At 44.4% G+C, this 69,568-nt stretch overlaps 5 protein-coding genes across 9 annotated transcripts in view; 4 read left to right on the forward strand and 1 right to left on the reverse strand.

The window, feature by feature from the left end:
• Positions 1-10,635: 10,635 nt before the first annotated feature.
• On the forward strand, positions 10,636-19,642 carry SPARCL1 (SPARC like 1). Its single transcript, XM_062493901.1, has 10 exons — positions 10,636-10,689; positions 10,817-10,870; positions 13,223-14,386; positions 15,086-15,155; positions 15,798-15,925; positions 16,495-16,615; positions 17,372-17,508; positions 17,961-18,109; positions 18,998-19,146; positions 19,614-19,642. Exons 1-10 carry the CDS (start codon positions 10,636-10,638, stop codon positions 19,640-19,642), a joined length of 2,055 nt encoding a protein of 684 aa, XP_062349885.1.
• A 2,560-nt stretch (positions 19,643-22,202) lies between these two features.
• NUDT9 (nudix hydrolase 9) lies at positions 22,203-27,888 on the reverse strand. Its single transcript, XM_062493902.1, has 8 exons — positions 27,708-27,888; positions 26,847-27,083; positions 25,736-25,831; positions 25,156-25,242; positions 24,330-24,441; positions 24,012-24,158; positions 23,676-23,760; positions 22,203-22,729 (listed from the first exon to the last, which is right to left on the reverse strand). The coding sequence occupies exons 1-8, from the start codon at positions 27,806-27,808 to the stop codon at positions 22,554-22,556; spliced, it is 1,041 nt and encodes a 346-aa protein (XP_062349886.1). The 5' UTR covers positions 27,809-27,888; the 3' UTR covers positions 22,203-22,553.
• A 760-nt stretch (positions 27,889-28,648) lies between these two features.
• On the forward strand, positions 28,649-38,142 carry LOC134044621 (17-beta-hydroxysteroid dehydrogenase 13-like). 2 transcript variants are annotated; one of them, XM_062493904.1, is made up of 7 exons: positions 28,649-28,896; positions 30,660-30,767; positions 31,381-31,512; positions 32,135-32,241; positions 35,928-36,065; positions 36,315-36,431; positions 36,964-38,142. In XM_062493904.1, exons 1-7 carry the CDS (start codon positions 28,687-28,689, stop codon positions 37,034-37,036), a joined length of 885 nt encoding a protein of 294 aa, XP_062349888.1. In that variant the 5' UTR covers positions 28,649-28,686; the 3' UTR covers positions 37,037-38,142. The 2 variants fall into 2 exon arrangements, with proteins under 2 accessions (XP_062349888.1, XP_062349887.1); XM_062493903.1 differs by having other exon boundaries at positions 37,377-38,142.
• Positions 38,143-41,369: 3,227 nt separating this feature from the next.
• On the forward strand, positions 41,370-48,028 carry LOC134044078 (estradiol 17-beta-dehydrogenase 11-like). 2 transcript variants are annotated; one of them, XM_062493092.1, is made up of 8 exons: positions 41,370-41,444; positions 41,635-41,860; positions 43,983-44,090; positions 44,704-44,835; positions 45,458-45,564; positions 46,269-46,406; positions 46,656-46,772; positions 47,472-48,028. In XM_062493092.1, the coding sequence occupies exons 2-8, from the start codon at positions 41,651-41,653 to the stop codon at positions 47,557-47,559; spliced, it is 900 nt and encodes a 299-aa protein (XP_062349076.1). In that variant the 5' UTR covers positions 41,370-41,444; positions 41,635-41,650; the 3' UTR covers positions 47,560-48,028. The 2 variants fall into 2 exon arrangements, with proteins under 2 accessions (XP_062349076.1, XP_062349077.1); XM_062493093.1 differs by lacking the exons at positions 41,370-41,444; positions 43,983-44,090 and having other exon boundaries at positions 41,536-41,860.
• Positions 48,029-62,209: 14,181 nt separating this feature from the next.
• KLHL8 (kelch like family member 8) overlaps positions 62,210-69,568 on the forward strand; it is a 14,474-nt gene continuing 7,115 nt past the window's right edge. The window contains exons 1-4 of one of the 3 annotated variants that reach the window (XM_062493908.1): positions 62,210-63,051; positions 65,975-66,523; positions 68,627-68,813; positions 69,502-69,568. The exon at positions 69,502-69,568 is cut by the window's right edge and continues 77 nt beyond it. In XM_062493908.1, the coding sequence (XP_062349892.1) occupies positions 62,845-63,051; positions 65,975-66,523; positions 68,627-68,813; positions 69,502-69,568 (1,010 nt within the window). In that variant the 5' untranslated portion in view covers positions 62,210-62,844. The remainder of the gene's footprint in view (positions 63,052-65,974; positions 66,524-68,626; positions 68,814-69,501) is intronic. The other 2 variants (XM_062493909.1, XM_062493911.1) reach the window with 2 other exon arrangements.

Consider the following 69,568-nt stretch of genomic DNA (forward strand, 5'->3'; position numbering starts at 1 on the left):
GACACCCATGCCCACACAGGGAGAAGGTACAGCATCCTTCTCCTTCCCACTCCCTCATCCCATGGCAAAACTATAATTTGAATCCTCTTTCCTCAGCTATTTTTGGATTTTTCAGCACTGAAATTAGCATAACTCATACAGACAGGAAGTTGTTGCTACAGCACTAGAGAAGGGTGCTTGGAAATGAAAACCAGTCTTTGATTAAAAGAATTATGTCAAAAACCCTTTTAATGAAAAATACCCCAAAAAAGGCCTTTCAAAAGAATGCTTTACTCATTTACTATCACTTAATTTAGGCAAAAGACAATGGGAACACTTTTATAACTGCACTGTGTAATTTACCAGGAGTTTCTGCAATGGCAAAGAAATAAATAGTTTTTAAAATAAAATTAAAGAACAAGAAGTTTCAATAAATAGAAATTGAATATATGAGGCACATCTTGAATACCAGAATATAACCAGACATGGCCATCTGGAATCATCCAGGAAGTCTTCACTCCAAAAGTAATTAAGCATCCCTTCAAAAGAGGTGAGATGGATCTCTATAAAAATCCAAGGAGTTCACTGAGGATCAGACACAAACTTTAAACCAGCTCAACTACATCAAGCCTTCTCTAAACCCAAACCTTTGCCTAAAGATGAAATGAGCCCATGTAAATGCCTTCTGAGTTGCTGGTGCTGGGGACCAAGAGATGAGGGGTACCTTACGGCAAGAGTTTCCTCTCTCCTCATTCTTCCTTTCCTGACAGAAGGACCCTGCCATCCCCTGGAAAGCAGGAGAGCATCCTGCTTATTGCCCTCCCAGCTCGCCCATCTCATTGCCCCTTTGCTCCCCTCTCCCCAGCACAAATTCAGCATCCTGAGTGACCCCAAACAGGCATTGGGACTGCAGTAAAAGCCACCAGCCACCCCACCACAAATATTTATCTTCCCTGAGCATCCTGTTCCCTTCTTGTTTAGTAAACTTTGTTTCGAAATAAACACCTCTTCAAATGCCTTTCCCATCAGAAAACTGCAACGTGCTGGGTGTGGATTGCCTTCTAAAACTACTCTCATCAGGTCATTCACAAGTGGTATTTTTAAACCCCTGGCAGGCTGAGCAGCAGACATTACAGACATTACACCCACCCACCCACAGCCCTGTCTTTGTCTTGCGAGAGGCTGCGAGGCATCACACACGCAGATGGCAGGTTTGATGGCAGCCTGACCTTCGTGCTGGCACCAGTAGCACACCCTGCTCAGTATTTATTTCTATTTGAGGAACAGGCAATTGCACCGAGTTGAGGATACACGCAGCAAGGGGAAAAACCTGAGGGAAGAAAGGAGCAGTCACCCCAAAACTGGAGGGGGACACAATGCCATGGGGAGGGTACTAAAACTCTCCTGTGTCCTGAAAATCCTAAAAGCAGCTGCCTGGTTCAGGGAAATGCCTAGTTGCCCTCAGCCAAGCCAAAATGCCCCGAGAGCTGCTGTCCCCAAGCTCCCAGGGGCAAGGGAAGCCCCCTGAAATGCTGACTTGGAAGCAGTGTAAGAGAGGCCCTGGAGCAGGATGGGCTGGTTCAGCTGTACAGAATCACACTTGGGTTTTCCTGATTCCTGAGGAAGACAGAGCCAGCATTAGAGCTGAAACAAGTCACACACTATAAGGAATATCAGGAGAACCAGGACCATGACAGGAGAGGGTGACGCTCCATGCTAAGACCATGGTGCTCCTGAAATAACAAGGAACAGATCAGCTGCAATGTTTCACAATCCTTATGTCTCCTTATGGACCAAGGCTTTGTTGCTCATCACAGAACCACAGAATTGCTCAGGCTGGAAAAGACATCAGCAATCATCAAGTCCAACCCGTGACCAAACACCACCACGTTAACCAGACCATGGCACCGAGTGCCACATCCATTCCTTCCATAAACAGCTCCAGTGATGGCGACTCCACCACCTCCCTTGCACTGGGGCAGCTCACTCCAGTGTCCAATCACCCTTTCTTGTGAAGAAATTCTTCCTAATTTCCAACCTAAACCTCCTCTGGCACAGCTGGAGGCTGGGGAGAAGAGACTGACCCTCACTAGGCTACACCATCCTGTCAGGCAGTCGTAGAGAGTAAGGTTCCTCTTTTATCCTCGCTAAACACCCCCAGCTCCCTCAGCCATTCCTCAACTGACTTGTGCTCCAGACCCTTAACCAGCCTTCACTGCTCTTCTGTCATCACCAAAGATCATAGCACTCACTAAATAAACAACCCTGACAAACTCCTTTGTGTGTCTTGACATGTTTTTTTACATAGGATTCCCCATCACAAGCAGACTTGGCTTTTTTCCCACTTATATTTGCTTTATGGTGCTCCCAAGCAGCTGCAGAGCCTCTTCACAGGGCAGCCAGGTTGGAAATCCAATGAAATGGCACCCATGCATAATATAAAACTTGTTTTTCCCCTACCCTAAGATTTAAATTCATCATAATGGGCCGCTTGAAGGCGAGTGCTCAGCAGAACATCAGAGATGAGGAAGATGAGCCCCAACAAGCAGCCCCTGCTGTGTTTAACTTCCCCAGAAGCCTCCAGCTTTCGTGTCTGAAGTGATTAAGTGAAATAACAACCTGCTCTTGAGACACACATGGAGATTTTTCGATTCGTACAACGTGTTTTCAGCAGAACTGCTCTTAAAATCCTACCACTGAACTTCACCTCTTTGCCTCTTCATTAAAGCGAACAGACTTTTCAACAATAAAAAGAAAGCACATCTCTGCAGCCCCAAAAAACAGCCGGGCACAGGTAAAACCTTTTCAGGTTTGGGCCGTGTCTACGTCTTGCTGGCTTAAGGACTATACCTGCTCGTTTTTGTTCCTCTTTTTAAGAATTTGGTCAAGAAAATGGTTTGAACAATATAGACCATTAGCTGAGTCTGTCTGGCTGAAGGACAAAAATAGCCATCCCTCAGTCTGAGCTTTAAAATAGCTCCTCCCCAACGGGACTCAAATATTCCCCGGCTGGGCAACATGTTTATTTCTCTCCCTCCTTTTCAAACTTTTAATTTCAACCTGTGCAGGCAATGTGGTTAAGCATGACACAGCCCAGAGCAGCAGGTCTCAGGAGGCAGGATGAGAGTCCCTAACACCCTGACTGCATCTCTGACAGAGCCTGATATAGCAGCAGCAGCACAGGTGCAGCTGTGCCAGAACCATTCAGAGTCGCTTCCCGGTGGCTCATTCCATACATCCAGCCAACAGGAGCTCTGCCAGGCACTTCTTGTCTTCCCAGGCATCAGGAAAATTACAGACAGAACTGCATCCAGTACAGCATTTAATGCAGACATAAATAAATAAATAAATAAATAAATAAATAAAATAAAACAAGAAATAAAAAGCCACAAGAATGTTTTAACTAACTGAGATTGCTGAAGGGCTGGAAAACTCTGTTTAATAAAGTAAAGGAATTGTAATGTGTATGCATGCTGTATGGAATACTGCTGTATGGAATAAAATGTTGGTGATGGAGGGCTCCTGGATCAGAGCAAAAGATAAACTGCACATAGTCAGTATTCAAGAGAATACCAAATAGTCTGTATTCAAGAGAAACTGTTTTTAGATGCAGAACTGAGCAGGTAACAGGTCAAAAAAGAACACATGGGAAGATTTCTAACTTGGTGTCTCTGTGATTTTTAAAAAGTTTTTAATGATAAGCCACCCTTTGTGAGATTTTTCACTAAAAAACTCTTGGGAGATAACTCAGTTTCAATATATTTAATAATGTGCATTTATTATTATGCTTCAGAGATGTTTACTAATCTCACTACAGGCATTGCCTTTGTAGTGAAAAGAGACCTAAGAGAAGGGCAGCCTTAAGAGTCAAAAAGCTGTGCCAAGAGTTCATTTTTCAGAGTATAAAATTTTCAGTCCAAATTCAGCACAAGGAGCCTCCAGAAGGAAGTCAAGCTTTCTTTCTTTTGAGGAAAGAAGAAAAGAGTAATGTACTAATATTACTTAGTCCAGAGGTTATAACTTATATTTGTCTATGTACACATGTATGTATTATATTTACTATAATTATCAGTGATTTATCTTCAGTAGATAAGTTAATTTAGAAAGAAATGCATGCAAAATTACTGGGCAAACTTCCTGATCAGAATCTCTATTACAAGACACCTAAAGGGCCACAACTGATAGTCTCCTGCCTCCCCAAAAATAAGGCACAGAAGGCTCCCTGCCTCCAGTATGCCTTTGGTGTGGCACAACTGAACAGAGCTGGTCAGAGGCACCAGCTCCCTCCAACCCCCAGCACTGTCTCCAACCACTTTTTCTACATTTCTCAAGAAAACTAAACTCCCCATGGAATGCCTCTATGCTCCACATGAACCCTATCAATTATTTCTAGTAGGAAAGGACAAGGAGTACTTGCCAACATTTCCAATGGGAATTGCTACAGGCTGTGATCTTTTGAGAATTGAAATCATTTACAAGGTTTTCTAAATGAAGGCCATTTCACAGGCTAATGAAAGGCTTCAGATACACCTTTTGTTAAAGAAGTTACACCTATACTTCCTTAAATTTCCTGATCACCTAATTAATGGCCAAGAGGCAGCCAGGGATGTGCTCAGAGCCCTCTCAACAACACCTGCCAGACTGCTTCACCATCTGGGAACTCCAAGCATACACACATCAGCACTGCCTGCAAACAGACTCAAATTGTTTCGTGTCTGTTTGTTGTTCTGTGGTTCATTTTGCTAGATTTTCCCCTCTCTAGTAAAAAGAGAAAACACATAGACACATAGTTAGGTACTATATCATTGATGTAATAGCCTTTAATAGCCTAAAATAGTTCCTTTATCTACAACACTTGAGTTCCAACTTGCTTACACCTTCTCATTTTGGGGCAAAGCATATTTGGTGGAACAGCCGAACTTTATTTGTAAATCAGAATGAGCACTGATGTTCAAGTTTACGTTTTAAAAACCTGGAAGTTGAACCCTGGTGAGTGGTCTGGGAGCCAATGGCTCAACACCACTCTCTTGTGGGCAGAGATATGAACCCTCCGGCTGGACTGAGCATGCAGAGGTGCTCAATAAAAGCAGCTCCAATAAAAACTAATGTCTTTTGAGCCTAACTCAGTCTCCCCCACAGTCAATCAGACCCATAGATCTTTGCTGCCAGAGAACACACTGCAAGACAGGCATGTTAATAAATACAACCCAAAATCCATTGAGATTTCGCCCTTCTTCCTTTCTTTAAAGTGTCTGTTTAGCAGCTGTCACAGTGAGACAGATAAATCAAATTTTTTCACCTCGCTGTACTCATCTGTCCTCTTTCTTCTATGTTTAATCTTCCTCTATGGTTTGCTGCATATCCTCCCTTTCACTTAGCTCAGCAACTGCTTGTCTCCCCTCTCTTCCCCACACTTCACCTGGATGGCACAGCACCTCTTTCTGGTGAGAGAATTCCTAATCCACCGCTGAAAAGGTTTCCAAAAAAAGCACACTGCCTGCCACAGGGGGACTGACTAGGACTGATGGCTCCAAGAGAAGCTCAGGCCTCCTGGGACCTCAGAAAGCCACCAGAGATCTTCCCAGCCAGAGTGCTTTGTCATCAAAAGCAAAGCTAGAAAATGCTGTTTAATGAAGTATTTTGTGAATCTGTAACAGCTCTGATAAACAATGTATAATCCCTAAATATCCTCAAAACCAAAACATTCCCTCCTCATTGTCCTGTAAGTCTCAAGAAAGCTGTTTAAACACAGAAACAGGCCAAGCCTACAAATCACACACAGTTTTTCCAATAATAACCTTCAAACTCCTACAAATTTCCACTTCAAGTTTCTGCACAGTTCTTCAAAGTCTGGCACTTTTTTTTTTTTTGTGAACTAAGAACTTCAAGGTAATGTTAATAGCCATTATCAGAAAATCTTATGACAAAAAGAGTTAATATTTAGCTACCACAAAATTAACATTGCTGTACTTGTCCTAATTTCTGGGTAGCCACCTGAACAGTTTTCTTCTACCAACTGAGAGTCCATCCATATCTGGAGCATTGAAAAATCACAGCAAAGCCACCTATCTTTGATAACCCAGTAAAGCTAATCTGATGGTACAGCACAGCACAAAACAAAGTTTTGAATGGATAAAACCAATCATCTTTTCAGCATGCACAACAAAAGAAAAAACAAATGGGAAGTTCTGAAATATGCCCACTCCTTTCAGACACTGACTGGCTGACAGACAAGCAGAATTTCAACTCCAATAGGCATGAATTAGTTTCCAGTCAGATAGGCAGGGATAAAAGGGAAAAGGATTTAAAGAATTTCTCATGGGCTTTTGTCAAAGGGGTTTTTTTTTGCTTGGTCTACAGAGCAGGGGCTCAGCTCTGGTTTCAGGCTCTTTTTTTTTTTTGAAATTTTATTATTAACTATAAACTTCACAGTTGGCCACATAAAACATAGTTGGTTTTTGTACATTTCTCACTGTATCTTGTCTAATCAACACCCAATGTCTGTTACCTATTTAGGTGAACAGAACAGAAGCCAGTAAAACTAACTTTAAAAAGAACCATATTAAAATATTATCTGAAGTGACTGAATTTTCAGCATTTGCATTACAGTTCTTACCATTCAGACACTTCATTTTGCTTCAACCTCTATTCCAGTCAGGTCAACACAATATGCAAAGTGTCTTCCTTAGGAAAAGAGGATATTGGCAGAATGGGGGATTTGAAGCTGGACCTGCTGCCTTTATCACTGGAAGTGCCTCTGCTCTTACAATGGTGCATCCCCTCCACTATTTCTGGACGACCTCCCAGAAGGTATTCCAGGTCAGGTGGAGTATCTGAGATGAGAAAAACAATAAAGAATAAACTCATTAATGCTTGCAGAGCCAGGAGCCACAAAGGCTTTGCTGCAGAGGCTCATGGAGGTTTCCATACTCCTCACTAGGCAGACAGGCAGCACAGCCATGGCAACAGCTTCCAAACAGCAAACTCCTCAGAGTTATGCAAGAGCCTCCAACCAACATTGGGTTTTACAATCTAATCTAGAGTTTCTACCTTTTTGCAGGCTTACATGCACCACGTGCAGCACGTGCAGCACACTGAAACAACACTGGGCAGTTCAGCAGGGACTGGCACCCCCTGTGTTCCACATTCCCTGGGTTCACAGAGTGGCTGCCCCAGCAGATCCCTTAGTTCAGCTCTTCTGGGAGCAGCTGATGCAGCAGAAACTCTTGCACCCGCTCCCTTTGGCTCCCCTCCCTGCAAAACACAAAATATGTCCTTCCCACACAGCCACTGAGCTCCACTGGCCCGGAGCCCGTGAGCACTAAATTGTCTTTCTGATTCAATTAATCCACCAGAATTCCACCAGCCCATCACCCCCACCTCGTCCCATGGAAGCCTAGGATTCCACCAAGACCCAAAGAGTACCCTCTTCCTTCACTGAAGCACAAGGCACTTGCTGAGAGGGTCTGTTTCAGATACCAAAACACCACTCAGGAAAAGCAGCAACGTTTTGCAAGGCTCAAGGATTTCCAGCACATCAGTGGCAGGCCAAGAAGGAGCACCTCTTCTACTGCTATGGTACTGTTTCATCTTTATTCTTTATTAGAATGCTTTATATCTAACACTCCGCAATTTTTTCCACTTACTGCAAAATAGCTGAAGTCTTCATACTGTGTCATCTCTTTTAAGGATAACACATTTCAGATGTTTATGTCTCGAACAGAAAGAAATTACCTTTGTAAGAGAAAGCAATGTGTAGTTACTGTGTGGGGGAAGACAACCCTTATCTTGGTGCTGGAATAATTATTTTTGCAATGATCCTGCAAAGCAATAAAGCATTATGGCCAACAAGAGCCAAGAAAAGTACACACCTCCTTTGGAACTGTACAGTGGTCCAGTTGAAAGCCACAGTGTGACCTAATTTCCCAACACTTCAACAGACTCTTGAAATATCAGTTTGGGAACCTTAGTCCAATAGACAAGGCCAAAAAACCCAGATTTGCCTTCTTTATTCATACTGGCAGAGAAAGAGAAAGAAACTCTGGCTGGTCTTGGAGGAACCTTTCAAAAATGTGTTGGTAGACCTAGTGCAAACACGTACCAAACAGGGAGCCCATGAAATATAAGGATCTAGAAGAGGAAAAAACCCACTAACTAATGCCAAAATAATTCTGCCTAATAAATAACTGTCATTTTGATCCTCCTCAAACTAAATCAAAGCAGCTCATTTTAACTCAATCTGGTCTTAAATTACAGAGAGCTCTGGTTAAGGAAGAAAACCCTCAAAACTCCAAAATCTCAGATCTAAAAAAAAAAGTAGAAAAAATGAAATTGTAGAAAGGAAACATAAGAGATTAAACAGCCACACTAAGTTAACATCAATGATTTGTTGAAAATTGTTTGAACTTGTCCTGAAATACTTTTGGTTTGGTTTTGATCTCTTTGCACTCAACCATCAAGGATTTATGCCTGGTGGCTTTTGCAGGTGTAAAACTGGCAGCATCAGAGGGACCAACTCTCATTAGCAGCTATTTACTGGTGCAGAATAAGTGAAATAATTTTAATGCTTTAATAATTTTTTCTTATTGTGTTATCTTCTTTTACTCAGATCAGAAATCTGCCTTAAAATCTGCCTTTTAGTTTTATGTGTGTGCACAGATGAACGAGGTTCTACATGTATAATGCACTCATGCTCTCACATGGGCTTTTGAAACAGACCTAGAAACGTGCTATACCAGTTATAATCTAAAACTATCACACTGGTGTTTTTATTAAAAATTCATGTCACTGATGAGTATTTCAAGAGACTGCTGACACTGATAGAAGGCAGCCCTGTAGCCTCCCTGCCATGCAAACCCAGTACCCCTAGTTAGCATTGCTTGCTCAATAACCCATGATTAAGTATTGCTACATTACTCATTTCTTGGTCAAAAACCCCACCATACCCAAGAAATTTTCCTATTCACCTTTTGGCTAAGCTTTCCTATAGATTCACCTGCATTTCATTTTTCCAGAGAGATGTCTCCCTTCTCATATTTTTAAAAATAGTTTCTTGTGTAATTGTTCCTTTCTGACAGCTCAATTAAACTTATGTGTCAAAAAAGCTTGCTTTTAAAAATTCTCTTCTGTAAGACATATTTGGAAATTAAAGCAAGAATGAAGTGCCTTCCCACTTAGTGCTAAAAAAACCCCTCACTAATCCATCATAGGACACTTCAATCAGGGTGGTCGGGCTTCCCTAATAATTCAATATTTATTCAAGACCAAATACTTCATTAAAGACTTGTGCTTTCTATGGGCTGCTCTGGGCTTGCTGTTAATAAGAAAAGGAAATACAAAAGCCCTGTGCTAACACCTTAACTCAGATTTATTCCAGCTACTTTTTCATTATTTGAGCAAAGGCGGCAGAGGCAACTTTTCAGACAGCGACAAGCCAAATTAGAAAACTGCGATTATAAATAAAATACAACACACAGAACTTTTCATTTATAACTGTCAAACTAGTTTACTGAAACAAATATGACAAATGAGAGTTTAAAAAAAAAAGAAACTCAGTTAAGTGACATGCCCAGATCTGTGCTGCTCACCAGCAACAGAAAGAAACAGAAATCAAGCCTACCTGACCTTCACATCCTTCTTTTCCTCAGTCACTTGCCAGGCCTTCAAAAAGCACAGTATGCAGTTTGTAGGGCTTTACATGAAATTGGATTATCGCCCTGCACTTCTGACAAGCTGCCTGCATAACCCTCAGTCTAACAACACTTGCCTTGATGTGAAGAGACTGCCCATATCTAGCCCAGTGAAGCATTTTGCATTTGCTCATTAATGGCTTTGCTGTATTCTGCTTTTGCCTCTGAAAACATCTTAGACAGTAAACTAACTGTAAACTAACTGTGAATGACAAAGAGATAATAGATAATTAGTCAAGAGGTAATTTGGAGACTAATTGTGAGAAAAAATGGATTGCATACTAGATATGCCCCACTAATGAGTATTTTGATCTTCATTAACAGAAAGATAATGACAGAGAAATAACAGAGGAATCTTCCAAAAGCGTACACTTGGGGTGACAATTTCTGAGAAAACACAGAAGCAGGACTGCATCCAAAGCAGGACTGTGCTTCAAGCAGCCTGGGCAGCACTTCTGAGCTTGGAGACCTGCTGGGCAGAATTTCACCACTTAATTCTTCCTGCCAGACACAGAGGGGAGCAGCCAGGAGACACTGCAGCCACAGGGATACCACAAGCAGGCACTGCCTCAGAGCTCAGCACGAAAGAGGCATTTTTCACAATGTGGTATCTCAGAAGGGTGATAAATACATACAAATGTTTGTAAATATTTAAATACTCAGCCTATGTCCATTCACAGCTCTGCCCACCAGAGTTTGTGAACACAGCCTACAGCTCTCTGTCAGAGAGCTGAGACTAAAACGTCCTCTAGTAAAGCTGGTCTCACAGCTGAGTTTAAAGGACACTGCATAGCAATTTTGTCTCCAGACTAAAGTTACAGCAGCCACTACACTGCTTCCATCAGTCATTTCTAGGTCATTATACCCAAATCCTAACTTGTTTTGTTTTTATGTTTCTTGCAGAAAGGAAACCTCTAAGCCCTACCCCTGTACCATTAACTATTGTCCTTTACAAGATCTGGAGAACATGAAGGCTGTAACTCTCTTCCTTTGTCTTGTAGGACCAGTTTTTGCTATTCCAGTAAGTCCTCATCATGCTATTATTACCAGGCACTTAATTTCCCATTTTGAGAATGTTCTATGTTATCCCGTTGATCTATACAAGATTTTTATGGACATACAGATATTAATATATTTGTCTTTTTTAGGCCCATGCTGTAAACCACAAGCTCAGAACTCACAGACAGAAAACTCCAGAAAAGGTACTCTTCTTGTTCTTTAAACATTAGGAAGTAACTTAAGTTATTCAACTAAAATATAAATAACACATTAGCACATACATACTGGTTGGCAAATTGATTTATGTTAAAATACTTTAGGTCCTCTCACCTCAAGAATTAGTACCTAGTATCTCATGCCTTGCATATTAAACAATTGCAAACAGGACAAAATCTAAAGCTCAAAATGGAAGTCTCACTCACTGACAAAATCACCTTAAATGAATCCCCACATATCACCATTACCCATATTTGTACAATCAATAAGCTCTGGTGACAGTCAAAATTGTTGCTATCACAGCTCCAGTACAGGAGGAGGATGAAATCCTCAATTTATCACACCAGGGGATCATAGGCAGTCTCAAACATGTACGAATTTTAGCCACCATATGTTTCATTATTCATGGTGCAGACATTAGACACAGGGCCAAGATGCTCTGATGGCAGTGAGACAGAGGATTTCACCAGCCCTCCCTATGACACATGTGTGTGCTAATGCCACAGCCCACAGTTTTGCATTCGTGGCTGACCCAAATAAAAGTTCCTTTTTATTGCACTGCTCTGGTCAGCCTTTGTGGCTCAGACACAATGGATCTTGGCTCAAGCCACTGGGTGTTTCAGAACTACTAAACTCAGATCATGCTCTATAGTAAGAGATTCAAAATCCCAAATCTTATGACAGCCATTTTAAAATTTTTAATTATAAACTGTATCCCACTCTGTACAGCTTTCCAGATACATTTCATGTCAATCTGGATGGTGCTCTGCACTATGAAAAACAAAGAATTAACTTTTCCTAATGAAGTATCCAGCAGAGGAAATGGTATAAATTTGTAGTTACAGCTGTCTACCAGAATTAACACACAGAAGACATTGAAACAAAACTTTGCAATAGCCAATGAATCATCAGTTCCAAGTGTGTGCATCATCTATCAAAGACCAGTTCTCCCCCACAGTATCTAATCACAGATAGTGACTGAAATTTGCCCAAGTTCCTTCATGAGCACTGTCAAGACATGAGCCAAATCTCTCTCAGACTGCTGCTCCAAACACAGGAACCCACAACAGAAAGCCTTAAAGACTGTTTGGCCTTGTGTTTTCTGAATATGTAGAATTTTGGAAAAGCTTCACAGTGAATTTCTGTTAGATTGGAGCAAACATACAATCTTCTCCTGAAAAAACTTAAGAGTTGTAACCGATACAGTGAATGTAGTGCCCAGTACTATTCCCACATCAGCAAGGACACCAGGCAAAGATAAAACTGAAAAACATTAAGATACCACTTTGACATTAGGAAATAGGATATCGCTGATCTCAAGAACCCAAGTAATATTTCCAATCCTACCTCTAAAATGCAGATAGATAGATAGATAGATAGATAGATAGATAGACAGACAGAAGCATTTGTGAGTGGAGTGCTTGTTTCCAAGCAGTCATGAGATTGCCCAAACTAAAGGAAAAATCTTTTCCAGTAACTTGGATGCTGAAAAAGACCATTCTTCCCAAATTAAACCTCCCAAAAGCTTTAAGAAAAATCAGCATCAGGTGCCATATTGCTGTAAGCAGTAAGCAACACTGGACATCCATAGGTGTTGTTCAGAAACACACACAGCAGCAGAAAGGTAATTTCTTCAGCAAGACCTGACAGTCATTGTAGTACCTGCTTTCTCAAGAATTTGAACCACTTCCACTGAAGGCATTACTTTTGCTATTGGCTTGGCAGATTAAAAAAAAAAAAAAAGCACTCAAACATCTATTGTTGATCCTATATTTGTCACCACACACAATAGCACCTGGTGACTTCAGCCAGGAAGCAATGACTCAAAGCATATGAATATATGGATTATAAAATCAATGCAGGGTACTCCTCAGGAATTACTATCACCTTGTGAAAGGTGCCCTCTCTTTCCCAGCTCCTCTTTTCCCAGGCCCCTTATTTTTCCCTTATTTGTGTAGGAAGTTAATGTTTTGCATCCCCCTTCTCTGAGGTAAGTGATAATTACTGCAGCCTACATGTGCCTGTAGTTATGACTAAAATACTAACTAGGCATTTCAAGATTTCACAAGACACCCATATGCATCTGTTTCTGAAACAGAGTTGCATAGACCTCTCCAGAAACTCCAGCAATAAAAGAACAGACAGATTAAAAGATTTTCTGAGGAAGAGAAGGGACATGAGCTGTGAATTTCATGCTCTGGGCTAGTTTAAGAGGAGCACATAGAAAGAAAACAAATAAAGCCAGTGCCACGCTTTGCAATACAAGGCAAAAAATAACATTGCATCAACTTCAAATAAATCCTATGATTTATTAATCTGCTACTTTAATTTTTTTAAAGAGTGAATATATTCATCCTGAAGCCTCAAAGGAAGAGAACACAGGCTATGTAGACAAGGGTGATTTTCCCACTCACAGAAACTTAAAACCAGAGACCTCAGTACCAGGCTCTGAAGACAGGGATGAGCCCCAGACCATCAGGAAACAAGGAAGAACTGGGAGTGAGCATCAAGTTAAAAACAGCCTGAAAAGCATCGACTTCCTTGCACTGCACAATAAACTAGGTTTGGCTTCTTTTAACCAGGACAGTGATTCTGGGAGCAGTGGCAGAGAACAGTCCAGCTCTGAGCACGAGCAGCTCAGGAAGCATGAGAAACACGGGAACGCGGCAAACCGACCCCTCCCGGGCCGTGCAGAACACCCAGGGGGTGCTTTCAGCCTTCATCAGGAGCATAACATGTGGAAATATAACAAAAATGCTGTTGGCCTGGCTGAAAAAAACAGTGAAAGCGATGAAGAGGAAAGCATGGAAGAAGAGGATGAGGAATGGGGTGAAGAAGCGGATTACGGAGACACAATGCACAAAGGCCATCAGACACGTCAAGGTGACCGACACAAAAGACAGCAACATGAGAGCAGCATGCAGTCAGATGAACTCCTGAGAGATCCCAGCCAAACAACCTGGAAAACCAAGAGACACAGCGAGAAATTTGACCTAGAGGAAGAAGAGAAGGAGAACAGGAAGAAGTCCTATAAAGAAGAAATCCCCCTCTCTCAAAAAACCCATAATGAGTATCAGGATGGCAAACAACAAAGTCAAGAGAGAAGAGACAATATTCAAATGAACTATCAGAGTGATCACGACACAGTGGTGAAAATACAAGGTAGGGAAGACAGTAATGATGATGATGGTCATGACAGTGGTGACACTGATGGTGAGGAATTGCTCAGCAATACCTGGAAAGAAGCAGCCTATGAAGAAGAGGAGAGAATCCAGAGTAATGACCAAGAGAGCACCAGTACTGAGCCTGAAGGGGAAGGAACCACTGAAGATGACACTGCAGTTCATAGAGAGACTGAGGATTACCAAATTGACAAGACTAAAGACCTTTCTCACTCTGAACGAGATTATGATGACCTTGAGCCACCTGATTCTGAAAACAAACAACAACTGAAAATGAGTAGCTCTGTTCAGAACATGACTTCAATGGACAGTGAAGATCAGGTAAATTATCTTTAAAATAAAACTTGACTACTACAAAAAGGGGAAGGGGGACCAGTTCCAAATTTAAATTCCTGATGATTGAAATGACCTGTTGGACAAAAACTAGTGACTTCTTAATATGCAGAAGTCTCCTCTCCCTTTCTATTCATTATTCCTCTGGTTCATGCTGTGTCACTGCACCCAGAGCATTTAAATGAACTGGACCAGAAAGGAAGTGAACACTATTTGCTTAAGAGTTCCAGCCCCAGTGGGGTGTAAAATGAAAAACACAAATACAAAACAGATACAAAACCTGATTACTAGGCCAGCCTGTTCACTCCTCTCTCACTAAGATTTTAAATGCTACTACACAAGTGAACTCCTTGGAAAGGCAGGACTAAAGAGTCCACAGAATAATTATAAGAAAGAGTCCACAGAATAATTATAAGAAACTCAGGCCTTACTGAGCTCCCATTTCTCTCTCTCCACCTCCTACTCTATTTTTTCTCCAAATAACAAGAGCATGGTAATACTACGGGAGGCTTTATGCTCTTCTCACAGATTTTGCATAGCAACCTCTCTCTGCTGAAAGCAGAACAAACTGTGCCTCAGTCAGCTCTATATTTGGACCCAAAAAAACCCAAAAAAATCTGTCCAGGTATTTTTTTTTCTTCCCAAGATTTATCACAACTCTCTTCTTATGCCTCTGTGACCATGCAGGTTAAGACTACAGGCAGTTCCCATGGTGAGATGGAAAGTGTCAGCAACAGGAATGAGGAGGCTCTCCTTGGTAAGCCCCAAGCAAAGCTGGCATGTAACTCCTAGCTCTCTGCAGCTGGGGAATCTGTTGGTTTGCATTTCTTTTCTGCCTTTTGCAACACAGGATTTCACATGACTGAACTGTGCTTGTGCTTAATCCTGTGTCCCCAGAGAATCCCTTCCATACTCCCTTGGATTTAGTAACTTGTTTGTGAAAAACACTTTTAGTCAGTGCACAAATTTTTGTGTCAGTTGTACAGAAATGAGGATTACCTTGCCCTGAGAGCTTTCAGTTTCAGAACAGTAGCTTGAATTCAAGTAGGAGTGGGACAAAGGCCAGTGCTTGATTCAGCAAAGACAGATGGGATATGTTTCACCAAAGGAAGCTGGAAGTGAATGTCAGTCCCTACAGAACAAACAGCTTTTTCTTAAAAAAAAAAATCAAATTATTTCCCCATCCAACTGAAACCTGGGACTGCTAGAAGTCTCACGAAAAACCTCATTTAAAGTTTGCCTTGTTTTATTCAGTATAAGACCCAGCTTCATAACAAAATTAAAAATGCATTTGAATTTCTTGATGAATACTGGGCTGTATTTTGCTTTGGCTGTCAGTAGTATCTGACAAACACTTGGCTTTATCCCATCACCTCTAACTGTCCCTCTTTCCTGCTAGGCTTGCCAGACACTTGTCGAAACTTCCACTGCAAAAGAGGCAAAGTCTGCCATGCAGGCAAGCAAGGGAAACCCCACTGCATTTGCCAAGATCCTGCTGCCTGCCCTCCCACCAAAGACTATGAGCATGTGAGTATTTCACCCAGTGCACAGCACTGGGAAAAGCCACCTCAGGTGTTCACAAGACAACATATTCCCCTGCTATTATTTAGAATGATTCTACCCTCAAAATCATGCGAGTTTGAGTGATTCCAGTAATTGTAAAATTCATGTAAAGCACCCAAATTCACCGAGTGTGGCTTGAGAGCAGTAGGAACCCATGTAACTACACAGTAACTGGCTTGTTTCACTCAGTCTTCCAGGAATTGTAGCTTTTCCCTGTCACTAAAAAGTTCTATGTATTCATTTGGTTTTTAGAGCACAATCCAAGTACATATTGAGTAAAAGAATCCCACAGCATCTCAGAGGCTTTATTACAACCACAAAATTCAACTCAAGTGTTGCAAAACTGGGCCTACAAGCACAGACAGCTAGTCCTCATGTAGGCATACAACAACTAATAATTCTGATAGTTCTGACCTTATGTACTGCCTGTGGGTATCCACCACGTGTTAATGATGCTTTTATTGCTCTCATGCCTCTGAGTGACAAGGATTTTTCTCAACACAGTGGTGGGGTGGTGCTTTTGCTTCCTCTAGGTCTGTGGTACGGATAACAAGACTTATGATGGCACGTGTCAACTCTTTGGCACTAAATGTCAACTGGAAGGGACAAAAATGGGACGCCGGCTGCACCTAGACTATATGGGCTCTTGCAAATGTAAGCTTGTTTTTCTTTGAAGAATTCACTTAGGTATAAAATGCCAGTAGCCTTAACCCATCTGCCAGCCCTAAATTACCCCTCTTCCTGCAATGTGCCAGTTGTGCATCAATTATCTGCTAATTGAGACCTTCAAAACCCTAAACATGTTTAAAAAGTATCTGAAATCTAGACATCTCTCCTGTGCTTACACCAGTTTGTTGTTTACCTTATCTTCCCCCTTCATTCTTGTGTGTTCCTATTGCTATAGCCTCTGAAGGTTTTTGTAAATCCTTGACTAGAAAAAACAGGTTTTGCAGAGTTAATAAATTAAAATATTCCTCTCAAACCCCCATGGAAAACAAAAAACCAAAAAGCATCAACCAAACTTAGGTGCCAAATGCAGAAGTCAGTATCTAAAAGCCAGAATGGATTTCCAACCTCTTTGAATGCTGCATACGGTAGGAAGAAAGTGCATTCCCAGCCAGAATATTCCTTTGCTGTCAAAAACTCTGCTTTCAAGCAACAGACTGATTGGAACTTCACTGCACAGCTATGCTCAAAAGCTGCACAGATATATAAAGGTTGTGACTTGCACAACTGGTTAAGCAAAAAATTGTAGATTTATAAATGAACACATTAGGTGTACTCACAATTTTATGTATTAACAGCTCCATCAGTTTTAATTTTAACTGGAAGTAGATCTCAAATCTCAGAAATGCTCAGATGGGGATTTAACAGATGACTTGTTAACAAAAGCTTTTCTCTTTGGTACAGACATCCCTCCCTGTACTGATTATGAAGTGGATCAGTTTCCCCTCCGGATGCGAGACTGGCTTAAGAACATCCTTATTCAATATTATGAACGTGACCTGAACACTTCTGGGATTCTAACTGAAAAGCAAAGGAATAAGGTCAGCGATCCTTTCCAAATAAGACCATGCACAGTTACACACACCAGCCAGAACATTTAATACTAAATGGCATGAATTATATGACTTCTGAGATGTCTTATTTTACACCAAAACATGAGCTGCTTGCCTCAGGACAGATGTGATAAAACTGATTTAATTTCCGAACAAGCTGAGGCTACTGCCCCCCTTAACTGAGTCTGACAATCAAGCCACAAGAATTTCACTTCCTTTCTAGTTACTGCCAAAGGTGATGTGAACAGCAGCAAAAATGTGCTGGACTACCTGAGGCAAGCTTTTCATGCTGCATATGGTCACCAACACTAAAACACCTTTCCCTAGTGGTATTTTATTATCAAGTTTCATTTCTCCAAAATATCTTCTTGTCAGATAGTTTTCTTCAGGACAGATCTTCATCCCAAAACAAAATGTAACAATTTCTGTGTTGAGTTCAGGTCAAAAAGATCTACCAGAATGAGAAGCGCCTTGCAGCTGGTGACCACCCAGTTGAGCTGCTCCTGCACGACTTTGAGAAAAATTACCACATGTATGTGTACCCTGTGCACTGGCAGTTTCACCAGCTTGACCAGCACCCTGTTGACAGGTAAAAAAAAAATAAAAAAAATCTGTGGTTCAGTTCTGATTTGCTGATTAAACTCAGGCTGTTTTACTTTTCTGAACACCTCAAGGGATTCTCTACATACAGAACCAGTCCCTTAGCTGTCAGAAGCCAGTTTCACCCCCTCTCTAACACAGAACATTCCCCCTCGTTCTTTTCCTGATCATATCCTAGGTCAGAATCTGCTATCCTCTTGCCGTGCATGATCATGTGTTACACTGCAAGCTCTACACTGCTTTGATATCTACTAATGCTCTCAGCCAGGAAGAAGTCCTGCTGTTACTGAACCTAAGAGCAACAAGCTGAGTACAAAGGGCAGAGCCCTGACAGCAAAAATTCGCTAGTGAGGAATCCATAGTTTTCAACTAACACCACAGAGGTCTCTCAGTATAAGGAGCAGATATAGTCACAGTTCAGAGGAAGCCTCCAGCTTCTGAGAACATGATACAGACTTCAAGCTTTTGGTCATATCACCAGCGATGGGATCCATATTTCCAAGTTCAGACCTTTAGTATCTCAGGACAATCACACCTACTGTTTTAGAACACGGTTAAGCACTTTCACAAGCTTCGTATCCTGAGGATTAACAGCAAAACTCCACAAGTGATGAATTGTGAGCAAGTTGCTCTTTACAATACTTGTAATCACTACACAAGTAATACTTGTTCTAGGAAAAAAGATGTTAGCAAACAAACATGCAGCAAAAGCATTGTAGTCCATAATGACGTGGGACAGTTTCACTACAGAAGCACCATAACAAAATCCACTGGAGCATCTCTGATAAACCCATCGTTCTAGCACCTTAGATCAGCTTTGAAAATGCTGCTGAATTACTAAGGAAATATAGCTCTCCCTACCTGCCCTTTCTTTCAGATTATTAACACACTCGGAGCTGGCACCCCTGAGAGCCTCCCTTGTTCCCATGGAACACTGCATAACCCGTTTCTTCCAAGAGTGTGATGGAGACCAGAACAAACTCATTGCTTTGAAGGAATGGTGCCACTGCTTTGGGATTAAGGAAGGTAAACCTAAAAGAATAGGCAGATGTACTTGGCAGAATGTTCCTGCCAAGAACATTACTCAGACCTCAAGGTAAGGCAAAGAAGACTGCAAAAGGTCAGCGAGGTTAACAGAGTAGCACAGGTTAATCCCAGAAGAGTTATGGGACAGAAGGCATTTGGCCAAACAAACAGACTGAAGAAATGTGTTCAAAACCCAACCACTAAGTCCCTAATTTTAAGTGGAGGTTGATTCTGGTCAGAGGCCAGACACACAGAGCCTTTGCTCTTCCCAGAATTTTTCCAGCTCTTCTGATGACAATTTACCAGTCCTGAAGGAAGAAAGCTGCAAGGATTTATCTTAATACACATATGCTACTGCCAGTGATTGCTCATTCATAGCATCAGTCACTTTATTGACAGTGATACAGCATAAAAACGTCTGTCAAAAAAAAGTTTATAAAGTTTTTTCTTCTTCTTCTTTGTTGCAGAGGACATAAATGAAAATCTCCTTTTCTGAGCCCAGCTGAACAGACTCCCAGTACTGCACTAAAATTGGTGAATCCTGCTTACCTCTGTAATTAACAGCTTAACAGCTTTCAAGAAAAAGGTGGAATAAGGTTCACTGAATTCTTATCAAACAATCCAAGTGCAGAAAATTTCTACAGTCATTAACAGCAGAAAAAATTTAACTACTTCAAATGGTTCATAGCTAAACAACCAGTGTTTCCCCCCACATGTATCCATGGCCTTTCTGAACCAATAAATATTACTAACCTAATGACTAAGCTGTTCACAAAACTCTTCAGTAGAATTATAGAATGTAGATTTTATCACCCACTGAAGTGTGATTTGTTTACTTAACTTACTGTATTGTCAGCTTAACACTCTGCATAGAAGTCTCAAATAAAATAGAAGTCTACTTGGATACATGGGTTTCATCACAACTTCGTCAAAGAAAATTCTTTCACCTTTGCCCATCTTTTCCTCTCCTCAAAAGAGGAACAATTTAAGCATAAAAAGCCCCAGGCCAGGATTAAATTAATCCTGAATCCTCAAAAACTTGCAATTTCCAGATAAGTACTTCACTGAAAACACTCCAGGCATGTTCTGCTTTAAGGAAAAAGCCCCAAACGCTATTCCTACAAAGGATGATCAGCAAAGACCTTTCACCTGAACCATGTCAGTCCTCCGAAGGAAAGAAGATGGAAGTCAGAAATGCTATTTTGCTAGCTTAATTAGTGATTGCCCCATCACCCCCCGCTAAATTTCCCTTGAACCAGCCAAGGCTGATAATCACAGTCCAATACCAGCCTGATTGCCCTGGGATACAACATATTAAGCTGTAATTATTTTCGACACAAGAACTACTTGCACAAACCAGATTACTTCCAGCAAAACCAGCTTTATTGCCAGTTTTTTTTCCATAATCCTAACTTGTTGCTCACTTCACATTCTGCAATGTCACACAGCAGTGTATAAATAACTCAGCCTGGATGGCATGTACAAAAGTACATCCTCTATGCTAGTTCCATTTGGAAAAGATCCTTTCTCTGGGACTTCAGATGTCTTGGGGGAGAAAGTAATTTTGACAGCACTTTTCCAGCCTGGCTGCACCCTATTGCTTATCTGCTCTTTCTGCTTTTTATTTAACCCACACAGGGTTGGGTGGCAGAGAGAAGGGCTCTCAAACTGCAAGTACACTGCCAGTACACAGCTGGCCTCAGAAGGTAATGACTTTAGTCCACAAGGTCCTATTTCTTCAGGAAAAAGAATTTATGTTGCCCCTCAGTTTGCAGCTTCAGTACTCTCAGTATTATCACCCCAGTACTCCTCCAATCACTACAGTCAGAATATCTACAGTGAAAAAATAAACAACAAATATTCCTTTCATAACACATTTCCACTACCAAGCCTGCCAACCCTCCAAGGATTAGTAGAGGCTGCTACAGAAAAAAAAACTTGTTGTTTTTATCAGCTGAGAAGTGAACTAATAACCCAAAACACCTGAGGAAGGCAATGATTCTTGACATTTTGTGGTTTTCTGATGCAAGCTAGAATATTAAAAACTGTATATAGAGACTGCAGATCCACATCCTCAGACTCCTAAGAAGGGTCTGCTCTTGTGGGTCATGCTTTGAAAACCCAACTACACTGCTGGGAGTCTGCTCTGCATAATGTATCACATCACAGAAGAAATGAGATGGGCAAGAAGAGGTGAGCAAGGATTGAAAGAAAAATTAATACCTCTTGGCACTACTTTTTCCTTTGAAAGGAACATACTAATTCTGCAAGATTCCCAGGGTTTCCTGCATAAACACCCATGACTCCTCCAGGTTTCACTAGCTAATTGGGAGGCAGGGGTAGGGTTGAAAAGGAGAAAGCCCTAAACCCATTTATTAGTTAAGCAGGATGTGGATAAAGTCTCAACAGTGCATGAGGGTGTCACAGTACTGTTACACAAGGTAATTCCAGACCATGACATTTATCACCACCTTGCTTCAACACATGGATCAAAATTCCTGAGGTCCTCAGGTCTAAACATCAGCTTTCAGCCGTCACTGTCATCAACTCCTGACACAATTAATAGCAGCTGATTAAAAACACAGGGAGAAATGTCAGCAACTGTTGTGCAGCCCCTGTTAGCAGCATAAATGCTGTAGAAGGCCCTCATCAGCCTCCTGACTGCAAGCTACATCACCTGAAGGGTAAGAAACCAGCACAATTTGCAGGATTATACTTTAAGGCTGCTCTTTCCAGTGATTCTGTTTATGCTGCAGTCTCTACAACAGCTGTACTGCCATAAGCCGTGGGAAGAAAAGGAACCTCAAAATTCTGCTCCTCAAATCAGTCACAAAGTTTCATCTTACAACAGTTTTCTTTTGACACGGGGGTACACTTGCACATTCAGATGTGAATCCCAGACATACTGCAAACTAAAAAGTAATTAAATGTGAAAACTAATCTCTCAAAGTAGAAAATCACTGCAAAGATATGTTAAGTGAAATGACTCAGAAATTTCACTTTATTATGCAGCACTTAATTTAAGTCACCATTCAGGTTATCCTACAAGTCTCTCCTTCCTTAGGGATTCATATTCCTGAAAAGGAATCAGTGCAAAATACAGAGCCTGTGAACTGACATTCTGAGCACCAGTCAGAATGCCAGTGCTGCCATGCAGATCTCCAGACATTATGAAACAGATGCAAATAATGAAGCCAAGAAAGCAAAGCTCCACATTCTTCTCATTTCACACTAGCTAAGGAATCAAAAGAAGCAATTTGAAGTTTCCAAAAAAGCCTCTCTTTATCACTGTCCAGTGTTTTTTCCCAGCTGAATTTCACAAAATTTTCACTGAGGATGACAAGGACATCTGCTTCAAGGCTGGAAAATGTATTCTCCTCTCAGAGTCTATCAGTTCCAAGTTCCCATCACTCGTGGCACTCAGAGCCAGGATCCTCACTCCAGTGGGCTCCCCTTTTCTCAGTCACCAGCTTGATGAAGTAGCTGTGACTCGCGTACAGCTCAAGCTTCTCACTGATGTCAACCCACTTCACCACTCCAGCATCATCACCTGCTTCCAGAGGCAAGTTATCCATCGTCTCACCTGTTCACAAAACAAGAGTTGGAACATGTTATTGCATCTTTTCTTCCTGCTTTTAACCCTCTCACATTCTATTAGTTCTGCCCTTCCACAATGCTCCTTCACAGGTGGCAACCTTCAACTGCTTCTCTGAGAAAAAACAACTAAATCTCTCACTGATTCTGTGCCAGAAACCTTTTTCATACTTGCACTATTTTAAGGCAAATCTGAATGGCAGAAGTGGTGTTAACACCCTGTCACCACTCCTAGGGTATCACCAGCAGCATGAAAAGTTACTGGAAACCCTCATGATAACATGTACTTATTACCCCAAGTTTAGCCAACACATCCTCCTGGATTTTTGTTTGTTTGCTTAACTTTTGACTGCTCCTTTTCTCACATACTATTCTACAGGACAAACTGAATTCTGAAACTTATATACACTTATGAGAAAAAAAAAATTAAAATTTTACTGAAGGCCCCAAAATCAGAAATACTAGTTTAAGAGGGGATGCATAAAGGTTTCTGAACTGCTTTTTTCACCCCAAGTTTTCACTCTGTTTTTAAAAAGAATCTCAGGTATTCATAGACAACAACTGAAGAAATGCTTTTCTCTTCTGTAATGGAAACAGAGGCCAAAGATACACTATCTCCACTGCTTCTGGGGGCTGATAAATCCAGGACCAGTGACATTCACAACTGGCACCTCCTACCCAAAATTTAGTGCAAAATGTCACTGCATGAAGTCTCTGGCCTGTACGTATCAGAAGCATCTAAGTAGACTGATTTATCTTACAGGTGAAAAACGCGAGTCCAAAATAACAGATCTGTTTAAGAATCTAGTCCCATATTTTACACCTGACTTTCATTCTCCCCTGATTTCATTGCCATTCTCAGCCCAAGAACAGCCCCGGTTTTCAAATAACATATGGAGTAAATGGCAACTAAGAGCATGCCTGGAGATATCTACCTGTTTCATCATGATAGTTCACAGCCTCTGTCTCCATCCAGGCATTATCAGTGTTACGAGGGTCATCCACATATCCTCTGTACACCTGTAAGGCCCCAAACAAACCAGAATAAGCTCAGTGTCACAACAAACAAGGTGGAATCAGTCATACTTTTTTCTTTCCCTCTGATACATTTGCCTTTACAGAGTTTTCAACAGTCCCTTCCATTTCCTACACCCCAAGAACATGACCATCACAACTCATTTTCATTTCAGCTGCACTTCTTCAGGTTCCTTACAACTGTGAGTTACATGCACAGCTCAAGAGGCTACCACAGGAGACACCACAGAGCTCACCACAAAGTGGTCCTGGCTGAACAGCTTCTGGAGCTGCTTCTCCAGTTTTGCTTTCTCCTCCGGAGATTTCTGCAGAGAGTTCAAGGCCTCCTCCTGAAATTCTCGCTTCAAGGTTGCGGTGATCTTCTCCCCTGGGTCCACCATCCCCTTAGAGGGGGAAAAAAACCAAACAAAAAAAAATTACTATCCCTCAGATTATACACACTTTAACTCCCAGCTCTTAGTATATTACATCCAGCTGTATCACACATGTGCCACATCTGCCTCGTGGCTTCACCAGCAGGGAAATGCCAGCTGCCTCTGGAGCTTTGCCCTTACCCCTGGAATGGCCCACTCCCCACAGTCTCTCCTCTTGATGGCTACGAACTGCAAGATGTTCTTGCCAGAAACTGGATGAGCAACTTTATTGCCACTCCTGTCCCTTTTCCACCTGCAGAAAATGACAAACAAGAATATGTTTTGCTGCTTCTTGACACATGGGCTGGTAGCAGCAGCTCCTCTGAAAGCTCTCCAAGCTGCACTTGTGCCAATCCAAACTAAGAGGATGGGAATGTTTCTGCTGGAACAGAATGGTCACCCAGGCTTCAGCAGCACCAGGACAAAGCCACCAGCAGCCACCATTGCCTTCATTAATGAACTAAGACCACCTACCAATAGACAAAGCAAAAAGCTGTCTAAACAAAAAATGAAACAAAAACAATGCCACCATATACTTTGAAGGAAGCAACTCAGTAGCACTGGCATCCTTCTGGAAAGGGGAAGAAGTAAAATGCATCAGGATGAATTTCCACAATGGTTCCGCCTTCAGCATGGTACCTCCTAGCTCACACTTCTGTTAATCACACAATCTTTTCTGAATGCTTTGTGTAAAATGGTTAACACATAGACATGCGTCCTGCTGAGAAAAGCACATCAAAACAAAGCATACAGTGACAAAAAGGGCATTCTAACCCCACCTCCTCCTATCATAGACTAAGTCAAGTTAGTGTTTCTTACATAACAAAAGCAGAATGGGCTTACACATACAGAACACACAGAGAAAAGGGCCATGAAAAGTAATATCCTGTCCAGGGATGCAGAAAAGAAGCCAAATGCATAGGTTTTTTCTCTATTGTAGGGTACCTTGAAGTTGCCTGTCCCTTACCTGGTTACAACAGGATCAGCAGCATGGTTTGGTCCCCAGCGTCCCAACAATCCTCTGCCAGTGAGGCCAGTCCTTCCTGCTGGATTGCTGAAATAAATGGCACAGCACATAAATCATATAGTCCTGAACTGGTTCCAGCTGGAAATTAAGCCCAGCCACACCCTGCTCCTCTGATCTCTCAGTATCAGCTGAAACAAAAGGGAGTTTATTTTCTGCTAAATTTCAGTATAGCAGTACATTAAACATATTTATTTGCCCACATTCAAAATATCCTACAAAAACACCCCAACAACCAAACAAAAAACCCAAACAAAACAAACTCAAAAAAACACAAAACAAGATTAAGTAACAAAAAAGGGGAGGACAACAACACATATTTGGTGTTAAAGAACATACATGCTTTAAAGGCAAGAGACACAATATGTTTTTCCCCTTCATCAACTTAGATTGATCAAACTAGATTCCACTTTTCTCTCTTGGCTTTGTCCTAGCACTTACCATGTATTGGGACTGACAGACCTGTAAGAGCACTGAAACTACATCACTGAAATGAAGATGCAAACAAAAATCCCACACTCACCGGGGTCTCCCATTTTCAACCACATACAAGCCATTCAGACTCTTCCTCTCCACTTCTCCATCTCTCTCATTGAATTTGGGAGAAAAACCTTCATGGCTGCAAGGCAAATAAGAATTTAATAGAGACAAATTATAAAACACAAAAGCTTGTATGCCAGACATCAGACCAGCAACACCCCTTGGAGTGTGTTGACGAGCAGTTTTTACCAGAACTGGAGTTGCAGGCTCTCCCTTTTCTAAAGGAGGCTAAGAAGTCCTAACCTTTTCTGAATACAGTCCCTCTGTATTTAGCTCTGCAGGCAAAAGTGCAGAACTAAAGTATTTAATATTGCATCTCTCTCAAACTTCATTTAGACAAAGTGTTTCAAAGGTATTTTTGTTAAGATTAAAGCTGTAGAATCACAGAATCATTTTGGTTGGGTAAGACCCTTAAAATCACTGAGTTCAATGCAGCACTGGCAAGCCCACCCCTGAACCATGCCCCCATGTGCCAAATCCAGATGTCTTTTAAATACCTCCAGAGATTTAAAACTAGGGATTTTCCACTTCCCTAGGCAGCCTGTTCCAGTGCCTGACAAACTTTTTGGTGAATAAATTTTTTTCTACTATCCAATCTAAACCTCCCCTGGCACAAGGTGAGGTTATTTCCTCTTGTCCTATCCCTTGTTCTTTGACACAGAACTGACATCCCCATCGTTACACAGTCACAAAAAAAACCTGTAATTAATTCAACCTTTCACATTTCCTGAGTCAGAGCATGCCCATCTAAAACTACAATTACACTTTCTTTTTTCATGCTGCAAACAAACAAATGCATCACTAAAATGTTCTTCCAAATTCTTAAGGAGAATTAGATTTTTATTTAGCTTACAACACAGAGAAATGCATGTACAGCGTCAACAGTTGCCCACTATTCCAATCTCAATTATCAGCTCTGTAAAATCATGTGTCAAAGACCTTCACAACAAACCCAAACGACTCAGTTCTCTCACCACCCCCTTCCTTAATCTTGACTTTCACACATCACTGCAGAATCACACATCACTTAAGATGATCATTACCATTTCCTGCTTTCATTTTCACAGGGGAAAAGAGCCACCATTTCCACTCACTTGATTTGGGGATCTGCCCAACTGGGTCCGGCCAAAACAGACTTTGCAGTGTACTCCACAGGATTATAATCTTTCCACTCAGTCAGCCATCCCACTTTATCTTCAGGAACTTGGCTACGCTCAATCTGTGATCCTGGATATGGGGAGGTGAGAGCTTTGCTGTGCTGGAACTTCACATTATAACTGTTAAACATGTTTACAGGATGAGGACGGGACCAACAGCTTGCAGATAAATTGCTAAAAGAAAAAAATAAATAAATAACGTCTCATTCATTAGGTTTTAACTTGGTATTTAATCCCCGATCTGCAAAGTAAATTATAGCAAGCAGAATAGACTCAGCTCTTTCACAGAATCACGGAATTAATTAGATTGGAAAAGACCTTTCAGATCATCGTGTTCATGATCAAATACCACCGTGTCACCTCGACCATGGCACCAAGTGCCACTCCAGTCTTTCCTCAAACACCTCCCGGGGATGGTGATCCCACCACCTCCCTGCGCAGTCCATTCCAACGTCTAATGAAATTAAGAACAAATTCCTCCTAATAAACTCACGAAACGCCTGAAGCTCACAAAAAACACAAACAAACAAACAAACAAACACAACAACAACAAAAAAGAACAGCGTCGTGGGAAAGGGCAAATTACACCACTTGAAGGGACAGCCTCGGTCGCCTTTCTGGCCCCCCCAAGGGGACACCCTAGGGACACCGCACACTCCGGCCGAGCTCCCATCACCGGGCAGGGGGCGCAGGGCAGCCCCGGGATGCCGGCCGGGCCGTGAGGCGGAACAGGCCGGCAGCGACAGCGGCGCCCGGCCGGGGCTCCCCCGGCTCCGCCACCGCCACAGCCCGCCCTACCTGTGGGCCGGGCGGCGCTGGGCAGCGCCCCGGGCGCTCAGCAGGACGGAGAACGAGAGCACGGCCACCGCCCGAGGCAGGGCCCCGGCGGGAAGCGGCATCGGCCCCGCCGCGACCGCACCGCAGCGACCCGGCCTCAGCCCCGGGGCCGGGCCGGGAGGGCCGCGCTGGGCCTGCAACGCGAGACGGCCCGCTCCGGGATGCCGCCCCTTGATCCCGCTCCGGGATCCCGCTCCTCGATCCCTCTCCTTGATCTCACTCCTTGATCCCGCTCCTTGCCGCCCCGCGCTGTACAAGCCAATGGCAGCGCCCGGCGCCCGCTCCGGCTGGGGCGGAGCTCCGTGCCCACGGCAGCCCCGGGACGTGGCCTGGCACTCGGGAAGGGGTTGGGAACACACCCGCGTGTTATGGCAGCTGCTGCTGGGCAGCGCTCCCACCGCGTCAGCGCTGTGTCCCCAGCATTCCAGCCGCGCCGGTGGGCAAGATCCTGGGAGGGGACACAACCGGGCCAGCTGACCCGAGCCGACCAAAAGGCTATTCCATGCCACGTGACGTCAGCTCAGACAAAAATACATGAGGAAAAGAGGAGGAGGAAGGGGAGGCAGGGCATTCGTTATTTACAGTGTTTGCCTTCCGGAGCGACCGATGTGCGCGCGGAAGCTGTGCTTCCCGCGGGGAAACAGAGAACAACCTTTTCGCTTTTATATACATATTTTTTTACTTTAATGAACTACGTTATCCCAAGGTAGGAGTCGCCATTTCCCACGTTATTTCCCCTCCCTGCGGAGCCGGGAAAAGCACCGGCCCCGCCGCTCGGAGCGTGCCCAGCCTGGCCCCGCCCACAGCCGCGCCCCCGCGCTCAGCCGCGCTCTGATTGGATAGTAGCCCTGGGGGCGTGGCCTGTCAGGCTTTGGGGCGGGCGGCGACGGCCGGGCCGGGCCGGGCGCAGTTCGGTCCTCAAAGGAGCTCCGGCATAACAATGAATGTGTTTGTGGAGCTTCTCCTGTTCCTGGTCACGCTCCTCTATTCCTACCTGGAGGCTTTTGTGAAGTTGTTCGTGCCTGCCAGGAGAAAGTCTCTCAGCGGGGAGCTGGTGCTCATCACGGGCGCTGGCCATGGCGTCGGGAGAGCGACCGCCTTGGAGTTCGCCAAGCGCCAGAGCAGGCTGGTCCTGTGGGACATCAATAAGGTAATGGAGCACTCGTGTCCTCGCTCCGTGACCTCCGGCTCCACTCCGGGGGATTTAGGGGCGTAAGAAGGGCAGCAGCACACTGCAGCCCCATCGCCTCCTCGCAGCCCGCTGCCGTCGGCTCCCGCTCGGCTGCTCTGGCTGCGATGCTGAGCGCCAGCAGAGGCTTCGGCCCCGCTTGCAGCACACGATGTGGGGCTCCGGTGCCACAGGCGCTCGGTGCTAGTCGGGAGGGAGCGGCAGCAGCCGGCAGAGCAGCTGCGGCAGGGACAGAAGTGCTCGGGGAGCTGCTGGGGGAGCCGCTGCCCGGGCTGGCGGAGAAAGCCCGCTGAGAGGAGCAGCTCTGCCTCCGCTTGTTCCCTCGGTAGCCTCGGGTGCCGCGTGTGCATTGCTGGGAGATGTGTTTTCTCTGCACTCCCGTCAGCAGCATCGCTGGGTGGGAGCCCGGCTGCCCTCTGGGCAGCTGCACCCCTAGGTTGCATCTCTCTAAATGTTCCCACTGGCCCAAGCTCTTTATTTCAGACGACTTGACTGGAATGCAAAAAAGCCTTGGCAAGTGGAGGATGGGCAGATACAAACATGCAGCATGGCATTCAGGAGGGATCAAGGCAAAGTGCTGGGTGTAGGTGCGACAGAGAGGGTGAGAACCTGACCTTCCTGTTTCTGACACACTGGGTCAGCAAACTATTTCTTCATGAAGCTGCAAAACAGAACGCAAAAAAACCCAAAAATACACCAAACCCGAGACAAGTTGAGTGAGAAGATGGATAAACAGGGAAGGTAGTCTTGAACATTTTCAGTGTCTGTTTGGGGTACCCATTATGCCTAAGACCAGACATTGGAGGGGTGGGAGGAGGCATGGCATTGCTCTCCCAAAGAGTCAAGGGCTGCAGGGAAGCAGAGAATTGTTCATGTTCACTGGGTGGAATGGGGGGATTAAGGTATAAATTTAGTAGAGAGCGACGCCTGGCTTCAGTGCTGGGAAGTAGATTGTGAGCGTGGGTGTCAGCAGGAACTGAAATACAGTGCCAAGGGAGGGTGTGGATTCCAGAGGATTTAGGAGTATGCTCCTCCAATGCAACTGCGTTGACAAGGCCTCCTTCTTGGGGGGCTCTCAGCATTAAACAACAGCTGGTGTTGAGGACAGCTACCCAGTCACTCACCACAGGGACTACTGAGCTGTGCCAGGCTATTTGTGACCTAGAACTTTACACTGCACAGGTTCCCACTGGCATGACCTTCTGGCACCTGGGAACAGGGATACAATACAGTCACTTCTGCTCTGGCTTAGCGAGTTGATGTTATGCCTTTGGGGAGATTCTGAGCTGTGTGTATCAAAGGTCATCTGAAAATAAAACCTACCTACATTGTGCACTGTGGAGGGCACCTCTCTTCTCACACCCAGCATGTAAATACAGAAACACATAGAGCCAGTTTTCATATATCAGGGTGTCAGTGTGTTTTACGAGCTGTTTACACTCACAGTGCTGTGATAGGCCTTTTGTGCCTCCTTTCTGCAGCCTTGCCCTGGGTCCCTTAGCAAGCCAAACTCACTCTTGTTGCCACCCCTCCGTTCTGGCTGTCACTACACACAGATCCTAAATTAAGGCCGGAATGCCTGTCCTTTCAACAACCCCACCTACAGCTCTTTCTCCGGGCAGCCATGAGCTGTTCTGGGGCTGGGCAGTGGTGGCTCAATCCAGGGACATCTTCAGCCTGTGCTGCTCAGCTGTGCACGGTGTCTTTCTCTCTGCCTCTTCCAGCACGGTGTTGAGGAGACGGCAGCAGAATGCCAGAAGCTGGGAGCCACTGTTCAAACCTTTGTGGTGGACTGCAGCAAACGGGAGGAGATCTACAGCACTGCAGACAAGGTGGGGCAGCAGGGGCACGGCCAAAGGCTTTCCCAACCACACTTGATTTCCAGAGAAGGCAGGGAAACGAGAAAAGAGGTGTTGTACACAAATCCTGCGAGCCCTTGGAAGCTCCCCACTCCTGGCTGCTCTCTGGACACAGAGTACTGTAGCATTTCCAAGATCACAGGCAGTCTCATCCTATTTGGGAGGCTCCAGCATATCACATCCTGTTGCCAAGTTTGCTCTCTAGGGTTCCAGATTCTGAAGGAGCACAGACATCACTGAGGACATATGGAACATTTTATTGTAATGGCTGTGGTCCAGCTGCCTTGAAACAGTCTGTAGCTCCATGGTCCCAACTGTGACTACATGGTCGAAACTATGCACAGCTTGTGGAACACAGTAAATACTGCATTAGTTAATGGGGAAGAATGAGATCTAAACCAGATTTCATGGCTCTACTACTCAGTCCCTGCCTCGTCACATCTGGAAACGTGGCGTGATCTTCCTCTCCCTTAAAGATGCAGTGCTAAGAATTTAATTAGTTATGGCTCATCTTCCCCACCCTAGCATCCTTTTTGTTCTCCCGAGTGACAGACACAATTTTGGGCTTTTGTTTTCTCTCCAAAAGGTGAAGAAGGATATTGGGGATGTGACTATCCTGGTGACCAATGCTGGTGTTATTACGACTGCTGACTTTCTCTCGACTCAGGACCACCAGATAGAAAGGATGTTTGAAGTCAACATTCTGGGTCACATGTGGGTAAGGACCACCACCATCTGTAGCTACAGTTTTTGGGGCGTGTCCTTGAGGAGGCATATTTAGACCAACCATTATTAGCAGTGAATTACCAAATGAACTGCATAGCACAGAGGCACAAAGCAGACTGTGTGCTGGCAAACAGGAATGGCCTCTTGCAGATGTGAGCTGGCTGGTGACAGCCTCATCTGCAGCATGCACTGGCCTCTGTCAGAGGTGTCCTGGGGCTGACAGGGTGGGAGGCTTCCAGTAATACTTGTCTGTGGCAGAAGGAAAGAGAAGCCATGGATTGGCAAGTCATTTATTGTACATGCTGGGGGTGAGACCTTGCCAGTATTTCTGCTGGCTCCTGAAACCTTAAAAGCAGCCAAGGAGAGATGTGAAAACCAGCTCCTGTTTATAGCCAGCTGCTGAAACCTTTGGAGAGCAGGTTGTGAGCTGCACCTCTGGTCACAGAGCAGGTATCCCTGTGGCTCTGGGAATCTGAGGTGCTGTGCAGCTCATAGCTTTAGGGATAGCTTTGGCCACTTAGTGAATGGCTCTGTGGGTCAGTGCTGAGTATGTCGAAGAAAACAATGTTCTTTTCCTCCTGCATTTTTGCCTCTTGGTTTAAATGACTTCCAAGACCACGCGAGCTTTTCTGCCAGTCATGATGAACAACAACTACGGGCACATTGTCACAGTGGCTTCAGCAGCAGGTCATTTTGTGACTCCTTACATGGTGGCATATTGGTAAGTGATTTTGAAATCAGCTTGCTTAATTTGTTTTTAATTTTAATTATCTTCTCCATCAGAAAGTACCAAGCTATTAGCTCTGACTGAATTGTGAGCAATGTGTGTATGACGAATAGTCATGTGACACATCTACTAATGAAAGATTCTCCTGTTTTCTCTGCCCACCAACGTAGACTTTCGCTTTGTAAAAAAGGTATCCTGTTCTCTTCTCCTACATAGAATGTAGTTATTTTGTGATTTGTTGTAGTGTTGTCAAGTAAGCCCCTACTGAGTAGCTTTTCCTCTTTTCACCATTCTGGCGTTGACTGTAGAGTATAAAAATAGAACCATAGAATCATCAGGGTTGGAAGAGACCTTTAAGATCATCCAGTCCAACCATCCACCCAGCACTGCCAGTGTAACCCCTAAACCACATCATCCAGTGCCAGATCCAAATGCCTCTTAAACACCTGCAGGGTGGTGACTGCCCCACCTCCCTGAGGAATCCATTCCAGTGTCTGTAAGCAGTGAAAATATTTTTTCTATTATCTCATCTGAATTTCCCCTGTCTCAGCCTAAGGCCATTTCCTCTATTCCACTTACTGAAGGCACGGCAGAAGAGAGCAACACCACCTCCCTCCATTGTCCTTTCAGGGATTTGTAGAGAGTCATGAGGTCCTTCCTCAGCTTACTCTTCTCCAGACTAAACAAACCCAGCTCCCTCAGCCATTCCTCATAAGACAAGATTTTTCTAGACCTTTCTTGAGCCTTGTTTCCCTTCTCTGGACACACTCCAGCTCCTCTATGTCCTTTTTAAAGCAAGGAGCCCAGAACTGGACACGGCACTTGAGGAGTGGCCTCACCAATGCCCAGTACAGGGGAACAACCCCTTCCCTGTCCTGCAGGCTGATCCAGGCCAGGATGCCATTGGCCCTCTTGGCTTCATGGGCACACTCTGGCTTAGGTTCAGCTGCTGTCAGCCAGCACCCCAGGTGTCCCTTTCTGTCCCAAGCCACTCCTCACCCAACCTGTATTGTGCATGGCTCAAGTGCAGAACCTGACACTTCACCTTCTTGAGCCTCCTGCAGCTGTGTCCTCAGCCTACTGATGGAGTCTGTCCAGGTCTCCAGCAGAGCCTTCCATCCATCCCCTGAGCACGTCAACACTTCCACCCAACTCAGCATCTCCTGCACAGCTGCTGAGGGTGCACTGATCCCCGTGTCCAGATCATCCATAAAGATGTTAAACAGCACCAGCCCAAGGTGGAGACCTGGGGAACACCCCTGGTGACCAGCTGCCAGCTGGTTTTATCTCCACTCACCACAGTGCTCTGGGCCCAGCCATCCAGCCTGATTTTTACCCATTGGAGGGAGACTCCACCCACCCAAGCTGCAAGCAGCCAGTTTTTCTAGGAGGATGCTGTGGCAGATGGTGTCAAACACTTTACTGAAGTCTAGATAGACCCTGGATAGACACATCCATAGCCTTCCCCTCATCTGCTAGGTGGGCCACTTTGTCATACAAGGAGATCAGGTTGGTCAAGCAGGCCCTTCCTTTCATAAATCCATATTGGCTGGGCTTGATCCCCTATGTGTGCCTTGTAATGATAATGGTATGGTCTTTTCCATAACTTTGTCCAGAACCAAGGTTAAGCTTACCAACCTAAAATTCCCTGGATAATCCTTCCAACCCTTCTTGTAGATGGGTGTTACATTTGCTAATTTCCAGACAGATGATACTTGTCCAGTTAACTAGGACGGACTGCTGGTAGGTGATTGAAGTGGTTTGGCAAGTTCTTTCAACAGTTCCTTCATTGCTCTGGCATAGATCCCATCAGAGGGCATAGACCTGTGAGTGCCTAATTGGCACAGCAGGTCACTAACCATCCCCTCCTGGATTAACCATCCCCTCCTGGGCCCTTCCTTCAGCTTTCTGTCCCTAACTTCCAGCTCTGGCAGCTGAGAATCCTGAGGGAAAACTGGACAATATTAAAGACTGGGACAAAGAAGGTATCAAGTTCTTCTGCCTTTTCCTCATCTTCTGTCACTACACTACCTTCTGCATTCAACAAATGACAGAGACATTCCTTGACCCTCATTTTGCTATATGTATAGAAAACTTTTTTGTTGTCTCTAAGGCCAAGTTGTTGTTGGGCTTTGGTCCTTCTAATCTTCTCCCTGTGTGACCTTGCAACGTCTTTGTAGTCCTCCCAAGTTTTATGACCCTCCCTCTGGAGAGGATACATTGGTTTTTTTTCCCCAAGTTCCAGCCTAAGTTCTCTGTTTAACCAGGCTGGTCTTTTTCTCTGACCACTTGTCTTTCAACCACATGGGGACAGGCTGCTCTTCAATATTTCACAATTCCTTTTTAAAGCATATCCAGCCTTCCTGGACCCCGTTGCCCTTCAGGACAGACTCTGTCAATCAGTGTCCTAAATAAGGCTGAGATTTGCCCACTGGAAGTCCAAGGTGGAAGTTCTTGTGCCCCTCTTTACTTCACCCACTATTGAAAACTGCTGACATTTTGCAGTCCCTTTGTCCAAGACTGCCACCAGCCACCACATCACCCACCAGTTCCATGTTCACAAACAACAGGTCTTCCAGGGCACCTCCTCCAGTAGGCTTTTTTAGCAGTTGTGTTAGGAGGTTGTCTTCCAAACACTCCAGGAACCTTCCAGGCTGCTTCCTCTCTACTGTGTTGTATTTCCAGCAGACATGTGGCAAGTTGAAGGGCTGGAAGCCATGAGACTTCTGCCAGCTGCTTGTAGAGCACCTCCTCTTGTCCTGGCTGGGTGTTCTAAAACAGCTTCCCACCATGAGGTCCTCCCTGCTGACCTCCCCCCTGACATTCTGCCATCATGACATCAAATTAATTTCCTACTTGAAACGTGTTAGGGAAATCACAGTGCACTCACCAAAACCCTGTTAGACTGCGTGCTGCCATCCTGCATCACATCCAGCCTTCTATAAAGGCACCTCCAGCTGCAGCAGTCTTCCCCTGGGAACACTCCTTCTTAGAGAATCACTCACTGTCAGCAGTGTGAGAACTCTCTAGCCAGGGATTTTACCAGGATTACACTGCCAAACCCATAGCCATCAATAAACTGATCTTGTGGTTTTCCTTTCTTTGGAGCTGATCTAAACCTCAGGCCCATGCCTATTTCCATGGCAGGTGGTTGCTCAGTTTTGCTTGCATAATGCTTCTCTTTTCAAAAGTCACACAAAACTCTTACAAGATGCTTCTGAGTAGTACAATAAACAGTAGAGGGTTAATCTCCATATCTGCCTTGCCCGTCCTTCTTAATTTTAGAGATTTGATCTTCATTCTTTCTAGGAGTCTTCTCTCATGCAAAAGAACAGGACATCCAACAATTGATGTGCTTCAGTTGCAATTTTCTGAGAATTCTGGATGTTTGTCTGTCTGTTTGCAACTGAAGTGCATTTTTTTTTGTGATACCTGCTATGCATTACACAATTACTCCACAAGTTTCAGTATCTTATCCAGCACTACACTCTGGCACAGGCAAAGTTAGAGTAGTCCCTGCTCTGCCTTTCAGCTGGATTCCATTATTTGCAGGTTTTTGCATCCTAGCCTGTACTGTTATATATATGTATATATATGTGATGGCTTAGGCCATTTGCAGTGGTAGAAAGGTGGGAAACAGGATTCCTGCCTTCTCATTTGTACTTTTCCCCCTCCTGCAGCTCAAGCAAATTTGCTGCAGTTGGATTTCATAAAGCTCTGACAGAGGAGCTGTGTGCCCTGGGAAAGGATGGAATAAAAACAACGTGCCTTTGTCCGGTTTTTATCAACACTGGATTTGTCAAAAACCCCAGTACAAGGTAACTCTCAATACTCTGCATTCCTGTGCTTCCTTCTTTGCATCAAGGCACTGCATATTATCCCCAGCTTTAGGCCCCTATTCCACCTGGCTGTATAACAACAGTGTGTATCATTGGCTAAAGAAAATCTGCAGTGTACTTTAACCCTATAACTGTTGCATTTGAATTACCTGAGTTTGTGCCTCCTGGATCAGCTGGTACCAGCCTTTTTAACCATTGCACCTGTTATGTGTTTGCTTTCCTGTGCAGGCTTGGAAAGATTTTGGAGGTTGAAGAAGTTGTAGAGGCTTTGATGGAAGGAATAGTGACCAACCAGAAAATGGTTTTTGTTCCACCACAGCTGAACATTGCTTTGCTTTCTGAAATGTAAGTACAATGGAAAGTTAAGCAATGGGTGTGGAAACAACAGTACTACCTGAGTATACAACATTCAAACTTGTTACTTCTGAGTCAGCACAAGTTCCAGAAAGAGCTGAGGACCTGATTCTTGTTAGTTTTTGCATGTCAGCACTGAGGCCACAGAGGCTGAGAATGTTCCTTCAAAAGGGCTCTACTGGTCTCTGCTATGTAAAGTAAGATTTATCCTCTCACACAACTTAATTATCCATTGCAGCTGCTCTGCTGAGGAGATGTTTTTACCATAGCCCCAGTTCCAAATCTGGAATTCACATCCAAACCACTAAGTTAGCGTCTCGGCTAAATTCTATAGTATCTCATGAAACATTTGATAGTTTCTTGCTTGCTAAACCAAACATAAGACAGTGGGAAAAATATTTAAAATCTTTTTGCAACTCCAAGAGCAGTTTGTTGAGAGTGCAAGTTTGCAGAAGCATAGGCAAGTCAAAACAGATACTGTCAAAGCACTTATAATAACTTCTCTTTTTTGGTCTCCATTTAGGACAGGGGAGATAAAGAGACAAATCTCTGTAAGAGAAGCAATCTTACGAGTGGAAACTGCACCTCAGTTTTAACATCTCATCCTTCCACAAGCCTGCTGCTTTTCAGAGCATGAAATGTAATACACACCTACAACTGTACAATATTGGACCTTCCTGGATCCTGCAGCAATATTGCAGTTCACATACTCCCCTTAGATACCTGGCACTGAACTCTCCTAAAAGGCCGGGACTGGACTTTAATTAGTCAGAGAATGATGAGAGCTATGGAAATTATGTCCAGTTTAATATACTGTCTTAGTTCGTATATGTGCATGCATTTTGCTCCCAGACCAGCTCCTCCCTCACCTGCAGTGCCACTTTTCCCCAGAGTTTTCCTACTCCACTTTTAATTACATGTTATTGTCTTTTTCAGGGTGTTTCCAGAACGTGCCCTGAACCTTCTGAAGAAAATGACCATTCCAAAGTTTGATGCAGTCATTGGGCAGAGAAGCACCCAGTGAAAAGCAAGAACTGATTGTCATTTCCCAGAGGCACCAGTGAAAACAGAACATGTGCTGAGCATAGTTCAGCTGGCTTGATTCAGAGCAGAGCTCAGGCAGGTGCTTCCAGGCCACCATTCCCAGGCACACCTAAGGGCTTATCCCACACCTGCAGCTGGAACACACCTGCATAACAGGGAGTGCTAGCAAAGCAGAGTTGCAGCTCCAGAAGGGCTGCTTGGAATGTACATCTCATCACCTCTGTCTCATTGTGCTGAGGCAGACAGGATGCCCATAAAGCCTGTGTTTGGAACAGCACAGCTGCCTAGTTGAGTGCAAAGGGATTGCCTCAGAACATGTTCATTTGGACTCATCCTTGAGCATAAGCATCTTGCAAGAAGCAATTTATAGAGGAGATGGGTGGCCTGTTTCATCTCACTTAATAATTTTAAGTTTTAAAAAGAAGTGCTCTAATAATGAACACTTACAGTTTAGTGTGCATTTGTAATGAGCATTATTGAATTAATTATTTGTATTATTGAAATACAATTATTGTAGTATTATAAGTATATTTATAATACAATGTATATATTTATAACACAATTATATTAGTATTACTGTTTGTAATGTAATGCCTAATTACAACATTTATCAATTATGCATTAGCACCATCAAGACTCCCTATTACAAATAAATACATTTTTCTAACCCAAAGCTGTCTCTCTGCAATGAAAATGGTAACCAGCTCTAGGCAAGGACAGTGGAATAGGTGCTGCAATGCTGAAAGGATCAGCCACAGTCTGCCAAACACCAGCCCAGGCTGCAAGGATGAGGCAGTGCACCCAGGCACACGGGGAAGCCACATCAGGATCAGTGAGGTACAGGGCCAGGCAGTGCACTCATGCACAGGCCAGGGCTTCAAGGCAGAGCCAGGGCAGGGGGTGCAGGGGAAGGCTCCAGACTTCACACAGCTCCTCATCACAAGCCAGGGCCCTGCTCTGATGGCACAGGTGGTGAAATCCCTCAGGATCTTTGGCCTGGGGACCAAGAGAGCAGCAGCTGCTGACACACAGGTCACAGACCCCTGCAGAGCACAGAGGAGCTGTGCACCCACTTGTGCAACTCCCAGCCACTGCAGGCACTGCTGGCCCACAGCCATCCCAGGCAGGGCTGAACACTGAGCTGCCACCTTCAGCACTGCTGGAATCCGACCTGTTCACCTGAGCCTTTCGAGCTGTTCTGTAAATAAGTCCTTCAGAAAAGGGAAAGCACTCACCACCCAGCTCCTCCTGCTCTTAGCTGGCAATAGGTAGAAGTGCTGTTGACAGCTTAAATAACACACAGCTGTTTTCCATTTTGCCCATGGAATATTCATGTAACAGGACACTTGCCAGCTTCAGCTCTTGTGCTTCACAGTGCAAGATTCCTGCAGCTGAGACAGGAAAGGAAAAAAAGGGATTCACAAAATACACGACATTAAAAAAGAGGTTATAAGCCAATCAAAGAATACTTAGGCATGGTTTCCATTTAAAAACCAAGCCAAGCTGTGGGGGGTTGTATTCCTGCTTCTTTTTGAGCTGTGTATTGCCCTCTTGCTACCACGACAGTCCTGTCACACGTGGGACACTGGAAGCCATATCTGCGTGGCTTTTTGATTATGTTCAGTTCCACCTATTCTTACCTAGTTAGGACTAAAACAGTCTAAAAATACAGATTCTTCAAAAGTTCAAAAAACCAGAGCAAGCAGCATACCAGCCAAAATGTTTGTGCTTAGCACTCACTGGGAAATAAGAGCTAAATCAGTACTTTACTGATTTTAAGTACTTGACAGTTGTCTGTTGTATGGCTGGCAAGCACTCTTAACTTCCCACCCAGCTTCACCTCTCCTTGTACACACCTTCCAAATTTCTTCTATTTCATGACTTGAATCTTTGCTCAAAGGAAGGTCACAGTCTAGTGACTCCACAGAAGAAAGCTTAGAAAAGACAGCATTGGACGACTTGGCCCTTAGACTGGGGAAGGACTGGCTTCAGTAGGACACATCAGACAAGATACTTGGCTTCTCCTGGTACATCATTCCCACTAGCCCTGTGTTTCATTCTAATTCTGATGGCAGAATTAAATTTGAAGTCAAAAATCCATCCAGGGGATGACAGCACTCTTCTGCAGTCTGTTTCTTAGCACACTTGCTCCTAAGGAAAGGGAGACTGTACTGATTCCTGCTTTGCCAGATCTAGTTCAGGGTCTCAGAGCCCAGAGGAATTACTGGGCAAGGCAACTTGTGCAGTACTCCATGTGTAGCTGTGGCTCTGTTCTGCGAGTTCTACAGCTGCAAGTCTTCTGCTTGGCCTAAAGAAACAGATGCAAAACCAAGGATTTCAGCCTTCATCTCTGGAACACCAGTGACAGAATTGTCACCAGGCCTCCCAGGCTCCTCAGTTCTCTTTCTGGCCACAGCACTCAGCTGAAGCTTAGCCCAAACTCTGGTCACACATGGGTGCCCAGCAGGAGTCCCTGAGAGCAGGTTTCATGCAGCCACCTACAGCTAAGTCCCAGATTTGAAGAGTGGTACCACACACCCTGGTCTAGGACTCCTTACGCGTCACGTTAGTGACTCTGGCCCTGTGCTCTGCCTCCTGCTGAGGTGTCTGTGGGAGTTGGTGCTTCCATGCCTTCCCTGCCTCCTCTTCCTTGGCCCCAGCACTGCCTGGAGCCCTGTGCCAGGAACATGACAGCACTGCTGAGCCGTGCAATTGGGGTCTGGCCCGAACACTGATGTCTTAATTAAGCAGAGAACCAAATTCCAAGGGAAAAGTGGGAAGCTCCTAGCTCTGTGCTGAAACTGACCCAGTCTCTCACATACAAGGTGAGGTGCAGCCAAACCACCAGGACAAAAATAATACTTTTCAAAAACTGTAATCTTAACTGGACGCCATTAGGTGTTTTTCACCTGTTAGGTGTTCGTGAACCCTTCACACTTCCCCAGGCAGCTCAAGAATATCCTTAGATAAAATGATGTACATGACTGTGATACATTAGTTTTTCTAACTGAAAAACAAAGGAGTAAGATCAGCAATCCTTTCCAGGAAAGGCCATGCAGTTACACTGATAGAGCTGGAAGAAACACCTGAAAGTACTTTTCTCCTAGTCCCTGTAAGCATTCCTGTTCTGCTTAAAGTTCTGCATACTCACAAGTGAGTCCAAGTGTGACCTGTGTGATTTAGACGAAATTAGATAAAAATTCATGCAATTTAATGCCATTTCTCAAAGGCCTTATGAAAACTAAGAAGCTGCAGCATAAGATGGAAGGTCTGAGTATGGATAACTAAATGAAAGCCATAGTAAAACAAACAGCTAGACAAGAGCTCACCTGTGGAGTTCCAGAAGTTGAAAGGACTTGTCTCATTCAGCTTTCCCTAAGGGACCTGGAAAAGGATGTTGGGGGGGGAAAGCCTGCTGAAAATGCACAGAGATGCAGTATAAGGAAGGACTGTGAAGAAAACTGCTCTAGTAGCTCATGGCATTGAGTAACTTGACAGGCTCAAAGCACAGAAATTGAAAAGAATTACAATAGAGTTGAATGGAACTTCAAGATGTTTTTGTCAGTAACTGGATGAGCAATTTCATTGCTACTTCCATCCCTTTTCCACCTGCAGCAAGATGACAAATGAGAACATGTTTTGCTGCTTCCTTGATACAAAAGCTAGGGAGAGGGACAGGAAGGCACTGCCACCTGCATAGGGACAAACAAAACAGAGAATGTCCGTCGGGGGCGACGGACAGATCGAAACCAAGGGCAGAACACAGACGGGTTTGCACACCTCTATCGCGTGTGTTTTCCTCGGCCAAGAGGGCAGAGAACACCCTGAAAGCCGCATTTCTTTACCCACGCCCGGCACGTCCTTGTCAGCTGCAGGGCGAACACGGCTGTGCGAGGACAGACCGCAGCTCCTCCGCACCGCTCACCCAGCACCGGGACACAGGGACACGGGGAGCACAGGGTGGGACACGGGGAGCACAGGGTGGGACATCGGGAGCACAGGGTGGGACAGCTGGGCGGAGCAGCCGGCGGTGCGGGGGTGGATCCTGCGGGAGCGAACGGGAGCAGAGGCGCGCACTGGGACGGGCAGAGGGCAGATCAACAAGCCGCGTCCTCTCAAAAGAGACTGAAGTTCAATTCGGTCCTCAAAGGAGCTCCGGCATAACAATGAATGTGTTTGTGGAGCTTCTCCTGTTCCTGGTCACGCTCCTCTATTCCTACCTGGAGGCTTTTGTGAAGTTGTTCGTGCCTGCCAGGAGAAAGTCTCTCAGCGGGGAGCTGGTGCTCATCACGGGCGCTGGCCATGGCGTCGGGAGAGCGACCGCCTTGGAGTTCGCCAAGCGCCAGAGCAGGCTGGTCCTGTGGGACATCAATAAGGTAATGGAGCACTCGTGTCCTCGCTCCGTGACCTCCGGCTCCACTCCGGGGGATTTAGGGGCGTAAGAAGGGCAGCAGCACACTGCAGCCCCATCGCCTCCTCGCAGCCCGCTGCCGTCGGCTCCCGCTCGGCTGCTCTGGCTGCGATGCTGAGCGCCAGCAGAGGCTTCGGCCCCGCTTGCAGCACACGATGTGGGGCTCCGGTGCCACAGGCGCTCGGTGCTAGTCGGGAGGGAGCGGCAGCAGCCGGCAGAGCAGCTGCGGCAGGGACAGAAGTGCTCGGGGAGCTGCTGGGGGAGCCGCTGCCCGGGCTGGCGGAGAAAGCCCGCTGAGAGGAGCAGCTCTGCCTCCGCTTGTTCCCTCGGTAGCCTCGGGTGCCGCGTGTGCATTGCTGGGAGATGTGTTTTCTCTGCACTCCCGTCAGCAGCATCGCTGGGTGGGAGCCCGGCTGCCCTCTGGGCAGCTGCACACTTGGCAAGTGGAGGATGGGCAGATACAAACATGCAGCATGGCATTCAGGAGGGATCAAGGCAAAGTGCTGGGTGTAGGTGCGACAGAGAGGGTGGAAGGCTGAGCTTTCTGTGTCTGACACGCTGGGTCAGCGAAGAAGTTCATTGTGTCATCCTGAAGCTGCAAAACAGACCCCAGCATAGGGCCCCACTGACACAGCCTTCTGGCACCTGAGACAAGACAACAGCAAAATCACTCCTGCCCTGGCCTGGTGAGCTGATAGAGAGGGAAGTTTCTGTTCTGTGTGTGTCATGTCCTTTTCTGTGAGGAAAGTCTCTCTGCACTCTGCACTGTTGTGGTGGGTGGACCTTGGCTGCGTGCCAGGATCCCACCAAGCTCCTCTCTCATCCCCTCTTCTCAGCTGGACTGGGTAGAGGAAATAACATGGCAAACAATTACTTGTAGGTTGAGATAAAACAGTTTGCTAAAGCAAAACTGAAAAGTAGTATGCATAGAAGCGAAGAGAAAAAAAAAATTTTGTTCCTCTACTTCCCATTAGCAAGAGATGACCGCCCAAATGCTGGGAAGTGATTGCTCCAGAAGGCAAACATTGTAAATACTGGATGCTCCTCCTCTTCTTCCTCTTTTTCTTGGCTGTTTTATCTGAGCTGTCATCATATGATATGGAATATCCCTTTGGTCATTTTTGATCTGCTTTCACAATTGTGTCCCCTCCCAGGCTCTACTGCCAGGGCAGGGAATGTTAGGAACACAGCACTGATGTTGTGCCAGCACTGCTCAGCAGCTGCCAAAAAGTGGGTGTGTTATCAACCCCTTCCTAGCACGCAGTGCAAAGTACAGCACTGTGAGTATGCTGTGGGGAAATGAATTCCATTTGAGCCAGTCCCAACACAACTGTGGCTCCTCTCACACCAGCATGTGAATACAGAAAGGCATAGAGCCACTTTCCATACCTCAGGGTGTCACCCAGGCCTGTGGTGCACGAGCTCTGTTTACACTCACAGTGCTGCCTGCTGTGCTGTGATAGGCACCGTGTGCCCTCTTTCTGCTGCTACGTGTGCCTTATCAAGCCAAATTCACTCTTGTTGGCACATTGCCAAGGCTAAGGGAATTGGGATTGTTCAGCCTGGAAAAACAATGGATTCAGAGTGACCTAATGGCAACCTTCCACTATGTGAAGAGGGCTTACAAAAAGATAGAGAGAGGGAAATAGCTTCAGACCAAAAGAGAGAATTAAATTGGGTATTAGGAAGAAATTTTTACTATGAGGATGGTAAGGTACTGGAACAGGTTGCCCAGAGAAGTTATAGATGCCTCATCACTGGAAATGTTAAAGGCCAGATTGAATGGAGCTCTGAGAACTTGGTCCAATGTCCTGCCCATTGCAAGGGGGGTCTGGAACTATATAATCTTTAAGATCCCTTCCAAGCCAAACCATTCCATGATTCTACAATTTTCTTTCTGGTAGTCACACTACATAGGTCCAAAATTTTGCAGCTGGGATGCCTACGCTTTCAATGACCCCACCTACAGCTCTTTCTCCGGGCAGCCATGAGCTGTTCTGGGGCTGGGCAGTGGTTGCTCAATCCAGGGACATCTTCAGCCTGTGCTGCTCAGCTGTGCACGGTGTCTTTCTCTCTGCCTCTTCCAGCACGGTGTTGAGGAGACGGCAGCAGAATGCCAGAAGCTGGGAGCCACTGTTCAAACCTTTGTGGTGGACTGCAGCAAACGGGAGGAGATCTACAGCACTGCAGACAAGGTGGGGCAGCAGGGGCACGGCCAAAGGCTTTCCCAACCACACTTGATTTCCAGAGAAGGCAGGGAAACGAGAAAAGAGGTGTTGTACACAAATCCTGCGAGCCCTTGGAAGCTCCCCACTCCTGGCTGCTCTCTGGACACAGAGTACTGTAGCATTTCCAAGATCACAGGCAGTCTCATCCTATTTGGGAGGCTCCAGCATATCACATCCTGTTGCCAAGTTTGCTCTCTAGGGTTCCAGATTCTGAAGGAGCACAGACATCACTGAGGACATATGGAACATTTTATTGTAATGGCTGTGGTCCAGCTGCCTTGAAACAGTCTGTAGCTCCATGGTCCCAACTGTGACTACATGGTCGAAACTATGCACAGCTTGTGGAACACAGTAAATACTGCATTAGTTAATGGGGAAGAATGAGACCTAAACCAGATTTCATGGCTCTACTACTCAGTTCCTGCCTCGTCACATCTGGAAACGTGGCGTGATCTTCCTCTCCCTTAAAGATGCAGTGCTAAGAATTTAATTAGTTATGGCTCATCTTCCCCACCCTAGCATCCTTTTTCTTCTCCCGAGTGACAGACACAATTTTGGGCTTTTGTTTTCTCTCCAAAAGGTGAAGAAGGATATTGGGGATGTGACTATCCTGGTGACCAATGCTGGTGTTATTACAACTGCTGACTTTCTCTCGACTCAGGACCACCAGATAGAAAGGATGTTTGAAGTCAACATTCTGGGTCACATGTGGGTAAGGGCCACCACCATCTGTAGCTACAGTTTTTGGGGCGTGTCCTTGAGGAGGCATATTTAGACCAACCATTATTAGCAGTGAATTACCAAATGAACTGCATAGCACAGAGGCACAAAGCAGACTGTGTGCTGGCAAACAGGAATGGCCTCTTGCAGATGTGAGCTGGCTGGTGACAGCCTCATCTGCAGCATGCACTGGCCTCTGTCAGAGGTGTCCTGGGGCTGACAGGGTGGGAGGCTTCCAGTAATACTTGTCTGTGGCAGAAGGAAAGAGAAGCCATGGATTGGCAAGTCATTTATTGTACATGCTGGGGGTGAGACCTTGCCAGTATTTCTGCTGGCTCCTGAAACCTTAAAAGCAGCCAAGGAGAGATGTGAAAACCAGCTCCTGTTTATAGCCAGCTGCTGAAACCTTTGGAGAGCAGGTTGTGAGCTGCACCTCTGGTCACAGAGCAGGTATCCCTGTGGCTCTGGGAATCTGAGGTGCTGTGCAGCTCATAGCTTTAGGGATAGCTTTGGCCACTTAGTGAATGGCTCTGTGGGTCAGTGCTGAGTATGTCGAAGAAAACAATGTTCTTTTCCTCCTGCATTTTTGCCTCTTGGTTTAAATGACTTCCAAGACCACGCGAGCTTTTCTGCCAGTCATGATGAACAACAACTACGGGCACATTGTCACAGTGGCTTCAGCAGCAGGTCATTTTGTGACTCCTTACATGGTGGCATATTGGTAAGTGATTTTGAAATCAGCTTGCTTAATTTGTTTTTAATTTTAATTATCTTCTCCATCAGAAAGTACCAAGCTATTAGCTCTGACTGAATTGTGAGCAATGTGTGTATGAAAGAATAGTCATGTGACATCTATTTTCTTTAGAATTAATTGAAACTGAAGGCCTACACCTATTTCTGTGGCAGGTTGTCCTCAGTTTTGCTTGCACAATATCTCTGTATTTCAAAGGACACACAATTCATTTGAGATGCTCCTGTGTGGTACAGTAAATAGTGAAAGGTTAATCTCCACATCTGCCTTGCCCATCCTTCTTAATTTCAGACATTCAGGTTGTATTCCTTCCAAGAATCTTCTCTCATGGGAAAAATGGCATGTGCATCAATTGACACACACCAGTTAATGTTTTCTAAACTTTCCTGATGTTTTCCTGTCTGTTTTGTCTGCCTCCTCACACCCTGTCTGCTTTCCACAATTACTCCACAAGTTTCAGTATCTTATCCAGCACTACACTCTGGCACAGGCAAAGTTAGAGTAGTCCCTGCTCTGCCTTTCAGCTGGATTCCATTATTTGCAGGTTTTTGCATCCTAGCCTGTACTGTTATATATATATATATATATCTGTGATGGCTTAGGCCATTTGCAGTGGTAGAAAGGTGGGAAACAGGATTCCTGCCTTCTCATTTGTACTTTTCCCCCTCCTGCAGCTCAAGCAAATTTGCTGCAGTTGGATTTCATAAAGCTCTGACAGAGGAGCTGTGTGCCCTGGGAAAGGATGGAATAAAAACAACGTGCCTTTGTCCGGTTTTTATCAACACTGGATTTGTCAAAAACCCCAGTACAAGGTAACTCTCAATACTCTGCATTCCTGTGCTTCCTTCTTTGCATCAAGGCACTGCATATTATCCCCAGCTTTAGGCCCCTATTCCACCTGGCTGTATAACAACAGTGTGTATCATTGGCTAAAGAAAATCTGCAGTGTACTTTAACCCTGTAACTGTTGCATTTGAATTACCTGAGTTTGTGCCTCCTGGATCAGCTGGTACCCGCCTTTTTAACCATTGCACCTCTTATGTGTTTGCTTTCCTGTGCAGGCTTGGAAAGATTTTGGAGGTTGAAGAAGTTGTAGAGGCTTTGATGGAAGGAATAGTGACCAACCAGAAAATGGTTTTTGTTCCATCAAATCAGGGCGTTGCTTTACTGCTTGAAAGGTGAGTAGGGCAAAAAATGTATCAGCTGTAACCTGCTGAGTGTACCACCCTCAGACTTGTAAAATCTGATTCAAGATTAAGTTTTATTTTATAACATATCACAAGGTATTCAGTAATGCAGTGGTTCTTCTCAGTGACAACAGACATCATCCAGAGATTTTTTTTGAGCCCTCTCACAAGCCCTTGCAAGAACCACTTGCTTCAGCAGAGTGATGTCAGTGGAGAATTCCACTGCTCTGCAGGCCACCACATTCTCTGAAAAAGCAGCCCCAGCATAGTCCCAGAATGAGATGAGGACCTTAGTGTTTGTTTCTCTATGTCAACACCAAAGATTCAGGCCATGGAGGCTGGGAAATTGCTTTAAAAGGGCTCTGTTGCAAAAAGAAAGCAAATGTCTATGTTCAGTATGAAAATTTCCTGGATTCTGCAGCAATATTGTAGTCTAAATCATGGTTGGTATATACCTGTCCTGGAATTGTCATAAAAAGAGATGGGTGAGATTGGAGTTAAAATTTGTCAGACATTGACTGGGGCTACATGTCCTTGGGAAATAATGCCCAATTTAAGACACTGTCTCAGTCTCAGTCCATGTGTGAGTATGCATTCTGCTCCCAGACCAGATCTTCCCTCACCTGCACTGCCCCTTATTCCCATAATTAAGTTTCTATCCCACTTTTACTTTCATGTTGTCTCTTTCAGGGTGTTTCCAGAACGTGCCCTGAACCTTCTGAAAAAGATGTTTGAGGTCAAGTTTGATGCAGTCGTTGGGCAGAGAAGCACCCAGTGAAAAGCAAGAACTGATTGTCATTTCCCAGAGGCACCAGTGAAAACAGAACATGTGCTGAGCATAGTTCAGCTGGCTTTGATTCAGAGCAGAGCTCAGGCAGGTGCTTCCAGGCCACCATTCCCAGGCACACCTAAGGGCTTATCCCACACCTGCAGCTGGAACACACCTGCATAACAGGGAGTGCTAGCAAAGCAGAGATGCAGCTCCAGAAGGGCTGCTTGGAATGTACATCTCATCACCTCTGTCTCATTGTGCTGAGGCAGGAATTCCCACAAAGGTGGGTGGCCTGTTTTCACGCAATTTATATTTTTGAATTATGAAATGCTCTAATGAACACTGAATTTCCCATATTTTTAAGCAAACACCTGAAATAATGCAGGTGTACATGTAATATAGCTAATTATATTGATTATCAATTAGGCATTTGCACCATCCACGTACCTTTATATGAATAAATAGAGTTCTTTAACACAAAGCACACAGTGTCTCTTGGCAGTATTTCTCTACAGATGACTGGTGCCACAAGTGCACCCATGCACAGGCCAGGGCTTCAAGGCAGAGCCAGGGCAGGGGGTGCAGGGGAAGGCTCCAGACTTCACACAGCTCCTCATCACAAGCCAGGGCCCTGCTCTGATGGCACAGGTGGTGAAATCCCTCAGGATCTTTGGCCTGGGGACCAAGAGAGCAGCAGCAGCAGCTGCTGACACACAGGTCACAGACCCCTGCAGAGCACAGAGGAGCTGTGCACCCACTTGTGCAACTCCCAGCCACTGCAGGCGCTGCTGGCCCACAGCCATCCCAGGCAGGGCTGAACACTGAGCTGCCACCTTCAGCACTGCTGGAATCCGACCTGTTCACCTGAGCCTTTTGAGCTGTTCTGTAAACCAAGGGTTTGGTGGTTTTTGTTTTTTTGGGGTTTTTTTTGTTTTTTTTTTTTTTTTTTTTTTTTTTTGTTTTGTTTTTGTTTGTTTTTTTTTTTTTGTTGTTTCAGAGAAGGGAGAGCACTCACCACCCAGCCCCTCCTACTCTTAGCTGGCAACCGGTAAATGTTTTGCTGCAATCAGCACAAATAGTTGCTAGATGAGCTAAATGACACAAAAATAGTTTCCTTTTTGCTCATGGAACATTCATGTAATTGGACACTCAGGGTGAGTGAAGCTCAGGTTCCCAGCTGTGCATTTTTTGTTTCATAGAGAAAGCAAAACGAAAGAAAGGGTAAACAAAGTTCAGAGAATTAAAATCCAGAAAGTTACAAGTCAATTAAGGAGTGTTAGATGTGGTTCATATTTAAAACCAAAACCCTCCAACCCCCTAAGCATTTGAGAGTAGCATGCTTTGAGTCCTGAAGGATAAAGGAGTACAATTTGCATGCATTTTCAGTGAGCTACTTTTTAAGTCTGTCTTCCCTGCCTCACTCATATCCCCCAAAACTGTGAAGAGTGACTTAGTGATTTTGCCTACTCTGAAAGAAGTTGTGTTGTCCTACTTCTATTTGAACTACACATTCTGCTCTTTCTGAGAGGATAGGTCTGTCACAACTGAGAGCTGCTTGCTCTTCTCCATATTGCTTGAGTTTCCACGTATTCTGCTTGGCATAAAGAAACAGATGCAAAACCAAGGATTTCAGCCTTCATCTCTGGAACACCAGTGACAGAATTGTCACCAGGCCTCCCAGGCTCCTCAGTTCTCTTTCTGGCCACAGCACTCAGCTGAAGCTTAGCCCAAACTCTGGTCACACATGGGTGCCCAGCAGGAGTCCCTGAGAGCAGGTTTCATGCAGCCACCTACAGCTAAGTCCCAAATTTGAAGAGTGGTACCACACACCCTGGTCTAGGACTCCTTACGCGTCACGTTAGTGACTCTGGCCCTGTGCTCTGCCTCCTGCTGAGGTGTCTGTGGGAGTTGGTGCTTCCATGCCTTCCCTGCCTCCTCTTCCTTGGCCCCAGCACTGCCTGGAGCCCTGTGCCAGGAACATGACAGCACTGCTGAGCCGTGCAATTGGGGTCTGGCCCGAACACTGATGTCTTAATTAAGCAGAGAACCAAATTCCAAGGGAAAAATGGGAAGCGCCTTGTTCTTTATCTGTGTGCTGGAGTCAGCCCAAAGTCAGTCAGTTTCCCACAGACATGGTGAGCAACAGCTCAGTTAAAAGCACCATGACTTGAGCAAACTCTGAGGGTACTTCTTTGGCGACTGGCTCTGCCGCATTTTTCCAAAGTCCTTGAATCCTACTCAGAATGTTAGGGGAATCATCTCAGCCTGTGTTTCTTGGCACAAACCTAGGCCACTTACAAGAGAAAATCAAGGCTGTACCACGTAGTGCCACTGTCTGCTAGCACCAAGGCCCCAGCAATATGACTGGGGCAATACTTTCTAATGCTTGCAGGTAGTAGCAGTATGCTTAAAAGTCTAGGCAATTCTGGGCAACATTTCAGAACATGGATTTCTAAAATACATAGAATCTTCTGAACCCAGCAGTTCAGGAAGGGGGTTTGTATTGTTTTGTGGGTTTTTTACTACTTCTCCACTGAAATTAAGCATCTGAGATCACTGGTGGTTGACAGTGTCGCAAAACTGTCTGCAAAAATTCTGACTCAACTTTTTGGTACCTTCAATTTCTCAGATTCTTTCATTCTGCATCTATTATGACTGTGCATTTTTTTCCTTTTCCAAGTAGGTCTCTTGCTTGGTTTGAGCTCATCAACAAGAGGACAGTAGTATTGTAGATTTACTGCAAAACTTCTACCAGAGTATGAATAAGCTTACATTTATCCAAGAAGCCAGGTGTTTCTAGGAGTAAACTTGTTGTGCAGACTATTCCCTCTTTGTGCTCTCAGCCTTTTAATGTTCACAGCTGATAGCTGATCATTTTCTAAAACATGACAATCAAAATGATTTTCAAGAAACATTCTAGTCAAACCAGTGCTGCAACAGGAAGATACACTCAATGCTCAAAAATAATCTGGTGACAATAGTTGCAGTATTTTTATATAAAGGAATTCCAGACATTCACATTCACCAGTGCCTCCCAGCTTGCTAATCATGAAGTAATCTCCAATGGGAGAAAAACCCAAAGCCTGAGCAGGAACTTGCACTAATCCTTTGATGGCCACATAGCTTTTCCATGATGAGGTGTTGCCGCTTCCCTCTGAAGAGCTGACCTGGAATACAATACATATACTTTTTTTTTTTAATACTTTTGTGAGCCTTATAGAACTGACATTTGCACTCTAAGAGAGGTGAAAAATCAAAAATCATGTAATAGCTGGTTTTAGTATTATCCAGATGTGGTGGTCTGAATTTATTTTCATTGAGTGATTTCTGTGTAGTTACACTGGAATTATACTGGCTAAAGACAAGATTCAAGTTTCTCTGGTATGAAAAACAAGGAAGGGGAACAAACAAGTGTTTATTTGTAGCTCAGTTCTCCAAGTCCTTAAAGCATGCATGTGCTGCTAACACCAGTTCTGGCTGCACAGCCTAATCATTAATGTTATTTCCCAGCTGAACATCTGCTAATGTGGCACATTTCCACTTCCATCCTCATCTCTCTCTTAGACATTAAATTGTACCAAAAGCCCTTTTAAACACAATGTTAAGGGGATTTTAATGAACTTGTCTGGAAGGACACTACACCATGATTTATAGCAAGCAATGTAGTATGAGCCAGGAAAAAGCTAAAAAAAAATTTAGACTAATTATTTATTTCCTTAGAAGTGCCCTTTTAGGTCACTTAGAGCTTTGGTCAGTTCTTGCTCATTTAATGAATACTTTCAGCCAAATAAAAAACCAAACAAACCCAAACCAAAAAACCAAAATCAATCAGGACACTAATTAACAGAGACACAGTTACAGCTAACAGCTTCTGAGATACTGAGATTTTCTGTACAGGGCTATGGAGACACCTTGGAAAGGAGATTCCTTTTATATGGGTCAGCTGTAATGGACATGACACTAGGAATGAGTGACTGAGAATCACTAAAATGCAACATTTTATGAACATACACAGTACTCACTGTTCACATGTTCATTTCCTAGATAAAGAATTCCTGACTCAGAAGGATTTGTGCCTAACCAATATGGTTAACCAGTAACCAGTTTAGAGGCAGAAGAGGCTGTGGCTCAATTCATGCTATCTCCCCTCAGGAGCAGGGAACAGATAAAAGGGAAGAAACGTGCCAAACAGAGGTGTACTCTCCTTCAGCAGGATGATGTAAGACCATGTATGCCACAGGCCTAAAGATAAGGAAGCAGCAGCACAGATTTTTCAGATAGTTATTTTTCAAGACACGGATTGTTTCAATTTTGACCTGTCACACACAACACATCCGAAGCCTTGGAAGTCATAAAACTTCAGATGCTCTACACACATTTATATTAAACACAGATCTTCCTAAGTGCTTACAAACACAATATGGATCACAGGCAGACAAATCCTAAAGCTCAATCCTCAGTAATCTAAAGGCCATTCTAGATAATGCCTGCTGTGCAGTGCTGAGCTACCTCAGAGCTAGCTCAAGGGCACTAAGAAAGAGATGTTTTGCATGTATGTGTAGCCCCATGATTACCTGCTACCTTGGAGCCTGGCAGTGGGTATGGTATGGCTGTGTTTGTGCAGTTGTGGACTAACATATTTGGGAAAGGGGTGTTCTTCATCCAGCAGCTAATCCAGGATCTCTGGAAGATGTCAAGTGACATGGTGCAAAGCTATACTCAGTGCATGACACCTTGGCAAGACACAGCTACCTGGCATGCATTTTCTCTAGGAAGTTGTTCATGGTCCTGTGAGTTTTCACCTTGTAGGTATATCTGTCACATGCTGATATAGCTGAGGTTAGCACACAAAGCCACAGTCACTCAACACCCAAAGATCTATTTCACCCAAAGTTATGCCCTGTCTCTGAACATACCAGGTCATTATTTATCTTTTGGACAAAGTAAACTTCCTTTTTTTCCCCTCTGAAACAGCTGAAAAAAACCAAAATTAAACCACACACACAAAAAATATGGCTATTTAAGCTTTCACAGTTGGCTCTTTATTTTTGTTGTTTTATGAGAATTGTTACTATCAGAGAATAGTAATATTTTAAAATTTGTTGCCTTTAGAGCAGGAAGATAAACTAGTGACGTTTTACAGGTCTCTAGAATTGCTCATCCAAAAATTTACTACAGTTTTAAACTCAAGGTTTTAAGAGAATCCAGACAAATACTTATTTTACATTTACTAAGAGAAGAGAGGTGAAGCATTTACCAGAATAGTCACAATTGATCACCAGGAATTCAGCCTCCTGCCGCACCCAGGAAAAGGCAACCTCTTTCTGTCATCGGGGATTATGCCTCACCCCTGTAGAGCTCTGCTTGTGAGGACTTAATGGATGTATGTATCTGAATGTATGTGAGAGTAGGGGCAGCACTATGCCAAGCACCTCTATGGCAGTAAAACCAAGCAATGGCATCTTCATGGGTTGAAGGCCTAATCAAACTGATTGAACTCAATCAGAGCCTATTTGGTGGTTTCCAGGGGCATTGGATGAGAGCCACAATACATTACAAGCAGTACCACTAACTCTCAAAGCCAGAAATAACAGCACAAAGTCCCTCATTTGGAACAGCAGTTTGCCCACTGATGACTTCTACCTTTTCACACAGTTTGCTCCAATCCCCAGCACTCATCTGAGGAAGCTGGGAGGTAATATTTCCTCCCTTGGAACTTCTTAAGTGTCAGGCTCTCTGATCTTGAAGTCTGGGGAAGTAAAGCAGCTGCCAGGCTGGGCATGTGGATATATGTGAATATATGATGTAGAAACTCTGATGCCAATAGGGAATATAAGCATGCAGTGTGATAGAAGGGGAGGGGAAATCTGCAAAACACAAGTCTGTGCAGGTCACTTTGTCTAATTCCAGCCCTCTGGAAACTCCACATGGACAGCAGCATCTCTGCCACATACATTCAGGTTAGTACCTTTCAAAAACATGGATGAACTTGGGGAGGATTGCATGAGATTTTTATGTGCAGAAAAAAAATAAACCAAACCAAACAAAAAAAAATGACATTGCGGAACAGGAATTTTCTGAGATGTATTTATGCAAAACCTAAAACGTGCTAGGCTGATTACAACTAGTGCAATTTTTTGATAAGCATGTCATATCAATGAATTTGGCTGTGTGCCACTGAACTTTTGCTGCCTCTGACCTCTGTGGAATAAATGGCACAGGGCTGCGGAATAGCAACCCAAACCCATCAGATATATTTGAGATAATAACAATTGATCCCCGTATTTTCATGGACAGCGTTCTGTCTCTTTGTCAAACAGGCCACCTCAAATAGAAGAGTTATTTAGTTGGACATTTTTGCCTTTAAAGATTCCTAAATAAATGTGCATCTCATCCTAAAAACAGTATATGTATACTCTGTGTGGAACTGCAAAGCTCCAGCCACTCATTCTCAGATAAACATGGATTTATAAAACACTTTCCTGCTTTTCAGCAGAATTGTGTTGGGATCAGGAAAAAAAGAAATCCTAGAATTATTATGCACATCTGTAGAGCTGAACTTCGCATCCAGCGTGGGTGAGCTTCCAGTTTTGCAGTGCAGAACTGGGAAATCTACTAGGCTCTTAATCTGTGGGGCTGGAGGTGATGGGCATTTTCACTTGGCAAGCTGTGCTTGCTTTTGTGCAAGGAAAACTCCATACTCCCCAGGGCATCTATTCCTTTTATAAGGACTTTCTTTGGTTCTAACAGCCTGCAAAGCTTTCCCGGTCAATATTTTCCAAGTTCTGAAGTCAAGCTTTGAACAAATGGGACCAAGACTTATATTTGTTATTCCACAGGCAGAGAAGGGTACTACTATAACAAAGGGACTAAATCAAGACAGGGGGAAAGTGCGTACTGGGGAAATGTATTCCGGCAGTGGAGGAGCTGTATGTATCTCTCTGTATGAGACATGTATATATTAAAAAATATTCACTTGCAGAGCCCAGAGCTGGTGGACAGAGGGAGAGGAAGGAGCTGGTACAGCCTTTTCCTCTCTATATTGCATCCTTCCCTCTCCGAACTCACGGAGAGCAGTTCCTCCGAAATCTGAAGCAGGATCACTCTGATTTGTATTACACAATCAAAGAATCACAGAACAGATTGATGTGGAAGGGACCCACAGGGATCATCGAGTCCAACTCCTGGCCCTGCACATCCCCAGAGTCACACCCTGTTCCTGAGAGCCCTGTTACAAACACTTCTTGAACTCTGTCAGGCTCGGTGCTGTGACACTTCCCTGGGGAGCCTGTTCAACCTGCTCAGCCACTCCCTGGAAGCAGCACCTTTTCCTGATATCCAATCTAAACCTCTCCTGACACAGCTTCAGGCTGTTCCCTCGGGTCAGGAGAGTGAAGAGCTCAGTGCCAGCCCCTCCGCTTCCCTTCGCGAGGAAGCTCTAACTGCAGCGGGGTCTCCCCGCAGTTTCCTCATTTCCAGGCTGGACAGACCGAGTGATCCACTCCTCACACGGTTGTTCCAGCGGAGGTTGCGCTAACTGAAGGGACAGGGTGAAAAAAAAAAAAACACTTCTCAGGGCGACAAATTTCTCAGGAGTCGCTCTGCCTGCTTCTACTTCCCGCTGAAGGTCAGCCCTTTTGCGCTCCAAGAACGCGGAAAGCCCGTTTCCCGACGGGAGGCACAGACCCATCCCTCTCCCGGCGGGAATCTGAGGGGCCGGGAGCGCGGGAAGCGCCGCGGGGCTCCCGCCGTGTCCCCGCCCCTCGGCGCATGCGCGCCCCGCGCCCCCTGGCGGGCGGCGGGCGCTCCGCCGGACCCGCCGCGGCGGCAGCGGCAGCGCAGGTGAGCGGGGCGGGTACCGCGGTTCTCACCTCACGCCTCCCCTTCCCCCGCGGTCCGGAGGGCTCCTTCCCACCCCGCGTCCTTCCCCCGCCGTCCCGCGCCCTCGTCCCGAGCGCGTAGCGCTATGGCGGCTCCCCCGCCCTTATGTAACGCGCCCCCTGCCCTCGGGTTCCGCCCCGGTGTCCCGGGAGCGGGCTCGGCGGGGCGGGCGGTGCCGCGGCTGTTCCCCCTCCTGCAGCACCGCGAGGGCCCCTTCCCCTGGCCGGGCGGGGTGGGATGGCCCGGAGCCGCTCCCGGGAGGGCCGCGGGGCCGGGCCGGCTCCCCCCTGGGCCACGGGGATCGCCGCGATGGGAGCCGGGCCGAGCACGGCGCCGGTGCGCGGGGGATTGAGGTGGAACCGGTGGGAATGGTTATCGCTGGGCTGAGCGCACACAGCGCAGGGGCGGCACCGTGCCCGGGCTCGGCTCGGGGGGCCGGAGCTGCGGTGGCACCCGCGGAGAGAGCCCCGGCGGCCACACCGCTCGGAAAAAAGGAGGTAAGTGCTCATTAATGATGAGCTGGGCCGGGACTCCGCGCGTTTCGAGGTGCTCCGTGTGGAGACCGCAGCCGAAGGCAGTCCCTCAGCCTGCTCGCTATCGGCATCTTGTGAAGGATAACGAGTACTCGCTTAGCTTACCTCACCTCAAAACAAATATTTGCGTTAAAAGAAAACAGCAAGAAATTGCCCTTTTCTACTGGGGAGAGCCTCAGGAGTTCCTGGCTTCTCCTTCCTTCTCAAATAAATAAGAATTTAAGATGTCACAGCTCCCCCAGCTCTCGAGACTGCCTGCTTGGCTTTCCCTCCTCCTTCGATAGGTTCCCTCTTCCCATCGCCACTCAGCTGCTTACTGGCCACTGTGAAGTGTGTCTGTGTTTCTTCCTCTGCCTAAGTCCTTCCTATATATCCTACTCTTGTAAAAGTTGCAAGACTCAGAGAAACCTGGCTTCCTGTGGTTTCTGTGCTGGTTGCAAAGGCTTCTGCAAGGATAATCAACAAACAAATCACACTATGGAGAAGTACCACAACGAGTAAAATAGCTCAAGTGCTGTCATCTTAAAACCACAACAGATGTGTCTCGGATGTCTTTGCTGGAAATGGAGGTTAAGCTGCAAAAGGTTCAGCCACCTTCAAGCAATGTGGTCTGAGGTTTTTGAGTTAGTTTGGACCGAGTCCCCTGTAATCTCTGTGCAAACTCTTGTGCTGTGAAGGAAGTGTGACTGCATTGTTACATGGCAAGGTTGTGCCTGGGGTTTCTGTGCTCGTGACCTCATTTATTTTATTAATTGTTAGTGGGATGTCAGTTGCCTGGCATCGAGTTTTCTAGTTGGTTGTTTGTATGTAAAGGCAAATGTAATCAGTGTGGTCACACGAAGACAGGATCTTTGTGTAATGACTGCCAGTAATTTGATGCAAGGCAGTACAGTACCACATTAGCCAGTGCTTTAGTTCTTCCCCAGCAGGCTTCAGCAAACAGATTTTGTAATAATTATTTCCTACAATGGTTGTAGCATCTTGGTTTGTGAAGTCTTTTGTCTTGTATTACCTCTGCCACCTCCTGATTTCAGATTTCGAAGGAGCCTTGCAGCTCTGGGATAAAAGGAAGGTGATACTGCTGTATGATTTGAGCTGTTTGTCTTGTGAATCTCAGCTCTAAATGAGAGAATGTGATGATGGCTGACAGCTAAGGCAGAGCATCCTGGGAGGAAGGGACTGGTGTGTGCATGGAAAGCATTGTTTGGCTACAGTTCTGGGATGCTCTGGTGGGTACCATGCCTTGATTTGCATATCCAGGATAAAGGAAGCTGCCAAATGACTTAGAAATAATTTTACTCTCTGTTAATACTTCCCAGGAATGGCTGGACTAAATGCTGCTGTGGAGACTATTAAAATATTGTTATTTTTAATATGGTTTATCAGAGAAGACAATAGTGCCTCTCCTTGGTAAGGGACTGTTCTGTGTTCTTGTGAATGTAGTAGGCTACTTGAATTTTTGTATCTATCCATCAGCACTTCACTGTGCTCACACTGCACTGATTTTCAGTGGTTTTTATTTCGTGTTCTACTTTTTGGGTCTTCCCAAGGTTACTTTGCATTAAAAAAGACATGCCTTAGTTACCCCTGTACCTGCAAAGCAGAGTCCTGCTTTGCTGTTTTGTGATTTCTGTGGGATGTTGCTGGTTGTTCTGAAGTAAATGAAGCATAAATAAATCATGGAATATGAGGTTTTTGTTTTCTATTATGCAAAATTGTCAACCTGTCATTCTATAAATCCCAGGAGACAGGTGGCCTTTCTGGTGTTTCATGGAAACTGGGATTAAACTTCAGGAGAAATTCACTGAGCATTGCATCAGACGGAGCTGGGAGGAAGCCGTCTCTAAAGAGCATGAAGGGACTGCCAGGAAGAATTATTTCCAAAATGAAATTTTATCTGACTATGCTTTTCATGCTCTACAAAACACCTTTCCTGTTCCATTTTTCCAAGGAAGAGCAGTTCTTATTCACTGCTCGTGTGTCTGCAGCACTGGTGGGGTTTTGATTATACAGAGTTATGAGAGATGGTGCCAGCTGTACCTATTTTACTGTTGCTGAGCTACCTGTGGGACAAGTAACACAAAACAATAATGTCACTTTTTGCTGTGAAGCACCTTGGAAATGCTGAAAGGATTTGGAAACTGTAAATTAGTGTTGTCTAAGAAACTTTTCTATGTGTTTCTACAAAAGCAGTCCAGACAGTTTTAAACAAGCTAAACCAGTTAGATGGGTGGTTTCTGACAATTTTTTCCCCCTTTCTGTTAAATAGCTTTCCTCTGAAAAGTGCAGTAGGCATAGGATTGTAATACAGTGTGTAATTTGAATGTTCCCATGTTTTCCAGCCTTGTCTAATTTGACCTAGTTAGTGTGAGCATCTGAACAGTTTTGCATAAAGTTTCCACATCATCTTTAATAGAATTAAAGATGAGAAGGGAGAATGGGAGAGAAGTGAGGATTTTCTACTCTATTTTGTCTGTCAGTTTTCCCCCACCCCGTGTTCCTTCTCGATGGTGCAGCTGTAGCCAGACTGAGCAGTGAAACAGCTGCTGGCACAGTCCCTGCCAAAGCTGCTGCTTGTCTGCAGTTTGCACTGCAGCTGCCTTCTGCCCTTCCCACTTCTCTCCCTCTGTGTCTTCCTTAGCTCTGCCAGCTGTCCTTTCTCCAAACCTTCAAGTTTTCTTAGCACAACACAAGACAACAACTCGACTTGCTGTGTTTGCTGGATTAAACTGGAGAAGATCTTGTTGCTGCCTCTGCTGTTCTGATCTTTTGGGCAGCAGTGAGAGCATTTCAGTACCCACAGAGACTCACCAGGCTCTGTTAGACAAGTTAGTTTTACACAGCCACAAGTACAAAGGCAAATTTCTTGTCTCCTTCAATTAAAAGGCCTTTTTGTTTTCTGAGGGAGGCTGACCACTCTTCTTTGCACAGATCATGATGTGATTTTAGTTCATCTTTGGGGCAGGTGGTCAAAATCGCATACAGGATGCTTGGGGAAATTTCATCTGTATCTTTTATTTCTGCACTTCTGCCACCTTTTTTTCAGCTTCAGTACCACTGATCATAAGGGGTGTTGGATTTACAGTTTTAAGATTATCTCTTATCTGAACAATGCCTAGTTTTTGTTATAGTGGCGATCATAATTTTGTTTGTTTTATGTCACTGAAGCGTCTTCCTGCCATGTGTCAGAGAAAGAATAAGGGTGATCCCTTCTTTCTGGGACACGACCTCCAGAGGTGCTCCAGAGGGGAAAGGAGGCCATGTCTCCAGCATCTACATTAGCTTGTCCGCCAGGATTCCTGGGATTTAACTTCATAATGGGGGAAAACAGAGCAATGATATTCATTTCCTACCACTGCCTATTGTCTTCAGTTTCTTTTTGCTTCAAAATGGAGGTATTTTTTCTCTACTGAGCCAAATTACTTAATGTGACTTGAGAAATTTTAGACTTTATTCCAGATAAGATTTAGCTAGGATGTCTTCAATCAAAAGCATGTCACATTCAGATGTTACCTGAATTAGAGCAGTGGTAAGATAGCCTGTTTGTGCTCTGACCTCCCATCCTTTCTTGCTTTTGTAAGTCTGAGGAACAGCTAAGAGAGGATCCTCAGTCCCTTGCCTGAGGGCCAGCACTGATGGCCAGGGGAGGGACATCTTGAGAATAGCAGACATCATCAGTATTTCTAAATATTTAACTTGAACAAGGAAATTGCTGACTGGCTCTCAGCAAAGGATGGTGAGCTGTAAACATGTGTGGGGTTTGTTTGTTTTGTTTTGGTTGTTTTTTAATCCAGACAGCTACTCCTTCATGGAAAGTGTCAAGTAGCTGTTTTCAAGGAATGATAGATGATGTTATGAACGAGGCACTTCCTTTAGTTTCCCTAGAGTCACTTGCTGTGATGGTCACGCCCTTAATGTCATCAAAATATGAGAGTGCTTGGAGGCTGGAAGACTCAGTTGCCAAGGTGAAAAAGGGAGCATATTATTGGAGTTCTGAATGGCCATGGCATTCTAGAGAGGAAAGACTGTGTGTATGTTGCATTCACCCAGGACTAAACTAACCTCAAGTAGTTGGATGTTGTTGAATTACTGTTGATTTGGGGAGTAAATCTGTTACGGCTCTTCTCTTCATTTGTTGAGTATATATTATACTGATATTCATGAATTTGGAGTGATCTTCAGGTTTTCAGAACTTAGTATCTTGAGTCAAGTGCTGCTAAAATTAATTTCTTTTTCATTTAAAATCTGAGCATAGGAAAAGGCTTATGGCTAAAGATGAGCCCAAGCCAGAATTTTCTGCAAATGAAACATGGCTACAGGTGGTACTTTCTGTAGCAGATGATGATTTGTTTGAAGACTCAAATTGTGAGATGCTGTAATTAAGACCAGTGGAGGATTTGGGGATAGATGTCTAAGAAGAATTGTATGGCCTAGGTGTATGACAGAAGCAAAATGCTCCTGAATTGGTGACTTGGGAGAAGAATGAAAATCTGCCTTCCACCAAGTCTCATTAGAACAAAGCTGAAATATGTCAGTCTATTGCTGTCTGAATATTTCTGAAGGTTATGTTACACATGTTAATTTTTAACACGTTGCAGAAACTTCTCGTTGGCTGAGGAACAGTAATTGACTTGTTCTCATGTTCCCATACAGATGTTTTTTATGACAATACTGGGCACTCCTTCATAGATGTGATTTTCTTATCTATGGCTGTGTGCCTGGGTAATGCCATTGGTTTCCTCTGGTGTCATTTCTAGTTTCTTCCCCTACCATGTCAAGTGGGTACTTGGTATGTATCAAATATATAAATCCAAGTATGCATTCAACATTTTTTTCTTACAGGCAAGAGCTCAGAGCATCTCCACAACCTTTATTTGTTATGAGCGTGAGATGTGGATGAAAAGTATTGCTTTAAATCAGTTATGTTTGGCTTTTGTGTTACTGCTTAGTTCATTAATAGCATAAAAAATTCACCCCAACAGTGCTGATTTTTTCTTAAGACTCATGGGTTTATGTTGGTGTTTACAATGGCATACCCAGAATAGGTAAAATGTACACATCAGCCTTTTTTACCTCAGGACACAGAACAGATGAGGAAAGTCTGTGTGCAGCTGCAGTTAAAGCAGGAAGATAAATGTAGCATATGTGTCAGATGGAAAAACCTTATGACTTGGGAGCTGTGAAGTGTCCTTTAGCAGGCAGTGGCAGTTCTGTGTGAAAGCAGCATCTCTACTCGCTGTAGCAGTGGTTGGGTGTGAATAAGCAGGGAGTGGTGAAGCAAGAGTGTCAGTCAAAGACCAAAATAAGCATGAGTTCCCTACAAGCGTAGGCTAGAGATGCTATATCTTACCTGCATCATCATGTGAATGAATAACACATGATGCCTTTCAACATCCCTGTGCAGCATTTCAATGTCAATCTTTTCCCTCTTGTTTGTCCATGTTAATTTTTATAACTTCAGGAGATTGTGTCTGAAGCTCTGTGTCAGCTTCAGATCTCAGTGCTATTAAGTGACCTCTTGGAAGGGCGTGTTAAATGTGAGCACCAGTCATGGAGGATTCAGAATACCATAATGAACTAGAAAAATATCTTAGTAATTTGTAAATGTGGCATAGTGAAGCTTAAGTTTTCAGCAGAAAAAAAGGTATTCTATTGCTATAAACTGTATAAAGATCCATGATCCATAATATCTTTCTTTGATCTAGTTTGTAGTTTTGGAAGAAGTAAGATCTTTCTTTTATATGTCTTTTAAAGGAAGAGTACTTACCTCACTTAAAGCATCAAATATTCCACGTCTGATCTCACTTTAACCTGCCTGGCCCAGTGCAGCCACTGGCTCTGTCACCACACAGGATGTGGAGCTGGCAGCAACCCTGTGACCTACAGTAGAAACAAGTATGGTTGCCTCAGGACACTTCTTGCTTTTTCTCCAGTATTGATGCATGAAGTGCTGTAAATTTAGTAAGAGGCATGGACACTTTCAAGATGTCCCAAAGGAAAATCAGTTCTGCTCCCAGACATGTGACTTAGATTTTTACTGCAGAAGAATTTTTTTGTTCTTTTGGCCAGTCTGCTTCCCTCCAACACCTCTAAATTCCAGAATTATAGCAGTCACCAACTCTTAGCGTAGAATGAAGAATGAAAGCATCATAAATTAAAAGCCATGAAACCAAAGGTAGTCGATGTAAGAGGAACATGCTTCTCAGTATACTCTGGAGTACCTTCCAACAGTTAAAGGTGGCTTATGAAAAACAGGGAGAGTTACTTTTTACACAGGGAAGTGGTCATAGGACAAATGGGAACAGCTCCAATGAAAAGAGGAGAGATTTAGATTAGATCTTAGGAAGAAGTTCTTTGCTGTGAGGGTGGTGAGACACTGTAAAATGTTGTCCAGGGAAGCTGCAGACATCCCATCCCTGGAAGTTTTCAAAGCCAGGCTGGATGGGGCTTTGAGCAACCTGGTCTAATGGAAGGTTGGAACTATATAATCTTTAAGGTCCTTTGCAACCCAAACAATTTTATATGATTCTATAGTTTACATTTGCCTTTTATTTTTCATGTCTTTATCAAGAAGTGTGGACAGCAAGTTCATGAATACGGCTTTTCCTAAACGTACCTACATAGGATTCTTAGCTGTGGATCTCTTTTTTTTTTTTTTGTCCCTTCTCCTCTCAGCTTCCCCAAGATCATAGGTAGTATTATAAAATAATTGAAGTGTTATATACTAGCATTACCTAATGTCTCATTTTCTTCTTTTATGTGTGTTTTTAAACAGGAAGATGAACAGAACTGAATTTTAGAACCTAACTCCTGATGGGCTGGATTTTATCTTGGCAGGAGTTTTTGGAGATTGATGCAGTGAGAGAAGAAACAGCCAATGGCTTCGGAATCCATGGTCCCTGAGCAGGCAAAACAACATCTGATAAAAGGAAAAAGGCGGCAGCAGCAGCAGCAAACTCGGCCTTCCAACAGCGATGGGGATGAGGATGTCTTCGTGTTTGAGGCAAATGAGGCTTGGAAGGATTTTCACAGCTCTCTCCTTCACTTCTTTGAAGCTGGAGAGCTCTGTGATGTTACACTGAAGGTGATACTTGTCATATATCCATTGCATGTATCAGTCTGAAGATAATGCTGCAGATGAGTGTGTTGGGAGGTAGATGTGAATATTGGCAGAGGTGTGGAAGCCATTGAATACTTCTTGGATCTGAGGCATCTCTGGAGATGCCTGCAATTTAAACACTTAAAGTATTGACAATCCAGGAGAGGAAGTACATGACTTTGGCCTCATCCAGCTTGCCTTCTAAGCAAATTCCCACTGTTGGTCACTAATTACTGTGCAGTTCCAGCTCCTTGTAGCCTCTTTGTTCTCAATATACTTTAATCTCCAATTTTACCTCCATGTCTGCATTTTGTGTTGTTTTGCTAGATTCTTTTCTGCAAAAGGATTTCTGGAAAAAATCTAACTTCCAGCATTCTTCAGAGAAGGAAAGAAAAGAACCTCAGACAGTTGTGTTCTACAGCTGATCAAAGAGTAAAGGAAAAGAGGGAGGAAGCAAATTTTGTGATTCTTGCATAGCATTGCTTTAATGTATTATTTGTAACTCAGCTGTATATTACTTACATCCTGAGCACCATAAATTTGTGTTTAGCATGCATAGAAGTGGGTGCCAGCACCTTTGAGTATTAAGTATTGCTTAGCTAACCAGCTTACAAGATAGTGCAAGATAGTTATTTAAGGAATAGTGATGAAGCACAGTTCTTAAACCTAGAACAAATGACAGATACCTTTAGGAGAAGTTGTTAGCCTGCTACTTTGACTGTTAGATATGAACAGGGAAAATCCTCACAGATGTAAGTCCCTGGTATTACCAACCCTCTTCATCCCTTTTCTTGTTGACTTCATTCTTACCTTTCCTCCTTTCCACCTGCCCTTGCGGAAAAAAAAAGCAGAAAATCTTATTTTATAAACATAGCTAAATGCATATTCCAGCAAGGGAAACTTGCCTTGGAAAAAACACTTTACTGGGGCTGCAGTTTAACTTTCCCTAAATTAGGTTTGTATTAATGTTCATTTGTATGATCTGTGTGGAGCTATTTTGGGAGCTTTAGAATGCTAGGTGACGACTTGGCTTCCAGTGAAGGCTAGAGCAACCCATGGACATCTTATTGTATGGCTTCCTAAATCAGGGATTTTTCAAGTAACTGCTAACCACGTACTTGAATCAGAATTTTCAGAGGGGCTTGTTTTTTCTTGCCGTAGTGCTCAGGCCTCACTCATGTTTTAAGAATAATCAGATTTCTACTGAATTTTCTGCTTTTGTGTGTGACCTGAGTTAGTAAGCAATTCTGGCATTGCTCTTGTCAGACCAGTTATTGTTTTAACTGCTAACTCTTAAAATATGATAGTAGCTGGAGGGGAACTCTGATTTCAAAATAGCAAGAACATGCTAGGTAGGTGGTGGAAGGAGTCCCTGCTCATAGCAGAGGGTGGGATGAGGTAAGGTCTCTTCCAACCCAAACCGTTCTGTAATTTAAAAATAAGCAGATTTGGTTAACATAGTAAAGCCACATAATTCAAAAGAAAGGTTTAATTAGAGAGTGGGATGATGGGCAGAATAAAAGTGTCTGAAGGTAAGAATGGCCTGGGAGCTTTCCCTGTTACCACTTACTGGTAGCATGTTTTTGTATCAGTACTGTAGTTAGTTGGAGTGCTGATGTTGTAACAGTGATAAGCCGTGGGAGCACACTGGAACACTCCCTCTGTTCCAAGGAGTTAAATTCTGGAATTTCACCTACTCTCCTGCTGCTGTCATACGAACAGTCTTAGAAGGCTGTTAGAAGGCGGAGAGTGGCAGATGAATACCATCTGCTTTTCTCCTGGTGGTTTGCTTTTTGTTCATTTGGTAGGTCTGAATTGTTCCTTCTGGGGTGATCTGAAGTTGTCACACTGAACCATCCACTGAACCATCCATCATCTTTTCCTCTTTTTTAATCTGCATACTCTTGCTTGTGTGTTTATTTTCTATACTCAGCTCACAGCTCACCCGGTAGATTACACTTGTGTTGATCATACTCTTTAAAAACATAGAGCAATTGAGTATTGAATCAGAGCTGGAAAATACCCAAAATATCCTAATAATGTAGTATATTTTTATTTTTCTAAGTGCATACTAGCTCTCTGTAACACCTTCATCTGGAAGTGAACATGTAGTTTGAATCTGTCAGGGAGACTGGTTGCTTATGTCAGCCATCCCTTTACATGCAGAGTGACAAAGGCTGTAAGAAAGCTTGGAACGCAGATAAGCAGTGGATTGTTCATTTACCTTCAGTACTTAGATTATTTTTTTTAATGTATTGAAATTCTAGAATTTTGTGCATGAAAAGCTTATTTTACGTTTTCTGATCAGAATTTTGAGAAATGCCTTCTCTTTATGGGGAATGCACTGTCTTTTATGGCTAAACATTCTGAAAATATTGAAGTGACTGGAACCTTTTAATAACACCTGAAATAGCTGTTATTTTTATGTTTTGACATAAATTTGCTTGTATAAGCATCGGTTCCTTGACAGTAGTAAAAGTCCAGAAGTCTACATTAAGTAGTCTAAAAATGCCACTTTTTAATTCTCCCCCCTTAAAGTCTCTGGCTATGTATATATAAAACAGGGGTCTAGCAGTCTCCTCCTGTCTCCAAGATGCATCTAGAATATTTCTAAGGATGTTTCAAGGCTTTTAAATAAAGACAAGTTCAGTGCATCAGTGCTATTGCTTCCTTGTGTTTTGACTTTGCTCTACTCTGATGGCCAAGCTACAGCTCAGAATTCTTTGGATGCATGGATACAATGTTAGAAGGACGGGGCAAATGAATTCATTTTTGTGGATAAATACAATCAAAACACATGGAGTCCAGAATTCTTATTTCAGCTCCACTGTTCCTGCTTTCACAGCCAAAACTGACATTCCAGCGAAACATTGGGTTGTTGGGTTTTTTTTGTTCTTTTTTCTTTCAGGTTGGTTCAAAGCTAATCTCCTGCCACAAACTGGTGCTGGCTTGCGTTATCCCGTACTTCCGGGCCATGTTTCTTTCGGAAATGGCTGAAGCCAAGCAGAAGCTGATCGAGATCAGGGACTTTGACGGTGATGCCATGGAGGACCTGGTGAAGTTCGCGTACTCCTCGCGGCTCACGCTGACGGTGGATAACGTGCAGCCCCTCCTGTACGCCGCCTGCATCCTGCAGGTGGAACTGGTGGCCAAGGCCTGCTGTGAGTACATGAAGCTGCACTTCCACCCCTCCAACTGCCTGGCAGTCAGGGCGTTCGCCGAGAGCCACAACCGCATCGACCTGATGGACATGGCTGATCAGTTCGCTTGTGAACATTTCACAGAAGTGATGGAGTGCGAGGACTTTGTGAGTGTGTCACCACAGCACCTCCATAAACTCCTGTCCTCCAGTGACCTGAATATTGAAAATGAAAAGCAAGTTTACAATGCTGCTATCAAGTGGCTCCTAGCCAATCCTCAGCATCATGCTACGTGGCTGGATGAGATCCTTGGACAGGTAGGGCAGACAGAGGCAGCAAGTGCCTGTCTCATCGCTGGTTTAGTTGTGTGATCAGCTCTTTGTACTTGAGTAGATCTCAAGGTGAAAAATGTTCTTAGCTTTTGGTGCCTCATCTAATATTCAGAGTTGGGAGTTGACAGTGAAAGCAGGTTAGAGTTCTTAAATACCAGGAAGAAGTGATATCCTCCTGTCTCTGTAGAGAGAAAAGTACTCACTTTATTCCCATGGCTGGGAGGTGGGGAACCAACAAAAAGCTACATCTGTGGTTGAGCAGAAATGTTTTATACTGACACGAAACAGAGAGAATATAAAGCCATCACTTCACTTGGCATGCCACTCCTACAGCCTGATCTGCTCACTGCCCATGTTCTTAAGTATCTGTACTTAAGGAGGGAGGCAAAGCTGTTGAGTTTTCTTACATGGCTAGGAAAGGAAGCTAAGATCTGTTGCATCAAGTTCTGTCACAGTATTTGAGACAGGTCGGGAGAGCCTGTACTGGGAAGGATTTGCATGCCATGTGCTACACAACATTGCACGTGTCTTAGCAGGTAGAATTGCCTGTGCAGTTTTAGTTGTCACTGAATTCCAACTTGATTATTTTGTATTTGTCTGAATTGATAATTTTGGCATTATGTGAGTAAGGAGAGGTGCACTGAGATGCTGCTGTCATTGTCTTCATGAATAATTTTTCACATTTCCTAGAAAAGATCACAGTGGTCTATTAGCTGTCTTCCAAAAACCTTCAGTTTCATCAAGATTAGCATGAGGTTTTTGAAACAAAAGCCCCTTCTTTATTATGCTATACTTAAACTTACAGGCAATATAATTAAAGATTTTTTTAAAGAAATGTATATTTATTGCCCAGTTGTGCTAGCAGATGAGATTGACCGTTTCAATCTGTTGATGAAAACCAGATACTAGATTCAAGCAAAGAAAAAGTAAACCCCTTCTTGTAATTATGGGTTGTTTGCCAGAGCATATGGAGTCATCAGTTGGCTTGGACATTACTGCTAGCATAAAACATGCCTGGGCTTCAAGACAGTGATTATCCATGTCATATTCAACCTTATGGGTTTCACTATTGCAATGAGGTTCTGAATTTAACAGCCTGGAGTTCTTACCACGTCACTAACCTTAGGAGCCTGTCAGCAGGGCTGAAGTGCTGCTTTAAAGTAGCCTCAAATAAGCTGGTCCAAAATAAAGGAAGAAGTGGGACTGAAAGCAAGGAGGTGAGGAGGAATGGATCAAGACACATGCTTCCTTCAAGACAGGGATGATTGTCAGTGCTGTGACAGCCTCATCCTTCTGCTTTGAGAAGCATTAGAGCTATTGGACTTCTTCACCATTGCTGTTGAGCCAGCTGAGAGCTGCTTGACAGTGTTGGCTCCAAACCTTAGGAAGTCAGGTGGAGATATGCTTCAGTTCCCCCCACTAACATTCCCACCTTTGCCTCTGATTGTACTTTGTATTCTGTGCTGTTTGTCTTACGAAGAAGGATGAAAGGTTTGCTGAAATAAATGGCAGAAAGGATTTAGAGAAGGAAACAACTAGCTCTCAATATTTATTACTTTTTTTTTAAGCTTGAAATCTGTCAAGTCTGCCTTAGAGAAAGGTGTTACTGCACTAGCAATACTTCCTTCATAGACACAGTTCACAGTGACTAAGTGTTTCCTTTTTGACTTGCCACCCAAAGAAAATGAACCATTTTAGCACAAGCCCTCTTAGACTGGCATAACAGTGAGCTGAAGATTCATAGCCAACAGCAGGCTAAGCTGATAAAGCCCTTCAAAAGCCACGGGTGCTGCCTGCATCATGCCAGTCAGGTGCAGGTGCAGCAGCTTGTCTCCTTCCTCAGCACAGCCTGGGCCAAGGGACACTTCTCCACTGTGGCTGAAATGCAAATGGTTGTAGGAAACTTTATGAGCAGAAAGAACTGTTCATGTGGCTGTTGTCTGGAACAAGTCTGAGAGCTGCTCTCCTTCCTGAGGAGCGTGGGGCTGCCGGCTGGCTCTGCAGCTGCCGGCCGGTGCATGGGCAGCGCTGCACGGTGACACTCGGCACTTCAGCCACTTTCTCCAACTGTGTTCATTTCTGTGTCAGGTACGGCTGCCTCTCTTGCCCGTTTGTTTCCTTATGGGTGTTGTGGCAAAGGAAGAGATTGTCAAGCAGAATCTAAAATGTAGGGATTTGCTGGATGAAGCAAGGAACTACCACCTTCACCTGAGCAGCAGGGCAGTGCCTGACTTTGAGTACTCCATTCGCACAACACCAAGGAAGCAGACTGCTGGTAATTAAATGTGTGTCTGGTTACCCAGTAGGGAGTGGTGTGGAGAAAAGGCAGCACATCTGTGCAGGTGTCTTGATATCAAGCAGGTATAGCTTGATGTCGAGGGTTGTTCATGACTTGATGCAAAATTGGGAAAGCCATTATGTACCTCTCTGGTATTTCTGTAATGTGCTGCATTTTCCTAGCAGAAGTTAGCAGTCATTTTCTTTCTTTAAAGCATTAATAATTTATCCTGATTGTCTCTATCTGTATTAAAGCCAGAGCTGTTACATATGTTATGACCAGGCAATCTGTTCAAAGCTGTGCCAAAAACAGTGGACATTTACCTTTTGGTCAACTTTTAAAGTCTTTGACTAACCTACGCCAAAAGCGAGCGATGAATGTTGACCGCAGATCATAATTTCTACGTAGTTATATTTCACAAACAATGGGTTTGTCTTCTTAAACCAAATCACAAAAAGCGTATTTAAAAATGCATTGTTTTTACAAGAGCATAGATAGCTGATTACCATAGCAGCATGTCAAGCAAAGACCAAAATCCAGTACTGAGTTACGAAGGGCAATGACTGTGCTCCTTGAAGTGAAATACAAATTCCCCGAACTGTGTAATTTTCAGTTTGCTCTGCTGTACAGCTGTTATTGCCCATCCTCCTGCTGGTTCTCTGGAAGCCTGTTCTGTGTTCTGCAGGTGTTCTGTTCTGTGTCGGTGGCAGAGGTGGATCAGGTGACCCCTTCCGCAGCATCGAGTGTTATTC

The sequence above is a fragment of the Cinclus cinclus genome, chromosome 5 (assembly GCF_963662255.1).
Source record: "Cinclus cinclus chromosome 5, bCinCin1.1, whole genome shotgun sequence".
Classification (NCBI taxonomy): Eukaryota; Metazoa; Chordata; class Aves; order Passeriformes; family Cinclidae; genus Cinclus; species Cinclus cinclus.

Bases quoted from the DNA above. Each gene is read 5' to 3' on its own strand.
- SPARCL1 (XM_062493901.1), top strand. From the start codon at position 10,636: ATGAAGGCTGTAACTCTCTTCCTTTGTCTTGTAGGACCAGTTTTTGCT. The intron at 10,690-10,816 runs GTAAGTCCTCAT...TGTCTTTTTTAG, and splicing joins GACCAGTTTTTGCTATTCCA to GCCCATGCTGTAAACCACAA. The intron at 15,156-15,797 runs GTAAGCCCCAAG...CTTTCCTGCTAG, and splicing joins GAATGAGGAGGCTCTCCTTG to GCTTGCCAGACACTTGTCGA.
- NUDT9 (XM_062493902.1), bottom strand. From the start codon at position 27,808: ATGCCGCTTCCCGCCGGGGCCCTGCCTCGGGCGGTGGCCGTGCTCTCG. The intron at 24,442-25,155 runs GTAAGGGACAGG...CATTTTCTGCAG, and splicing joins GCTGATCCTGTTGTAACCAG to GTGGAAAAGGGACAGGAGTG. The intron at 23,761-24,011 runs GTGAGCTCTGTG...GGGGCCTTACAG, and splicing joins TCAGCCAGGACCACTTTGTG to GTGTACAGAGGATATGTGGA.
- LOC134044621 (XM_062493903.1), top strand. From the start codon at position 28,687: ATGAATGTGTTTGTGGAGCTTCTCCTGTTCCTGGTCACGCTCCTCTAT. The intron at 28,897-30,659 runs GTAATGGAGCAC...TGCCTCTTCCAG, and splicing joins TCCTGTGGGACATCAATAAG to CACGGTGTTGAGGAGACGGC. The intron at 36,432-37,376 runs GTAAGTACAATG...TGTCTTTTTCAG, and splicing joins ATTGCTTTGCTTTCTGAAAT to GGTGTTTCCAGAACGTGCCC.
- LOC134044078 (XM_062493092.1), top strand. From the start codon at position 41,651: ATGAATGTGTTTGTGGAGCTTCTCCTGTTCCTGGTCACGCTCCTCTAT. The intron at 41,861-43,982 runs GTAATGGAGCAC...TGCCTCTTCCAG, and splicing joins TCCTGTGGGACATCAATAAG to CACGGTGTTGAGGAGACGGC. The intron at 44,091-44,703 runs GTGGGGCAGCAG...TCTCTCCAAAAG, and splicing joins TCTACAGCACTGCAGACAAG to GTGAAGAAGGATATTGGGGA.